The 71,763-nt window shown below is 44.6% G+C and overlaps 1 protein-coding gene across 1 annotated transcript; it reads left to right on the top strand.

Moving 5' to 3' along the window:
• Positions 1-31,670: 31,670 nt before the first annotated feature.
• ANP32A (acidic nuclear phosphoprotein 32 family member A) lies at positions 31,671-70,436 on the top strand. The gene is made up of 7 exons (XM_081147929.1): positions 31,671-31,751; positions 62,388-62,537; positions 62,784-62,906; positions 65,239-65,437; positions 66,740-66,837; positions 68,895-68,955; positions 69,216-70,436. Exons 1-7 carry the CDS (start codon positions 31,698-31,700, stop codon positions 69,275-69,277), a joined length of 747 nt encoding a protein of 248 aa, XP_081004055.1. The 5' UTR covers positions 31,671-31,697; the 3' UTR covers positions 69,278-70,436.
• Positions 70,437-71,763: the final 1,327 nt, after the last annotated feature.

Genomic DNA, 71,763 nt, shown 5'->3' with positions numbered 1-71,763 from the left:
TCCTTCCTACACTCTACTCTCTGAAAGTGTGTCACTAAGCCCAGTCCATACCTGGAGTAGGAGGTGGGGGTATCTACATATATTATTTGAGACTCTTCTAAAGACGAGTTTCTCAGTGAGGGAGAAATTTAAGGCTCAAAATGCATTGCTTTTGCTTCGAGACAATGAACAAGTGATGGGAACATCTTATAGGCATCATGGTCAATGCTAGGGATACCCTGATATATCCATCCCTGGTTTCTAAGAACATACAATCTTGTCAGAAACAAACAAACAAAAAAGTAAGCAAATCATCATGGTCCAAAGTGAGAGTTGCTCTAAGCGGTGTGGGCCCAAGGTGCCAAGGAGCCGTGATGGCCCAAGTGAGAAAAGTTTATTCTCTGGGAGAGAGAGGACAGGAAAGGTCTCAGGAAGGAAATGATATATGAGATTAACTTGTCCGGTTAAGTAACTAGCTGGAGGTCCTATTAGCCAATATCCACAAAAAGGACCAAAAGCTGGTTTGTAGGCTGTGAAGCTCTCAGTCTTTGGTTTGGTGAATTTGAAATGGTGACATTTGGATCATTTGACCTGAGTCTTGGGAAGAAGAAGGAGTTTAAGGGACAGATGTGGAAATCTCAGCTGGGAGAAGGGAATCAGGGAGGCTTCAAGAGTGGTTAAGGTCTTTCCGATGGAGCATGAAGAGTGAAAGGGGCTGGCAAAAGGAGAAAGGGAAAGGCTCCAAGGGTCCCTCCTACTTATACCGTCTCCCCCCACACACTCTACCAGGAGACCCAGCGCAGGCAAAGGCACTACAGTGTTAGGCAATACCACATTTACTGGCGGGAAGGAAGTATGGATGCATGGAAATCAGTCTGCCCCCAATCTCAAAGCAAATAGGCTAAATAAAGATTTTTGAAAAACTTAGGAGCTGGGCTCATGGAAGATGCTGAGCATGACTTCTTTCTATCTCCCTGAACCTTTGTGGTAAGATCTCCATGCAAGATTAAAACCAAGAAAAGATGCCTTTTTCTTGACTTTAAAATGCTCAGGTATGTTTTTACTGATTATATATTATATATGTTCAACATAGAAAGTAAATAAAATTTTAAAGTAAGAAAATAAATAAAATTAAGAAACAAGTAGTAAAAATTACTCGTAATCCCACCCCACAAAATAATTAACTGCAACAAAAAGTTTCACTTATGAATACACACACATATACACACAAATAGATATAAAAAATACATAAATTTATATATTTATACTGTGTAAAAATTAGAAATGTAGATAATTGTAAGTAAAAATTGAAATCTATATGTATAGCCTCTTGGAGATTTATTTATACCTATGTGTATCTTATTTTTTAACCAAAAAATGGAATCATACTGTGTACATTGTTCTATGATTCTCTTTTAAAAATATGTTATCATTATTACCATCATAAGCATTACTATTTATTGAAATATGTATTTTAGGGAGGTGTCATTATCTCCATTTTCCAGATAAAGAAACTGAGGACAACAGATGTTAAGTAAATTGTGATCTGGAACAATTTTAAGCCACACACTTAATCTATGTCAATAAATGCTTACTTAAAATATTGGTTTAAAATTAATTGTTCAATTTATTAAAGTTACAAATACAAAATCCTGGTTCAATTTATGATATTAATTATTCTCTTATTTTTTCTTATAAATATATGCAAATTTAATAATTGTTAGTAAGAAGCCTGTGTTAATTTTGGTTCCATTTACAAATTTAATTAAGTGCTTTAATACTTCAAATTGAATTTTGAAATTTAAGATAGTCAATTTTCTTTTTAAATATTTTAAAATCTGATTTACAGAGACCTCACCAAAGTTTTTAAATAATATTTGTAAATTCAATAAGTTAAATATAAATATGAGTCTAAAATGCCTTTAATTGTTCCCATACTGTTTATAAAATAACTGATATTTAACATTAATTGACAAGTTCCAACCAATTATTCAATTATACATTATAAGTTAGAATCTCAAATCTAGCATGCTAAATTTTATTAAACATTACAAACACCTAAAGTATCGAACAGAAACAAATTCATTAAGACAAATATTAATACTGCTTGTTAGATTTATTTCTTCAACTTTATAGTTAATTCTAAATATTCTTGAATGAAAACATAATTATCCAGTTCCCGTTCATGTAATGGAGAAGTAGCCTGTATTAGATTAATTCTTTTGCCAATAACAATTATAAATCCTGGACAAAATATAAAAAGTAACTGTGTGAAGGCACTGGAGAGCACCCCAAAGTAGGGAAAAGTGGGAAGGATATTATCTTTGACGAAGGGAAGCTCACTGGGTGAGGTCCACATTTAATCAGCTTTTCCCGTGAGGGCACTTCATGGTTTACTTCAGTGCCTGGGGAAGTACAGCTCAAGCAGAGAGTAGTAGTTTTACTAGGCTGATGAGACAGAAGTCAGAGTTTTGGAAATGATCCAGAGGCACTGGAAATCAAATGGGGGAAATCCCAGAAAGGAATATGCCACAAAAGAGGAAGATCCAAAATTTTAATGTAAATGTCCCCTTAAATCCTTGACTGATTCCTAAATTGTATATGCACAGGACAAGACTCCAAGAAACCCAGCAAAAAGAAAAAGGCTAAGGAACTGAGCTGCGATTTTTAGCACCTGCTTAGGTCTCAGGAGTTTAAGTTTGGTGTTTAAGTCCAACCTTAAATAGAGGAGTTTGGTAAATAGCTTGGGCCTTCTACTGACATTCCAGAAGGGCCTCACCTTAGTAGTAAAGACCACATTTGAGGACCAAGGGCAAACTGAAAATACCTAACAAAGGCAAAACTAATCCCCCAAGGATCAAGGTGATCTGCTAGTAATTTTACTGCTGCCATAACAAACTGCAATACTCTTTAGAGGAAGATAATCTAACCCAGAGTTTCTACAACATATTATTCTCAATGACTGATATATGATAAAAACACTATTAGACGTGCAAAGAAGCAAAAAAGTGTAATAGGTCAGTAGAAGCAGACCCACATGTGACTCATATGTTGGAATTAGCTGAAAAGAACTTTAATACAGGTATAATACAATTGAGAATCTATAGGAAAATGTGGACAAAATGGGTGAACAGACAGAAAATCTCAATGGAAAAATGGGAAAATTTTTTTAAAGAACCAGATAGAAAGTCTAGAATTATAGAAATTCTATAAGAATAACTTAAACCTAATCATGAGAATTTTTCAGACAACTCAGACTGACATTCTACAAAATACTTTATTTTTTTATTTTTTATTGCCATATGATGTTTACAAATGCCAAAGCCATGAAAGTCAAGAAACATGAAAAACTCTTTTCTAATTCTTGGCATACAGATCCTGTATATTTTTGATAGATTAATACTCATCATAATCATTCATCACCATAATGCATATTAAACAGCCATCAGAACTATTTTCAAAAATATGTAGAGCCTGGCCGGGCGTGGCTCAGCGGTTGAGCATCGACCTAGGATCCAGGCGATCAGGGTTCGATTCCCGGTCAGGGCACATGTCCGGGTTGCGGGCTGCAGCCGATCAATGACTCTCTCATCATTGATGTTTCTATCTCTCTCTCCCTCTCCTTTCCTCTCTCTGAAATCAATAAAGATATATTTAAAAAAAAAAAAAACCTTTAAAAAAAAAACATAGGAAAGTGTTCAAGACATAATATTTTTTAAAGATTAAAAACTCAATATATAAAGTCCTAAGAGTTTTATATTTTAATCTAATAGCCATTTCTTAAATGTACTTGATACAATGATGAAGAAACCCTTCTTTACACAAGAATGACAGCTAACAAATATAAAAGTAATGATTAAAATTATCATTTTACTACAACTTAAAAAATAATTCATCCAGGCAGGCTCATCAATAGATACCAAAGTCTTTGAATAAAAGGTTGGTGGGGAACCAGCTGTTCATATATTCATGAATTTCACACCACAGGTGTGATCATTACAAGAGGGGGAAACTTACATTGGAGGAATCAGGTTGTCAACACCTTAACTCAATGATCAGTCTTATAATCCTGCATGGTAAGACAGCAAGACATCAGATGCCTCCTGGTGTAATGTAATATGAACAACATAGTATTACCTATGAATATTCTTGCTAAAAATGTTTAACTTGAGTTTAACTGATTATTTAGATCTAATTTTCATTTTATGAGAAATCTGGGGATGAAGAAACAGGTTAAATTGACACCATGAGGAGTTAAACAAATCAGAAGGCCCTGGCCGGGTAGCTCAATTGGTTAGTGTCATCCCAATATGCCAAGGTTGCGGGTTCGATCCCCCATCAGGGCACATACAAGAATCAACCAATGAATGCATAAATAATTGGAACAACAAAAATCAATAAATTAAAAAAAAATTTAATGTTTTCACAAAATAAATCAATAAGCCTTCCAAACAAATCCAGAAGGTAGAACACACCGCAGGACAACTGCCTAGTCTCTTGAAAAAACATGTCATGATGAAAATATGGATGTTCCTGACTGTGCTTGATCTTAAATGACTTAAAGATGTGTAACCATGTTACATTGGTCCTTGGTTGGATTCTGGTTTGAATGAATTAAAGTTTAAATATAGCTTTGGGGTAATTGGAAGGTTTCAAATAAAGACTAGGTATTAGATGATATTAAGGAATTATTGTTTAAGTGACAATGGAAATGCTTTAGTAACATATTATTGCCCTCAATTATTTTATCGCTGTTTCCTGGATAATAATTATATATCATCCTCTCCCCTCACCTCTTGCCCTGCAACTTGCAGGAATTCCTCTAGAAGGAGTCTATTTTCCCACCCCATTGACATAATGCTGGCCTTTGGTCAGTGAAATATGAGCAGAAGTGGCATGGGTCTCACACATACTTTTTTCAAGTACAAGCATTATGCATGTCTTTAGACTTTCTACATGTCTCTAAATTTGGAGAGGCCTTGGGAAGGCAGATCTGTGAGTACCCATGAGTGCCTGTTCCGGGCTCAGCCCCAGGTGTTGTGCCATCAAAGAGGCAGCGATGTGTGGGGCTCTGTGGCACTGCAGGCTCACTAGCAAAGTAAGATTCACGGAGGGACAATCATGAGACAGTGAATGGCAGGGGACGACAGGTGATCCAACGCAGGCCAAAGGCGGTGAGAGTAGCCTGCCAACAGTCGGGACAGCAAAGAAAGGAAGTTTGCACGAGGCAGGGAAGGGCAATAGGACTTAACCAGACAGAGGGAGGGGCGAAAGTCTGAGCGGAGGGAAATGATGTGACAGGAAGTGCAAGACAAGGGGCCAGCCTGAGTCCCCGAGGGAAGGAGGAGGGCGGTCAAGGTGGGAAGGCAGGGGTAGGCCAGATGATAACCTGCCGTCCAGGATGGCTGGGACACAGTGACGTGACGAAGCTGCACCTGCGGGAGGGTCTGTGGCAGGAACGTGAAAAGGAGGGCAGATGCGGTGGTATCCATGAGGCAAGGCCGAGACAACTTCCAGAGCAGAGACGACAGAGAGGAGTCTTCTCCACCAGCCCAGGCGCCAGTGATGAACTGGGGTGCGGCTGGGCAGTGGGGACCCACAAGGAAGAGTTCTAAGGCAGGCTCAAGGGCAGAATCGGCAGGATTTGGAAGGTTGGTGTCCCTTGCACTCAGACACTCGTGGCGAGCAAACTGGGTTACAAGCTGATTCAGTGTTCAGTGATTTTGAATGCATATGTTTAATGGAGGTCCCCCCTCACTGTTACCTCTACTCTTTTATCCTAAGTACAAAAATATAGTCACTTGGTAGGTGAACAGATATTTTCAGTTTATTTTTTTCATCCCTGAAAAAAACTCTAGTGTAAAAGCAAATCAAAAGTATGTATTAGGAAAGTTCACCTTTGAAAATTTTGTATTTTATACTGTTCATCTATAGCACTTAAAACCAATTTTATTTAGACTCACTATTTCAGTACTAATACTGTGTCCAACATATAAGCCACTATTGAGTATATGAAATGTGGCCAGTCCAAACTGAAATGTGCTGGAAAGGTAAATTATATACCGGATTTCAAAGGCAGTACAATAAAAGAACATAAAATATCTCTTTAATAATTTTTATATTCATTATTTATTAAAATGATAATGTTTTGAATGTATTGAGTTAAATGAAATGTATTTTTAAATATGATGATTTTACCTATTTCCTTTTACTTTTTAACATAACTATTAGGAAGTTATATATAGGCTCACATTTGTGGCTTGAATTATATTTCTCTTATATAGTGCTATTTTAAAAGCTTCATATTGTCTAGAAATATTATGTTATGGAATGGCCCATACTGCAGTTGATGACATTAACAGGATCTTGCATGCCCAGTGAAATGAAAAATTGTTCCATACATTTCTGTTTTCTTGCAGGCTGAATCTGTGATTTAGTGATACATCATACAAATATCCTGAAGCATATGCTATATTACATGTTTTCAAGGATAGCCATTTATGTGATTATAATTTCTTTTCCCATAGGGGAGAAAATATGAAAAAGATTTCAAGAAAAATTTCCATTCATTAAAAGTGTTAATAAATATTTTAGATTATCACTGAAGCATGATGAATAATGTGCCTGAATCATTGTAGCATCAATTTACAAAGTCTATATGCAGCCAGCAGGAGGCCCTTACTGAACAGGTGCGGTGTTTTGTTGTTGTTATTGTTTAATTAGGTCTCTCAAGTGTCTTTTAATCTACTGCAGACCCTTTGCTGCTTTTTTAAAAAATTTATATTTTATTGAATTTATTGGGGCGACATCGGTTAATAAAATTATATAGGTTTTTTTTAATGGCACTGACGTTTTGAAGATTTCAGGTCAATTGCTTTATAGAATATTCTACATGGTGTCCTTTAGCTTGTCTCACTATCTTCTGAATTCCTGGGAAATGAAGATCATGTCTAGAGAAGCTTGATTACACTCAGGCTACACATTTTAGGAAGAATACTTAATAATTGATGTTGTGTATGTAACATTGCATTATATAAGGAAGCACATATATCAGATTTTTCTATGATTGGTGATGCTGATTTTATCACTTGTTTAAAGTAGAGATTGCCAGATTTCTTCATTGCAAAGGTATATGTTTTCGTTTGCAACTAATAAGTGACCTGGGGATGATACCATGTGAATATTTGGTTTCCTAGTAATTGCTCACATACTGGCTGTAGCATACCAATCTTTGTGTGAAACAATTATTTTATTAGGAGTTGCAAAATGGTGGTTCTAAAATTCTATCATTTCTTTTACATCTATCCACTAGCACTCTTCTGCAAAGAATCACTTCTCTTTCTTTCTCTCCTTTTGTTTACCATAAGTTCATGGATTGTTATTTATGCAATATATAATCAATCACAGTCATTAGTCATTTGATGCTCAAATTGTCCCCATCATTACTCGAGTGCTTCCTTGCTTTCTGGCATAATGAAATGTCCCAGGCTCACCTTGTACTTTTACTGCCCCAGATTAGGTCCCTTTTAGTGAAGAAAGATATTTAGAAACCAAGATCCGGACTTTAGATATGCTCAGAGCTACAAGGGTCTCTCAGTGAAAGTTTTGTAAATTGAGATATAATTCACATATCATAAAGTTCATCCTTTAAAAGTTAGCAATTCAAAATGCAAATCAAAACCACAATGAGTGTTTGCTTCAGCAGCACACAGACTAAAATTGTGAAGCATAAAAAACCAAAACCAAATAAATAAACAAAAACAAAAAACCCACAATGAGACACCACTTCACACCCATTAAAATGCCTATCAGAAGAAAAACTTTTTTAAAGATAGCGTTGGTCAGGATGTGGAGAAACTGGAACTCGTGTGCATTGCTGGTGAGAATGTAAAATGGTTCAGCCACTATGAAAAACAGTATGGCAGTTTCTCAAAAATATAAAAATAGAACTTTCATATGGCCCAGCAATTCCATTTGTAGGTATATACCCAAAAGTATTGGAAGCAGGGTCTCGAAAAGATATTTGAACACCTATATTCACAGCAGCATTATTCACAATGGCCAAAAGGTGGAAGCAACCTAAGGGTCTATCAACAGATGATTGGGTCAACACAATGTAATACATATAGGCAATGGGGTATATTATCTCGCCTTCAAAAGGAAGGGAATTCTGGCATATACTCCAGCATGGATGAACCTGGAGGACATTATGCTCAGTGAAATAAGTTACAGAAAGAAAGAGTACAAGTCCACTTACATGAGGTACTTAGAACAGTCAAATTCATAGAGGCAGAAAGTGTAATAGTTGTTGCCAAGGGCTGTGGGGAGGAGGGAATGGCGAGTTATTGTTTAATGAGGTATGGAGTTCTAGTTTTGCACGATGAAAAGGTTCTGGGGATGGATGGCAGTAATGGTTGCACAACAGTGTGAATGTACTTAATGCCACTGAACCATACAGTGACAAACTGCTCAAATGGCTGGGCTGGAGTGGCTCAGGTGGTTGAGTGTCATCCTGTGCATCACATGGTTGCCTGTTTGATTGCCCTTCAGAGAACATACCTGGGTTCTGGGTTCAATCCCAGGTTGGGGCAACTTATGGAAGGCAACTGATGGATGTTTCTCTCTCTCCTTTCCTCTCTCTAAGCATGTCCTTGGGTGAGGGTTAAAAAAAAAAGTTCAAATGATAAATTTTATGTATATTTTACCACTATTTTCAAAGAGTGTACAATTCAATGATTTTTCGTGTGTTCACAGAGTTGTACAGCAGTCACCATTATCTAACTTTAGAACAACTTTATCATCCCCGAAAGAAACAGGCAGGAGGAACTGCCAGGCTTGTTTCCCACAGCAGCCACACCATGTACGCTCCTACTGGTGTATGAGGGCTTCAAGTGAACAGCTTTTAAAAGTTTCATTTTCTAAACTTTCTAAAAAGGGTTGTATATCTCGGGTATAATCGTATAGCTTTGTCCTTTGTTTTGCTTTGCAAATTTGTAATAAAACAAGCTGGGAATGCCATACCTGTGAAAAAATGGGTTATTTTAATAATGAAACCTATAATACAACCTCTGTTACCTATAATCCAGATTATTTTTCTATTTAACCGTAACACCTGTGGCCTCCCGGCCGCTTGCCTGGCTCCGACAGGTAAGCCCGGGCCTGCGCCTCAGCGCCGGCACGTGGCGCCGGGGAGCCCGTTGCGCGCTCGGCGGCCCCGCCTCCCCGCCTCCGCAATGCAGAGCGCCCGGAACTACATTGCCCAGAATGCCCTCCTCCCAGAATGCCCCCCTTCCTGGTTGGTATTTGCATGCGAGGAATTCGGGGGAAATTTGGAAGGCGTAAGGAAAAGAGAACCTATTATTCTCTAGAGGCGGTGACAGCCAGATGCCGCGCAGATGTGAGCGCCGCCGGGGCGCCCCAGCAAGCGCTCGGGAGCCGCCCGCTCCAGGCCGAGCCCGCCGGCGTCCGCGGCAGCTTCCTTCGCAGCGGCTGCCCCGAGCTCAGCTCCCTCCGCTCTTCCGACCGTGTAAGCCCCTAACGCCGTGTTAAACCCTTTGTGCCCAGAAGACGTAGAGTGGCTTGTGTTTTCCTGAACAAACCCTGAATAATACACGAGTATATGGGGGCAGAAGTACATTTAATGTTTAATATATTTGAAATACATTGAAGCGAGGTGGAAATGTGGCGTGTCCAGAGACTGGTTCTTCACCACTGGGGAAATTTGTCTTTCAGAGCCAAACTGGAGGCCAGCCTTACTGTCCTTAATTTATCATGAGCATTTAAAAAAGCATAAAAGAAAAACAACTTGTCGTTACAAACTCATTGTAAACACCATTTGATGGTAAACCAATCCATCAAACAGATATCCCATGATTTAACGAATTAGTCCCGTCATGTTGGCATTTAGGTTCTTTTTATTTAGGTTCTTTTTATTATTTTGGCTATTATGAATAATCCTAAAGGAGCGATTTAAAAAAATTACATCCTTTAGCCAGATTCCAAAAAGTGACATTTCTGCTTCAAAGAATATAAACATGTTAAAGATTATTGAAACACATTGCTTGATTGGTTTCCAAAAATGTAGCAATTTACAGTAGTGACCAAGAAGTCATCATGCCACTCTATTATGCTGTCAGATACTATAGTGTAACAGAGTTTGCTAATTTGATAGGTAAAAGGTCAGGTTAATTTTTGTTCACTTGTTGACTAGCCAATTTTTGTTCCCTCCCCTTCTTCCTTTTCTTCCTTCCCAACTTCCTCCCCTCCCTTCCCTTTCCCTCTTTTTTCTTTCCTTATTTTCTCTCTCTCCCTCCTTCCTTCCCTCCATTCTTCCTTCCTTCCTAGAATTCACATACTTTGCCTATAAGTATGTCAAATATCATGTTTTTATATATCCCCCAACTTCCTATTGCATTTAATTTTATATTTTTATATATCTTAATGTTTTCATGCAGCAAAAATCTATTCCTTTATATTCCTTTTTTTTTTTTTTTGGTATTGTTTACTTGCTCATTCAGAATTCAGATAAATATTAATGTCTATTTTCTATTGTTTATGACTTGATTTTATACATTAACTCTTTACCTGAACTTTTTTTTTGGTGGGTTTTGTGTGTGTGTGTTACTCTTTTTTAAAAATTGATTTTTAGAGAGAGAAGAGGTGAGGGAGAGAGAGAGAAACATGAATCTGTTGTTCCACTTATTTATGCATTCATTGGCTGATTCTTGTATGTGCCCTGACCTGGGATCGAACCCACAACCTTGGCGTATGGGGATGACACTCTAACCAACTGAGCTATCCGGCCAGGGCTTAAATCAATCTCTGTGGTTTAGTTTTGACTGTCCTTGACCTTTATATAAATGGAATCATAAACATGAACTCATCCATGTCTGGCTCCTTTCACTCAACATGTCTCTTTTGAAATTCATCCATGTCGTTCTGTGTATTAGCAGTTTGTTCTTATTTATTGCTGAACAGTATTCCATTCTATGGGTAAACCACAATTGACTTATCCATTCACTTATTGATGAACATTTGGGTTCTTTTTAGTTTGGGGCTATGTCAAATAAATCTTCTAAGAACATTCTGGTACAAGCCATTTTGTGGACATTTCTACAAGTGAAATTACTGGGTAATAGGATAAGTGTAACTTTAATTTTATAAGAAATGGACACACATTTTTTCAAAGTGGTTTACAACTTAACTACCTACCAACAGTGTGGGACAGCTGCTCCACAGCCTCACCAACACTTGATATTATCTTTTGTGTGTGTGTGATTATAATTTTAATAGTTTTTAAAAATTTTGACACAATCGCAAAAGTTGCAAGTACAGAACAAAGAACATTTTTTCTGTCACCATTTTAGAATAAATTGTCAACCTGATCTCCCATCTCCCCGTAATTCTTTAGTGTGTATTTCATATAAATGAGGACAATATCCTACATAACCATCAAAATTAGGAAGTTAATATTGGTTCATTACAACCATCTAACCCTCAGACACTATTCAAGCTTTAACAGTTATCCCAATAATGTTCTTTCTAGTAAAAGGATTCAGTTTAAAAAGTGTATGTTGCACATAGTTGTGAAATCTCTCTAGTCTCCATCAAACTGAAACTGTTCTCAATTTTCTTTTTTAAAGTTTCGAAGTTTCTAAACCAATTATATTGTAGAATGGCCCCAAATTTGGGGTTTCTGATGTTTTTTCATAATTATATTCAGGTTATGCATCTTTGGTCAGGTTATCATGAAAGCACATGAATTTAACTTGTCCCCTTACTGATGATGTTCAATTTTTTTGAATAAGGTGGTGTCTGCAAGGCTTCTTCACTGTAAAGTTAATTTTTTCCTTTTGTAATCAATACTTTTATGGGGAGCTACTCTGGGATTAGGTAACTATTGCATTACTTCCCAGACTTTTAATTTGTTTATGGATAAATTGATATCTATATGAACTCATAGTTTCCTGTGTTCTTCAGTGGGCAATAATCTATTACTATCATTATTTATTTTGATAGTCAAATTCTACCAGCTTGGACTGTACAAGCTGGCTTTTGTGTCCTTTGACATGTCCCAGACATTCTTGGAATAATTCTTTTCTTTCTGGCATAAAAGTATCGAGGATTACCTTGTATTTTCCTACCTAGCCCTGGAGTCACCCATTTCTCCAAGGAAGTTTTTTTTTGTGTGTGAAGAATGGTGTTTAGGCTATCAACAAAGTGAGAAAACAACCCACTGAATGTATCATTTGCCAATGATATATCTGATAAGGTGTTGATATCCAAAATTTATAAAGATCTTATACAACTCAACACCAAAAAAACCAATCCAATGAAAAAATAGGGCAGAGGACCTGAACAGACACTTCTCTAAAGGGGACATACGGATGACCTCTTTGAAAAGATGCTCAGTGTCACTAGTCATCAGAGAAATGCAAATTAAAACCATAATGAGATATCACCTCACACCTGCCAGAATGGCTGCCATCAATCAACCAACAAACAAGTGCTGGTGAGGGTGTGGAGAAAAGGGAACCCTTGTGCACTGTTGGTGGGAATGCAAATTGGTGCAGCTACTATGGAAAACAGTGTGGAGGTTCCTCAAAAAATTAAAAATGGGACTGCCTTATGACCCACTTCCACTTCTGGGAATATAGCTGAAGAAACTCAAAACATTAATTCAGAAGAATATATGCACCCCTATGTTCACCGCAGCATTATTTACAATAGCCAAGGTTTGGCAGCAACCCAAGTGCCCATCAGTAGATGAGTGGGTAAAAAAGTGGTGGTACATATATACAATGGAATATTATTCAGCCATCAAAAAGAATGAAATCTTACTGTTTGCAACAGCATGGATGGACCTAGAGTGTATTATGCTAAGTGAAATAAGTCAGAGAAAGACAAATACTGTATGATTTCACATATATGTGGAATCTAAAGAACAATATAAACAAACAAAACAGAAACATACTCATAGATACAGAGAACAGACTGATGGTTGCCAGAGGGGAGGAGAGTTGGGGGACTGGGTGAAAAAGGTGAAGGTATTGAAAAGTACAGATTGGTAGTTACAAAGTAGTCCTAGGGATATAAAGTACAGCATAGGGAATATAGTCAATAATAGGCTAATAACTATGTATGGTGATAGGTGGGTACTAGAAATATCAGGAGGAATACTTTGTAAAGTATATGAGTGTCTCACCACTATACTGTACATCTAAAACATATAAAATAATATTGAATGTAAAATGTAATTGAAAAAAAATATGTATAAAAAAATATTATTTCCAACCCCAGATTTAGGTACATGGTGTGCGCATTGTTATTAGCGTATCACTGCTCCCAGTGTCTCCCTCAGGAGAGAACTAGGGAACATATGGATGGATACACACATCCCAAGCATATACATTTACATCGATATTTATTTCTGTACTTCTCTTCATGTGTTGAAAACCATGAATCTACAGCAATACTTCCAGTTCCAATCCAACTCACAGGGTTCACTTTAGTTTTTCCCCTTTCCATATTTGTAGCTCCTGTCTCTGACGTGTGTTATCCCTGTTATATTTACTTATTTGATCAGTTCCTGAATGTGTGTAGTCCCTTGTGCCCACTGCCATCCGTCCCCCAGGTTGTCACTAAGCTTGCTCTCTGACACTCCACTCCAGATCACTCCTCTGCCAGCCACCGTCCTTTCCCTGCTCAGGCTCTGAATCCCTCTTTGCGCCTCCTCAGTTTGCTTAGGCTCCAAGGCTCCCTGCTGGGCCACCCTCGCGTGGACACCCTCCCTCAGCTCAGCCCTCCCTCGTGTTGGGCTGTCTCCCAGAGTCGCTCTGCTCTTTCTGTTCAGGCTCCGGCACCTAACACCATGCTTCTGTCTGTGAGCGCCGTGTCACCCTGCTTATGCAGCCGCACTGTGCCGCGCTGGACAGTCCCTGCACGTGGTGCCCCCGTCGCCCTGCTAGAGCCCTGATACTGTTCTAACCCAAACTTCCATCTCATGGCACCTTCCTCCTCTGATCGAGCATCGTGGCTCTAGGACTGAATCTTTTGGGAAGGAAATGGAAGGGAAGAAGACAAGGAAAGAGGAAGGGTGTGGAAATGCTATTATTTCTTTACATTTTGGTTATTCTAAAGGGTATGACACGGTATGTCATTATGTTTTTAATTTGGGTATCTCTGATGACTCATGGTGTTGAGCTTTTATGTGCCTACTGGCCATTTGTACGTCTTCTTTTGTCAAGTGTCTGCTTGAGGCTTTTGCCCGTTTATAAAGTTGTTTTTCTTTTCCTCATTGATTTGTGTTCTTTATAGATTCTGGACCCAAGTCGTTTATTAACATGTTGAGAAATATATCCAACCACTCTGTGGCTTTCCTTTTTTTTTTTTTTTCATAAGGGTGCTGATGGTCAGAAGTTTTTACTTTTTATGAAGTCCAATTTATGAGTTTTTAATTTTATGCCTAGTATTTTTTTTGTGTCCCATCTGAAATATTTGCCTACCCCAAATTAATAAAGATATTCTCCCGTGTTTTCTTTTAAATGCTTTAAAGGTTTAGATTTTATGTTTAGGTCTCTGAGCCATCTCAAATTAATTTTGTGTATACTGTGAGACAAAGGCCAAAGTTATTTTTTCCATACAGATATCCAGTTGTGATCTTCATTTCCTGATGAATGATCCTGGACCTTTGGTCAAAAAGCAATCATCATATATATGTGGATTTACTTCTGTACTTTTTGTTCTGTTCCATTGATTTATAGTCTACCAATATACCAGTACACCCCCGCACACCCCCCCCCATTGTACTTTATTGCTGTAGTATTCTCTATTTTTATTCTATTTCAAGATTATTTTGCTAGGTTCTTTGGGTTTTCATTTAAATTTTAGAATCAACTTGGCAATTAGCTACAAAAATATTGCGTAGGATTTTGATTAGCATTATGTTGAATCTATAGGTCAAACTGAAGAAAATTGTCACCTCAATAATATCAAGTTTTCTATTCCATGAACATTATGTATATCCATTCATTTAGGTCTTTGATAACTTTTCTCACAATAATTTATAGTTGGCAGTATAAATACTTTACAGATCTTTTATCAAATTTATTCCCATATATTGTTTTTGAATACCATTGTAAATGGTGGTTTGTTTTTTTTAATATATCTTTATTGATTCCAGAGAGAGGAACAGAGAGGGAGAGAGAGAGAGAGGTAGAAACATCAACAATGAGAGAGTCGTCATTGATCAGCTGCCTCCTGCATGCCCCCTGCTGGGGATCGAACCCTGATCTCCTGGATCCTAGGTCGATGCTTAACCACTGAGCCATGCCCAGCTGGGCAATGGTATTTTTTAAAGTTCATTTTTTTTCAGTTGTTCGCAGTACCTACCTATACAATTGATTTTGGTATGTTGAACTTGTATCATGCAATATTCTTAAATTCACATTTCAGTCCTAGTATTTTTTTCATAGATTTAAATTTTTTTCAATGTAAACAATTATGTTTTCTGTAGTAAAGACATTTTACTTTAATCTTTTTCAAGCTGTATACTTGCTTCTTTCTCTTGTCCTATCACACTGGCTAGGACTTCCAATACAATGGAAAATAGAAGTGGTGATAGTGAAGATCCTTGCCTTTTCCTGATTTTAGGGCAATATTTTTCAATATTTTGCCATAATCGTATAATGTTAGCTGTGAGATTTTCTTAGATGTCCTTTATCAGATTGAGGAAGTTCCCTGACATCCCAGCCTGAGATGTCTTAATTTTGAACTGATGTTCACTTTTATCAATGCTTTCTCTGAATCTACTGAGAGGATGATGTAGGGTTTTGCCTTTCCTTCAATAATGTGGCAAATTTCATTAATTGATTTTCTAATGTTCAACTGCCCTTGCTATCCTGGAACATATCTCATTTGCTAAATTTTGTTTAGGATTATTGTGCCTGTTTATGAAAGATATTGGTATGTAATTTTCCTTTTTTGTAACATCTTCATCAAGTTTTATATCCAGGTCATGCTGACTTCATATCGTCTATTTACTAAAATAATTTGTGTAAAATGAATACCTTCTCTTCATTAAATGTGATAGAGAATTGTAGTGAATTCCAGTGAAACCACCTGTGCTTGGAGTTTACTTTGTGGGAAGGTTTGTTAAAAGACTTGCAATTTGTTTAATAAATATAGGACTATTCAGACTTTCTATTTCTTCTTGATTATATTTTGGTAACTTGTATTTTTCAAGGAATTTGTCCATTCATCTAAATATGTATATTTGTTACCATATAGTTACTTATAACATCTCATTCTTCATATTGGTATTTTATATTTTCTATGTTTTCTTACTCAGTTTTGGTAGGAGTTTTTCAATTTTATTAATTTCAATAAACAGTATTTGGCTATGTAGATGTACTCCGCTGTGTGTATATTTTATCTTAATAATTTCTGCTCTTATTTTTACTATTTCCTTCCTTCTGCTTCCTTTGGATTTTTTTTGAGGTTCTTTTTCTAACTTTTTGCATTAGAAACTTAGATCATTGATTTACAACCATTCTAATATATATATGTAGGTCTATAAATTTATTTCTGAATGCTGCTTTAGCTGCAACTCACAAGTTTTGATAGTTTGCATTTCCATTATAGTCAGCTCAGAGTATTTTATAATTTCCATTGTACTTACTTCTTTGACCCATGGATTATTTTTGAAGTGTGTTCCTTAATTTTTAAATACTATGAGATTATAAAGTTCTGGTAGTTAGTACTAACTTAATTCTGGTGGTCAGAAATAATACACTATATATTTTTTTACTTTTGAAATTTGTTGAAACTTGCTTTATGGACCAAAGCATGTTTTGATAAATGACACATGTTCACTTGAAAACAATGTGTATTCTATACTTTGGGGATGTAGTATCCTATAAATACTAATTACATAAAATTGGCTGGTAGTGTTATTTAGATATTCTATATTTTAATTTTTTTATTGTTTTATAAATTACTCTGAAAGCTGTGTTGAATTCTCTAAATATGATTGGAATTGTCTATCCTTTTATTCTGTGAACTGCTGCTTTATGCATTTTAGAGATGTGTTCTTAGATGAATATTAATTTAGCATTGTTGTTTTCTGTTGAATTAACTTCTTTATCGGCATGGAATTTCCCTCTTTATTTCAAGTAATAGCTTCTTGCCCTAAAGTTTACTTTCTCTGATATTAACATAATAAATGTTAGGTGTTTGGTTAGGTGTTTAAATAACATATTCGATGCATCCTTTCCACTAAATTTATTTCTGTTTTCATATTTTGATGTGTTTTGATGTGTCTCATGTAAGCAGCATGTAATTGGGTCCTTTAAAAAATCTTCTAACAATCTGTGTGGGTTGTTTTTTTTAAAGAGAACGAATCCACATTTATTTATTTACTTTTCAATGAATTTAAATCCTTGAAGGGTAAAAAGTTACATGGGTTCTGTATCCAGTGGCCTTCACAGGAAGGTTGATTTGGAATTTGGCATGGGCTATGCCAGTTCCCATGAGTGTGAGTTAACTCTCACCAGATTACTGTGGTTTGGTTCAATTTGCCACTAGGAGTAACTGTATAATTCTTTGTTTTGTACACATAAGCACATCTCTTGCCTAGTTAGAATTCAGTTTCATCTTGAGCATAAACACCTTCCATTTTAAGAAGAGCTGTGTGTTCCTTCTGGTTCCAGAGACCCCATGTATAGCCATCAAAAATGGCCTTGGACCACAGCCTTCCAGAAATATTTGTCGTTGAGAAGTCCTGTTCCCAGTGGGCCTCCCCAGGCTCCAAGATGGTGGAAGGAGACAATCTAGTGTTTTAATTGGGAATTTCATTCCTTTACACTCACTCTAATTGTGAAATATGTAATTAAGTTGCGGTTAAGTCTACTACCTTGCAATTTGTTTTCTGTTTTTCCCATGTGTTGTTTTCTTCCTCCCTTCATGCCTTATTTTTTACTAATCAAGGATTTTAATATTCCATTTTACCTTTTTGTTTTACTATCAGCCTTTTAGCAGTTAATCCTAGGATGTTAAAAAAATGTATTCTTAACTTATTACAGTGTACCTGTCATTGTCACAAATAATGTAAGCATCTTAAAACAGTTTGTATCCATTTACCCCACCCATCATTATTGATTTTATATATTTCATTGCCTCCCTATGTATAAACCCCACAAATATTTGTTATGATTGTTGTTTCAATAGTCAAAAATCTCTCATATTTACTCAGTATGATGAAGTGGGATCATTTACCTTCAACCTGAATAGAGTATTTCGGGATTTATTATCATGTTAGCCTGCTAGGGAGATAATTTTGCAGCTTATTTGTCTGAGAACATTTTTTAAAACTTTCTTTTCTTTTTTTTTAGGTGGGGGGGCATGTGGAAATCTAGGTTAGTGGGGTCATTTATTTTTTTTCCTTTCAGCTGTTTAAAGATGTTATTTTACTACCTTCCAGCTTCCATACATTTTTGTTACAATATCAACTATTATCTTTATTGTTTTCTCAGAAGATATTGTATCATTTTTTTCTGACTGCTTTAAAGATTTCCTTTTTATCTCAAGTATTCAGAAATCTGACTACAGTGTGCTTATGTGTGGTTTTCTCTTATTATCTTGCTTGGTGTCTGTGAAGATTTTTGAATCTGCGAGCTTTATCATTCATTAGATAGGAGAATTCTCAGCCATCATTCTTTAAATGTTGCTGATGCTCGTCTCTCTCTCCCCTCCTTCAAGTTAATTGTATATTAGACTTTTTGCCTGTGGCCCAGATCTCTCTCATACTTTGTTCTTTTCCATTTTTTCCTTCTGTGTTCAGTTTAAATATTTTCTATAATTAACTTTGAGTCTAGGTTGGTGCTGTAACCATTCAGATAGTTCTTAAATTCAGATATTTCAATTTACATTTCTAGAATGTCTGTTTGACTCCAGTTCATAGACTCAGATTACCTGCTGGAGTACTGTCTGTTCATCCACTTTGTTCACCTTTTCCTGTAATTCCTTTAATATACCAATTATAGTTATTTTGAAGTTTTTATCAGATAACTCTAATGTCTGAATCATCTCTGGGTCTGCTTCTTTTACTGCTTTACCCCATGGCAATTTAGTTGTGTGTTTTCTTTTTTCTTTGCATGTCCAGTGAGTTGGGTGTTTTTGTTTGTTTTGTTTTGTTTTTCTGCTGGTTAATATAGTTTTTTGTTTTGTTTTGTTTGCTTATTTAACTGTTTATCTCATGATGATTTGTTTTTCTTTCTTATTTCTTTGCTTATCCAGTGAGTTTTTTTTATTCACTTATTACTGATTTTAGAGAGAGAAAGGAAGGGAGAGAGAGAGAGGGAAACATCGCTGAGAGAGAACCATGATCCGGTTGCCTCCTGTCCACTCCCGACTGGGGATCGAGCCTGAAACTCAGGCGTGTGCCCCAACCGGGAATCTAAATGGTGACCTCTTGGTGCATGGGACGATGCTCAGTCAACTGAGCCACACTGGCCAGGGCTTTTGTTTTGTTCTGCTTGTCTGCTGGTTAATATAGTGGTTATTACAGTGAAGAGACTCTAGGTTATATTGCCTTCCTCTGAGTGTTAAGTCTTGTTTTGACATCAAGTGTCTATTAAGTTTTGTCCTTGCTCCTGTTGTGTAACACTGCCCCTTCATGGTCCTTAATGCTAGGACGTGAACTTTCTGGGGTCTCCATTAAGTGCCTAGGTATTTATGAAGGTTTATATGTTCTAAATTAGGCTTGGCCTAACCTCTCATGTCTTCCCAATATTGTGCAACCTCTGAAATCTCTGTTCACCTCTCAGCCTCCCAGTCACTGTTCTCTGCTAGGTCTCCTGGAGTCCTGCTCTGCTCATACAGATCTTAACAAGTACCTGAGCAATTTTGGAATGTTCTTTCCCTGCAGCTCCCTCCTTTAAGGCACCTTGGCCTCTAAACCCAGCTATGTTAATAGGTCTGAACTTTGATCTCTGTTTCCTCTGGCCATGCACCACGTTCTCTGCTTGGGCTCCATATCCTTGTGCTGGTCTCATGTGCTTCCCAATTCTGAAGGGTAATAATCCTGCCTTAGTGGCTGTCCAATGCCTGCAGTTGTTGTTTTACACAATTTGTCTAGCTTTTATTGTTGTTTACAGCAGGAAGGCGAGTTCAGTGTCAGGTACTCAATAATAAATAGAGCTGAAAGTCAAGAGATTTCATATTTTAAAAGGAATGGATTAAAGGAACCACTGTTTTTTTCATCTCAAGCTGTAATGCCTGGCTAAACATAAAGAGCCTCTTACCACATGCTCCCACTCAAATTCAAATCCCAAATTGAAATTCCTGTGATTTTATAGGGTTCTATATTTTATTTTCATGCCTTTGTAAAAGTTAACAGCTTAATAAAGTATACTCATCCTAGTCTTTGTTAAATTTTCTATTCATATAATTGGAGTAAAACTAAAACATTTATATCTCGATTTTCATATTTCATAGACCATTACAGAAAACAATGTTAGATTTATTAGGCCAATGATAGAAAATGAAGGAGAAGTGCTAGATTTCCTTCAATTGTTAAATAAGAGTGAAATAGATGATCTTTGTCATCTCATTTCTTCTTTAATTTTAAAATTTTTCCCCCAATTTTATTGATATAATTGACATATAACATTGCATTAGTTTTAGGTGTGCAATATAATAACTTGATATATGTATATATTGCAAAATGATTATCATAACTTTAGTTAAGATCCATCACCTCACATAGTTACAAATTCTAAGACAGAAATGACTGTCTAAGCAACTTTCAAGTATACAATACACTGTTGTTAACTTCAGGCATCATTCTGTACATTAAGTCCCCAGAACTTATATATCTCATGAGTGGATGTGTGCACCTTTTCACTCCCTTCACCCAATTCACCCACTCCCTACCCCCTGCCCCTGGCAACCTCCAATCTCTTCTCTATATTTATGAGTTTGGGTTTTTTTTTAGATTCCACATGTAAGTGAGATCATACAGTATTTGTATTTCTCTGACTTATTTCACTCGGCATAATGCCATCAAGGTCCAGTCATGTTGTTGAAAATGGCAGTATTTCCTTCTTTTTTTTATGGCTGAGATATAGATATCTCACATTCATTATCCATTTACCTATCCGTGGACACTTACCCATTCAGCCATCAGTAGACACTTAGACTATTTCCACCTCTTGGCCGTTGTAAATAAGGTTGCAATGAACATGGGGATGCAGATATCTTTTCAACATAGTGATTTCATTTCCTTCAGATATAAACCCCAAAATGGGGTTTCTGGATCATATGGTAGTTTTGTTTTTAATTTTTTGAGGAACCACCATCCTGTTTTCCACAGAGGCTGCACCAAGTTACATCCCACCAGCTGTGCACAGGGCGCTTGGTCACACCCTCACCAGCACTTGTTATTTCCGAGTGTGTGTGTGTTTGTTTATAATAACCATTCTAACAGGCATGAGGCGATACCCATTGTGGTTTTGATGTGTAATTCCCTGATTATTAGTGATGTCGAGCACCTTCTCATGTACCTGTTGGCCATTTGTCTTCTTTGGAAAAAAAAAAAAAGTCTATTCATTTCCTCTGCCCATTTTTAAATTGGATTGTTTGGGGGGTTTTGGCTATTGAAGTATATGAGTCCTTTATATATTTTAGATATTAGCCCCTTGTCAGATATATGACTTGCAAATACCTTCTCCCATTCTGTAGGTTGCCTTTGCATTTTGTTGGTTTCCTTTGCAGTGCAGAAGCTTTTTAGCTTGACGTAGCCCCACTTGTTGATTTTTGCTTTTGTTGCCTTTGCTTTGGATATTAAATCCCAAAACTCATTGCCCAAACCAGTGCCAAGGATTCTACCCTGTATCTTTTCTCGTAGAAGTTTTATGGTTTGGGGTCTTTGAGCTTTGCCATCTTACTCATTCTTGTTTTTTGATGAATATAAAATCCAAAGGAATAAATATTATGTATTTTCACTAAAATTGGTGTAGACACAGGATTAGAGTTAGGGAGCTCTGTAATTCCCACCTCTGCCACAAATTGCCATTTAAGACAATTCAGTCCCTGGTAGAAGCCTAAAATAAAATGTTTATAGTAGAAAAGCTTCTGTGTTGTGGTCATAGAAATAAGAATTTTTCTCTCATGTTAGAAAGAATAAAGAAGTTACTTAGCAATCCCTGTTTCCCCAATATGCTATTGCTATTTGCTTGACATTAAAGATTATAGTAATTTAAATGTTTCAAAGGGACTTTTAAAGTAGGGTGCCCACTAGGTTCAAAGCATTTATTTAGTCATTAACTATATATTGAATATTTAATGTTCAAATAATACAGGGGGTAACAGAAATACGTCAGACATTATTCTTATCTTCAAGGACTTATTGTGGGAGGGGTAAGTTAGCATAGTACATGGAAGTGGCCCTATTGCCACCCCTTATAGTGTTAGGAAAGTCAAGAACAGGAAGGATCTTTGTTTGGGTGGATTAAAAAAAAGGTTTCATGAAGGCAGTGGTATCAAATTTGGTCTCAAATTTTGGGTAGGATTTGGAACTGGTGGGGGAAAAGGAAAGGGTATATAAGCTGGGAGAAACATAGTCAAAGGTAGGAAAAAGGGAATAGCAGAGCGTCCAATCTGTCTGGAAATTAGAAATAACAATGGGAAGGTAATGTGTGGTCTCTTTATTGGGAACTTAAACACATGGGGCTGGGGGGAGATAGGCCACCGGGAACTGGAGAAGCTGTTGTTGATGGGAGGACACTGTGACTGGGGCTTAGGAACATTCATTTGGCCATGAGAGGATATCAGGACTTCAGAGCCAGCGCTGGCGCACCAGAGAGTTTCCAACTTCCTGAGTAGAAAATCTTGAATAATGTGAGTTTGTATAAAATTAAATTCATTTAATATAAAGGACTCTCGTGTATTCCAAGGTTGAGCCCTTCCTACATTACTGTTTTAAAAAAATAGTCTGTAGAAAAGTAAATGATAAATGCCCATGTTAACTGAAACATTATTTATAATAGCCAAGACGTGGGAACAATCTAAGTGTCCATTGATGGATAGATGAATAATGAAAATGTTTTATTTATATATATTTATATTTTTATCTTTAACTTTATATCACATAAAGGACTTTTTAAAAAATTGCTTTTATCTTGCAAAATTAAAAGTTGGTGATGCTATGTTGGTCTTTAAAATGCTTTTGTTTTAGAAATGTTATTTGTGAGAAAACCAGAAGCACATGGGGTCAGTTTAGACCTGAGGGAAGTTGAAGCGGGTGTGAGCACTCTTGGATCTAGTGGAGAAAGTGGGCTGAAAGGAGGAAGGATATTTGGGAAATAAAAGTTAGACGATGAGGCAACCGTTTGGCTCTGTGAGTCAACAGAGGGCAATTCCAAGGGGTGCCACCGATAAAAACAGGAGCAAGGCCACGATGGTATTTTGGTAGAGGCAGAGCAGGCAGAGGCTGACGGCAAAGATTATTTTAGTTTTGGAAATGTTCTGTGGATGTTCCCATAGGAAACGTCTCAGGGGCAAGTGAAATGTCAGTCTGGAGCTTGGGAGGGAGGCTCATTTGTTGATGAAACAATAGACATTTACTTTATACCTACCTACTATGAGCCAAGTGCTCAATTCGGGGAAAAGAGGTATGTTTGTGTGTCACTTACCTAGACTTTCTTACAATGATCTTTTCTTCATTAAGTTCTTGTTACTTAATATAATTTTTTATCTCTGTTTTATGGTGCTTCTGAGAACTTGTAATTCAAAAACCTATTCCAAATATAATATTTGAAATTTACAGTTGATCTACAAAATCATAAATGAATAGAAAGCTAAGACTGATTAAAAAAAGCTTTATTAGTGTTAGTTAGCTTGGGCTGCAGTGAGTCTCAAACGTGTAATGGCACAGCACCATCAAAGTTTTATCCTGGTCACAGTTTGTCTCTTGATGAGCAAGTGAAAGGCTGGCCCACAGCTCTCTGTAGAGACCCAGGCCAAGGGAGGTTCCAGCCTCCCTTGAGCAACACATGGCTTCCAAGGTCACTCTGCCACCTCCACCCATCAGCATGCACTGGAGATTCCAGGCCTCAGAGTGACAAACATCACTCCTGCTCCCACTCCACTCTAGACTCAGTCCTACGGCCCAATCTAACTACAAGGGCAGCTGGGAAGCATAGTCAAGCTTTGCGTGCCAGAAGAAGAGGAAATAGATTTTGTTTAATAATTAGCAGCCTGTCATGACTGGCATTAAGTTATCTGGGGGGGGGGGGAAATAGTTAAATTCTGATAAATAAAACACTTGGTCATGAACAGCATTTTGTGTTTCAATGAACAGAATCTTTAGCACTGCGTCTCCAGAGGGAAGTTATTACCATTTATAAGGAACTTCTATTCATGTAACGGTTAAACCATGCTTTAAGAGTTGTAAAAATTAAACTAGAAAACAGGTGAATTCCTATAACATTGTTCAAAGTCCTTGCGAGGGTATCACCTGCTTTTTCTAGTTGAAAAGCAATCTAAGCTAAGTGACCTGAAATGATGGGGGGGGGCAAGAGGAAAGAGGACACTATCCCAGGATTAATATGTTTTCTATAAGCAGATCCTCCATGACCTTCCTCTTTGTTCCCAGGAATATGGGTCTCTTTGATGTGTTTGTGGTTTTTGCATCTTTCACCATCAGCATTTTTTTCCTTAAAAATTATCCTTAAAGTGACTGCATCTTTTTAAGAACACTTACTTAGTCTGTGACCACTTGCCTGCTTCCAATAAATTTTTACTACAAATCTCATGCCCTTCAGTTTAGTTCTGCACTTGAGCCTGACACGTGCTCAGAGTGGCAGATAGAAACCCATCAGCAGTAATACATCAGTACTCAAGATCTCATATTACTCGATATCTAGAGATCTCTGCATTTATTCATGAAATATAACATGTAGATTATTCTGTCTTTAGTGTGTCCCTTAGATCTAAATTTCTTATCATTTTAAATAAAATATCTCTACTGGGATCCCTCTCAAAATCTCAGTTACTATCAGCTCTGCTTTGTGAAGTACATCATTTACCTCCACAATAATATATTGTCTCTTCTGGTCTAGGATTTGGAAGGGAAAACATTTGAAAGAAAATTAAGGACTTCAGGTATAAGCTGGTTTTAAAAAAATAAATGTATTGGTTTTTGAGAGAAAACATCAGTTTGTTGTTCCATTTACTTATGCATTCATTGGTTGATTCTTCTATGTGCCCTGGCAGGGATCATACTTGCAAACCTTGGTGTATTCGGATGATGCACTAACCAACCAAGCTACTAGGCCAAGGCTCAGATCTTAGCTGTTATTAGCTGTTTTAGGTTGATCCTAAATAGGAGATGCTATCTTGTCTTAGTCCATTTGGGCTATAGTAACAAAATACCACAGGTTGGGTGGTTTATAAATTAAAAACAAAACTATTTATTTCTCACAGTTCTGGAGGCTGGAAGTCCAGGATAAGGTGCTAGCATGGTCAAGTGAAGACCCTTTCGGGTTGCAGACTTCTAGCTGTATCCTTACATGGTGGAAATGTTAGGGAACTCTGTGGGGCCTTAATAAGAGTGCTAATCTCAATCATGAGGGCTCACAACCTCGTTGCTTCCTGTTAGGAGGAGGTGCCACCTCCTAATACCATCACCTTGGGGATTAGGACTTCAACATATAGAACATATAGATTGGGGGAAGGAGATAAAAACATTCAGACCATATCAAGTCTCTTCCTGGTAAATAGTTAGGAGCAGGAGAGGAGCTAAGACAGGTAATTTGGATCATTAGAAAATCTTCACAGTACTGTTTAATCAGGATTTTGCTTTTGGTCACCCAGCATCATAATACTTTTTTTCAGAGGGTGACGGAGGCTGAATCCTAAAGTAAATGGGAGGCAGTGTCACACATCCCACTGTAGAAGCTAAAGGAGGCTGACAATCTTTTCCCCAGTTAGCTGGGGAATTTGCAGATGCTCCCAGCTAAGTGCTTTGAACCTTGAAGGAGTGACACAGAAATGGAGGCTCCTGAGAGATCACTTGCAGCAGTGGAGGGGTGCAGAGTCCATAGCTTAGAGATGACTTACAAGGTGAGGGGTCCCCTGCAGACTATACCTGGAGCAACATCGTGGCTGCTCCTGGCTGCCCAGCTTTCTCTGTTTCCTGCTCTTTTCCTGGACCATGTTCTTTGGTTCTGCAATAGCCTTATAAGAAATTCTGGTTCTGCTTTCCTTGGTCAGGGAAGGTCTCTGCCACCAGCAACCAAGAATTAGGACTAGACCAAACACACCCCAAATCTGCTATATTTTCCACTAAAAATAACTTTCTTATTGCAAAAATTCTTTCTCAACTGAAAAATTTAGAAAATTTTGAGGAAACACAAACCACTATAACCCCATCACCCATAGAGAAGCTTTCTAAAACAAACTTAAAACATTTTCTGGTGTATTCTCTCCCAGACTTTTTTCCTGGGCATATGACTCTATTCTTTCTCTCTCTTTTTAAAATATATCTTTATTGATTTCAGAGAGAGGAAGGGAGAGGGAGAGATGGAAACATCCAAGATGAGAGAGAATCATTGATCAGCTGCCTCCTGCACACCCCCCACTGGGGATCAAGCCCGAAACTGGGCATCGAACCTCCATCTCCTGGATTGCAGGTCACTGCTCAACCGCTGAGCCACGCCAGCCCGCTTCCTTCTCTCTTTAGCTTTTGTAAAAAGCGCTGTCACACTGTGACCAACATGCTTGTTATCTGCCTGCTCTTCTGCCTCATCCTTCAACACGGCTTCTCCATATGAACATGAACACAGACGTGATTGGACCCAGCCTAATGAAAAGTATTTGTCACAATTACCCAAGTTGCCTTTGCATAAATATATGTAGAAGTGATACAGTTCTCGTACACAGAAGGCATATAAAGTGATTTCCGGTAAATTCTTGGGACAAAAAAGCAATCCAGCGGAGTAAAGTGTGTATGTTATTCTGCTGGGTAAAAATCCCCAAACATCTAACGTGGCTCTCGTTTGGTCGTGTGCAAATGAATGCTTAATTTTTATATTCAAGTTGCTAGGATTCAGAATTTCCAGAAAAAGTGTAGGGTATAAGTATACTGTCCAAAGGACCTACTATTTCAACTAGAAATACATTTAAAAATTACTAATTTTTTAGAATGCATTAAATTGATCTCTAATTCAAGAAGAGTTGTAGTACGTATTTTAAAATACATAACTACTTCTAGGTACAAATAAGAACTATTTCAGCATACATAATTTGAGAGGACAATTTTACCATGTATGCTTAAAATTACAAACACTATTTGCAAATAGCAAATATATTAAAAGTTCTTAGGAAGTCTGTTCTCTATCTCATATCTTAATGCTGGCCAGTCATAAGTATACATGTTTCCATGTCCGAACGTTGCTGATCAGTCACAAATTAACTAGTGTCTGCACTTACATTAATTTAAGTAATTTTAAACACCTTGCTGACAAAAGTAGCCAGCCGCATGAGCAAATTCTGGCTCGAAAGAGCTGGTCAGGAAGGTGTTAATAGACTTTAGTAACCTTATCTTCACAGAGGTAAACTTCAACCCTAGATGGACTGAAATAAATTAGTAGATTCTAAGTTAATTGCATTTCTGTTTTTTCATCATAGATTGCCTTTAGTCCTATTTTTCCATGACTCCTCATTCCACTATTTGCCTTAAGGCATCTACTCTTTTCCTTTATAGCCATATTTTAATACTAAAAATAAGAACTTATGGCTCTGGGTTTCTTTCTGGTGAATGGTAAACAAACTTACCTCTTATTGCTACCCCCAAATTTTCTTTACTAAATATATTTAAGAAATAGATTCACAGAACTTCTAGTGATTTCCAAACAAGTGCATAGGTGAGTTTTTTTCCTTTTCAAAATAAATCACCTTTAAGCTTAAGATTTTTATTATTTTTGAAATCATATGTAATGACTATTTTTACCTAACAGTGCTTTTTCTCTATGACCTGCCCATTGATACGGGCATAAATTCAATAATTTAAAAATAAAACAGTCTAATGCTTTATTAAGCAAACAATAAGTAACTTTTTAGATCCTGGGCCTCAACATTCCCTTGCTATTCAAATCAAAATGCAGTAGTCATCTCACATTTGTTACCATGGACTTCAAAAGAATAATCTACATTTCTAAAACCTTTTTATATAGAAGGACAAAGAGAACATAATTAAGCTGGAGTCTTTCCATATCATTGTCTTTTGGGGTTCGGGCACTATGATGTAGGTGAAAACATATGGCCAGGTTCCAGTGTATGTGCTCAAACTGAAGAACAAAAAGTTGAGCTGTGAACACATTAGCTCAATTCATAAAAAGGATGCTACCTAGAGGGTCTCCATTCTTAGAGACCTAACAAGGGCAAATGAGCTAAAAATAGCAGCAGGATCAATGCGGGTTATTTATAAAACTGCTTTCTAATAGGCATCAAGAGGTTGAGGATGCGCATTGCTCATACCTTCTAGAGAACAAGATAGGCTGCTCATTTGTTTGGAATGGCTCTTGATGGAAAATATTCTGGACGACAGGAAGACATCTTTCTGAATGTGAAGTCCATCCTCCTTAGGGGCTCAAACTTTTGAATTGTATCTCATTTGTTATTCTCCGCGTGAATCAAATCCAGTTCCAGAGATTACAGACGCTCCATCTTCTTAACCTAACTCCCATTGTTAGAGCCATCTCAGCAGTTAGGAACTCATCCTGTTGCCACTCCACATCAAAATGTAGCTAAGATTCCTTGATTGGGGGCTGCTTTTCTTACTGTATTTTCTGATGGCGATATGCAGAGCAATGACTTACTACTATAACACGCAATTGAATGTAATTTAAGAAACGACCCTGTAAAATAAGGAATATAAGAGAGGGTGTATGTTTTTTTTAAATGTTTGATCAAGTGCTGTGGGGCAAATGGCCGAGTGTTAGCTGAGCTATATTCCTATTACCTTTTGATAATAAAAAATCAAGATCATTAAAATTTCCTTTAAAATAAGCTACAGATAAATCTATTTGTAAAAATGAGAGGAAATCTTTTCTTTCAGAGTACGTTGGAAAGATAGGACATTAAGTATTCGATTGGTTATATATACTTTTTGGACATTTCTATATCTGTAATGACTGACATCCGGTGAAGCCTTCTTCCAGTTTTCTAACACCAATACAAAAGCTGTTATAAAAATGTATAAACATGCTTCTCAAAATAAATTTAATATTTTGACTTAGTGATCCAGCCATAATTTTTTCAATCCTAATTTTAATTTGTATCTGTCCACTGTTTAATGGGGGTTTGGGCTTCCAAGCCATCCTCTTCCATCTTTGTACCATAAAGTGAGCTATTTGCTTCCGTTTAGCAGAGCTGCATGAGGAATATCCCTGCATTTGATTAGTTGGCTTTTAAGGGATTACTCACTCTTCTGGAAAGATGCTGTCCCACATCACATTGCTAAAAATGTGGACTTAATTGGGGTTAAATATTTAAATTGAAGCATTTACCATCAGAGAACATAAGGTTCAGGACTCCTATGTTACATAGATTCTGCACATCATATTGACTTAATGTGCTTATGATGAAGAGCTGTTTTTAAACAACCTTAAATACCATACCCAGAAAGAAATGACTGGCAAACAGAGGTAATTTGGGGTCCCAGTATGTTTTATAACGAAGCCAGTACAATTTTAAAAAGAATAAATTCAAACTACACAAATTGACTTATTTGACTAACAAAACTGAGGAAGATATATGTCAGCTATGTCAAGTCAAATAAAATATACTATTTATACACATATAAAACAATGACTTTCAATTGTTATTCCCCATTTCCAAGCTACTCAAAGAATAAACATCATCACTTTTCATATTCCATTTATTTTATCTGAAAGAATTTACTGAGCAGAATGCTTAGTTGCAGGATTTTACTTTTGTAATCCATCAGGTTACTATATTAAAGTTACTACAAGTTTCTTCCCCAGCGTAGGCATTCTGTATGTGTTTTATTTACATTCTGTCACTTTTTATTTCCTCCTAAACTTTATATGCCCAAGAATGAAACTGTATTGGTGTTATGTAACAACATTTCAAATTTGCAACATACATATTGATTTAGCTGTCCCTTGAACCCACTTCTCTGAAAAAGAAACACATGTATCCAAACAGAAACACATGTATCCATACAGTGTATAGGGAAAGAGTGCAGACATGTAGAAATAAAAGCATTGAAAAATAGTTGTATGGAAGGGTCAAGATGTCTTTCTTTGTTGACAACAACCCCCATGATTTATTAACAGCCATAGGCAGCCAAGATCCTAAGCCTGCCCATAGAAGTTGGTAAGCCAGCGGGAATTAAGGCTAATGTGATTCGAAAAACCCAAAGCAAACAAACCGAAAGGCCTGATAAAGTGCTCCAAATAGAGCCTCTTTGGCAACCCAAATTGAACCATATGACTCAGGTGGACGATTAAACTGTGCGCCGTTTTCTTTCACTAGGTCTATAAAGGCCATAAATTATGTTTGGTCCAGAAAACCATAAGTTATTAGCACCTTCCTTTCCCACTTTTTAGTATCTTATACATTCAGCAACGACTCTTAAGCCATGGTTTTCATTCATTTGTTGACTAAACAATATCCTGGGTGCCTCTTGGTGATCACTCCTTCCAACCTGACCTTATATGACAGCAATTTGAAATGCCCCCCCCTCGCCCCGTGAAAAGGGTAGAGACCGCGAGGTAAGTCATCCAAAGGTGGACGCAACTTGCTTTTATTTACTTATTTATTCGAGGGTCGGCGATGGCCGCGGCTGGACTAGGACGAGGGAAGAGGCGAAAGGGTGCGCGGGTTGTGAGCCACAGCCAAGGGTGGGAGCCCACGGAGAAGGGGGGCAGCAGTCAAGCTCCACCAACTCCGCCCGCCGGACCCCCAAAATGACCAGCCCCCCCCCCCCCACCGCACCCTTGATCGCCTCCCCCTTCCCAGGCCTTTTATCCGCCCGTCCGCCCAGCAGCCCGCGGCTCCCAGACCTCGCGCCATCCGCCTCCTTCCGCGACCCGCTCGGTCGGCGCGCGCAGGCCTAGGGTGGCCCGGCAAAGCCCTAGGCCCGCGAGGACCCCGATCAACCCCTCCGGCCGCGCCCCTCCCCCTTGTATAACGCACCTGCGGCCCCGCCCCCGGCCAAACGCTGAGGCGACGGCGGGCTGGCGAGGCCGGGCGGCTCGGCTCTCGAGGCAGTCACCTTCCCTTCCCCCGCCATTCCTCCCACCCCCCTCGTTCAGCCACGGAGCAGCGGCCGCGCTCCTCAGCCGCCCAGAAATCTAAAGGGGTCCGTCTCCGGCACCACAACCAAATGGCTGAGCCTCCCTGGCCGGCTGCGCAGCCCGCCCATTGGTCCCTTCCCCCCCCGCCGCTGCCGCCACTGGCTGTTGCCCGGAGATCCTCGGCGGCGATTGGCTGAAGCTGCTGCCGCTCTTCCGCGGGGCTGCAGATCCCGCCTCCACCGTGATCAGGTTTGTGTGCGCCGCGGGTGCTGGGGGCTCGAGAACCGAGCGGAGCTGGTTGAGCCTTCAAAGTCCTAAAACGCGCGGCCGTGGGTTCGGGGTTTATTGATTGAATTCCGCCGGCGCGGGAGCCTCTGCAGAGAGAGAGCGCGAGAGATGGAGATGGACAAACGGATTCATTTAGAGCTGCGGAACAGGACGCCCTCTGATGTGAGCATTTGCCAAAAATATCTCTGTCGGTCCATTCTCCTACTTTGTGTGTGTGTGTGTGTGTGCGTTGGGGGTTGAGGCACTTTTTTTTGAGGGAGGGGGAGCCCGGAGGTGTGGGTTTGGGGGTCGGACTGCAAATGAATTGCAAGGTTGGGGGGTTGCAATGCCATCCGAGCATGTTCCGGCTGCCGCCGCCGCCGCTGCTGCCCTTGGTGTGTGACTACCTGTGCGTGTGCTCCCGCGTGTGCGAGTGTGGGTGCGAGAGTGTGCGTGCGAGTGTGCACCCATCGGGGGCCAGCGGGCGCACGCGTCTGGGTCGGAGAGAATGAGGCAAAATGACCCTCTGAGCTCGCTGCTCCCATGACTCTGTCTGGGGGAAAAGATTAACGAGGGAGGAGGAGGAGAGGGGCTGCCTCCTGGATTTAACAACAAAAAGGGGGTTTATATTTTATAAATGAATACCCCCTTCCACCCCCCCCCCTCCCGCGCCTTACCCCTCCCTTTCACTCTCGCTCGCGCACACACAATAAGTTTTGGGCTTTGCGAGTCCGGTTTAGTTTCTGATAAATGTGGGCCGAAGCCCCCGGGGAGAGCGCGTGGGGAGGGGGCTGCAGTGGAGTTGGGAATGGCTCGAGTTTAAAGTGCGTCTTCATTTCTTTGCAGTGATGAGGCGAGAGACGGGGGAGCCATATTTGTAACTTTGTAGTGTTCGTGAACGCGCCCTTTCTCTCCCTCCCTCCCTTTCTCTGCCTCTCTTCCTCTCCTCCTCTTTCTCCCTCACTCTTTCCACCCCACCTTCGGGCCAGATGCTGATATTTCTTCCTTTCCTTCGGAGGGGAGGATAATGGGAAGGAGAGGGGGAGGGATTTTCGAACGTGCAAAGGCACAGATGATCCCCGCGCCTCCCCACCTCGCGCGATCGCTATTGCAAGTTACCCAAAGGCTACGTCCCGGTCCCCCCTCGCCCCTGCTCCTCTCGGATACCAGCCTTCGAACCCCTGGCGACTCCTGGCTGGTCTCTCTCCGGGGTGGGCTCCTCCGCAAGCCATTCGGTGCCTGGCTAATAAATGGTCATGGGAAACTTTGTCAGGACGCAAGCTGCCCGGAACTGGTGCCCGTGGTGGGTATTGGCTGGGTCCAGATTGATGCGGGCATAGCGCACACGCAGCTCCGGGATGGGAGTTTGCCTTCCCGTCGCTGTTATTGATTGGGCAGCGGCGGGAGTAGGGCCGAAGGAAACTTACACGGCAGGGAACTGGGAGCCTCGGCGAAAGCTCACCGCTGAGGAAGTGGAAGGCCAGGGTGGGTTACTCGAACGCTCGTTTTTTTTGTTTTGTTTTTTTTCCCCTGGCTCCCTCTCGCTTTCAAACAGTGTTTTAAGCGAGTTGGCGGCTCTGCGGAGGAGACACCCAGGGTCTGAGACGGAGACGCTGGCCGACTTTTCTACTGGCCCTTTGGGGAACCAGGAGAGCGCGGGAGAGCGAGGGCCGTCGCTCCCGCCTCGGTGGCCGGGGTTCCAGAGTTGGCAGAGCACTGTGTGCTGACCTGTGCCCCCCCCCCCCCAGCTGTTTAAACCCGAATCCCTGGCGAAGACAGGCCTTCCTTCCTCTTTTCTCTAGTTCCTCCCCCAAACCTGAGTGAGACTTTTGAAAACAAGATCCTTTTTGTGCCTCCCCCCATCATAACGCAGCTGTGGACTGTAGACGTGCAGAGCCTGATGGCGCGCAGGGCGGGGAGGGGTGCCCGGCGGAGAAGGCAAGAGTTGCCTCTAACAATTTGCGGGTGGCTTGCCTTTCTCTGGTCGGTTTCATCCCGGCTGGAACCCGGAGCCGGAGTATTTGGGGGCTGGGTGTGGTGATGGGGGAGGGGGCCCGAGCCTCGGTCTTCCCGCGTACTTTCCGGAAGCCCCCTGTGCGGAGGGGGAAGGGCGCCAGGCAGGGGGCCTGGGTCTCCACGGGCGGCTTCAAGTGGGGACTCGGGTCACCCGGCCAAGCCCGTCCACACTGCTGGCCAACTGGCAGCGAGCTCGAAAGCGGGTCGAACCGGCTCTTTAAACTTCCCCGAGTGTGTGCTGGGGGAGGGGAGCGCGCCGAGCTGGGAGTGATTTCTCACGCTTCGCCCCCTTGCCGCCCAGGCTCTCTGCCCACGCGCCTGCCCCGGGCCTCGAGGCCGGGTGGGGCTCCGGGAGTGGAGGGGGCACTTTCTGCACCTTTGGGGAGGAGGGGGAGAAAGCTAGCTAATGAGGGACAAAAGAGGTGGGGGAGGAGGAACTATTTTTTTTAACGTTCTTAAGACAAATAGCTCCCGGGGAGCGCCCCCTGCGCCCCAGCCCGCCGCGCTGCCCCCCGGGGCCCCCACACACCCACCTTCGGAGCCTCTCCCAACTCTGATCCCGGGGCTGGTGGCCACGCCGCGACGCTGAAATAGGATGAGCAGCCATGTTTCCCGGGTCTCGCGCGGCCCGCCCCTCCCCTCCCCCATAGTGCGGCCGGCGCGAGCGCGGGCCCCGAATGCGGGCGCCGGGCTCCCTGCGGGCTCCGGCGGGAGGGCGGCGGGGCCTGGTGCTGGCGAGCCCGGGCGCGGTGGCGTTGGGTTGGCCCCCGGGCGGGCTTTTGGGCTTCCGGAGCTGGTTGGGCCCCCGAGGTGTTTTATTTATTATTTCTTTAACGGCCAGGCCCACCCGAGGCCGAGCCCCAAGGGCGCCGAGGCTTTATTGGGGGGCAGGGGCGGCCGCCAGGGCCCTGTTCGCCTGTGGCACGACTGCCGGGCGCCAGGCTGCCATTTTGTCACCGCGGCTGTTGTCGCTGGGGGGCGGGGGGGAGAGCCTTGCGCCATCACCCCGACGGGCCTGGACGTGGAGGCAGCTTGGGGAGGTGGCCCCCGGGCCCTCAGATGTGCTCTGGGACCCGATGGGTGTTCCTTCCCGGCGCCACGGGCCCGAGGCTTTGCTGGAGCGTCGCAATCGCCGTTGCACTGGGAGGGCGACGATCCTTCGTGCCGGCCCCCCAACCCCCAGGGCGCTCCCTCACCCGCTTCAGCCCTGCACCCTTCCTCCTGAAGCCTTTTAGACGTAGTTAAATGTGGTCCCAGGGACGAGCCGGTCACCCTGGTGTTTGTTCTTTCCTCGGAACTGGTAGGAGGGTGGGGGAAGAAATTGAACATGAGATTTCTGTTTTGGGAGGGGACGCGCACGAAACTCTAGTGGCCCCGAAGGAAGCCAAGGACAGCGGCCGCTTCCCCGGGAGGGGCGGGCGGTCGAGGCGGGGGGGAAACGCCCTCGAGGCTGGGCTGGGGAAGGTAGGTCTTGCTCCGTGTCTCAGGTGGGTGTTGCGGCGCCCTGCAGGGTGAGAGGGGAGCGCCCCTCGCTCTTCTCTGCCCACTTATTTTTTCCCTAGGGGAAGGCAGCTACAGTAGTAAGTGTAACCGTAAACGGAAAAAGGGGAGTAAGGTTTGCTTTTTAAAAAGTAAGTGATGTCTTTCTGCCGACTCCCTTTCTCTGGCTGTTGACTGCAGAGCCAGACAAGGCGTCCTGTAGGTGGCATCTCTCTGGGACTTTTTAAAGCCGATAGGATGCTGATTAAACACCTCACTGGTTAAACTGGTGTCTGCCTAGAGACTAGCTTTCATGGCAGTGCCCAGCAAAGGCTGCCAGTGTGCCAGGTTTAAACTTTGACCTTTGGAATACATCGCATGATGTTTTCCAGTCTGACTTACTGCCTAATTGGGTTCAAGTAGGCTGATGTTAATTCCGGTTTATGCAAGCCAACCAGGAATCCACAGGCAGAAAACTGAGCACTGAGCTCGGGATAGTCACGAGTCAGTTATGTTCTGTTACTGAATTGCTGCTGCTGACCGTAGTTTTAAGTTTGGTGGCCGGGTCCATAGTAAGTCTTGGTTCTGGAACCACACAGACCTGAGTTTGAATTCCCTCTGCCGCAAAGAGGTAAGTTAATCTGCCCCTGTGATCTCAGGCAGATCAGCCTAACCTACCTTTTTGAACTTTGGTTTCCTTACCTGGAAAACGGAAATAATTCTATTCAGTGAGTAAGTGACTAAACTGGCTTGATCTGGCCCTCAGGTGTTCAGTCTGTGATAGTGTTGTTCTCTGAGAGATACTGGGGTGCGATGAGGCACGACTCTGAGCTCCTCTTCGGGTTAGAATAACACTGATAGCTAATGCTTACATCGTACCTGGAAGACATCATGCTGTGCGAGGCACAGTTCTTAGTAGATTATGCATATCAATTAATTTAGTCCCCACAACAGCATTGTAAGGTAGATACTCTTATTATTCTTATGTTACACGTGAGGAAATTGAAGACAGGTTATCACAGCCACTCTGCACTCAACCTCTCCTCTCAGCTGCCTCTCCTAAAGCGCCATTTTTTGTAAAATACCTTAGGGAAGGGCTTTTTTGTTTCTCTGGCTTTGAAACTCAGTCATCTTATGAGAGAGTAAGTTTCCTGTCATTGTAGGTACAAAACTGGAGGGCCTCTTGGGTGAAGATGTTGAGGGAGCTGGTCAGGATCAGAAGCTCTGTGGATTATCTTTTTTTTTTTTTTTAATTAAATTTATTGGGGTGACATTGGTTTAATAGGGTCATATAGGTTTCAGGTGTGGATTTCTGTTACAAGATCTGTATATCGCACTGTGTGCCCACCACCCAAAGTCAGATCATCTTCTGTCATCATATTAGTCCCCCTTTGACCCCGCCGCCCCTTTTAGATTATAATTTTAAGGGGAAAGTCATACAGTTTCTGAGTTTGGTTTAGCATGTCACCTCTGGTTAGGCTGAAGCAAATCTGGCCTTTTAGGTGTTGGGGGGCACATTTGGGGCAGTGAGAAGACAAGCAGGAGCCACTGTTAGGCAGTGGTTTGTATGGGATCTTATATGCAATACACTTGAAATTTTCATTAGTCTCCATCTATAGCCAAAAACTGAACAGAATTGGCATGTCCTTGGTGTCTAGGACTAGTTATACTAATAACACCTCATGGATCATCTGAATTCTCCCAACAAACTCCTTCAGGATAGGCCAAGAATTGTGGCACCCTATCCCTGTTGTAAGAGTGAATCATTGAGGGTGGAGGAGAGGGGGAAACAGTTGGACAGCAGGTGAGCAGCAGAGTTGGGTTCTCCTTCCACTGAAAACCAGAGGCCCTTTAGTTGGACAGTAAGGACTTTGAAAATTATATAGTCCATTGGGTCCCAAACATGGCCCATCACCAGAATCACCTGGGGAACCTGTTTTCTGTACAGCCCATGAGCTAAGAATATTTGTACATATGAACATTGCATTCAATTTGATGATATGGAACATTTAACTTTGAATCCCAGTTAAGCGAAATGTTACTCTCTCCGTGAAAAAGAATTCTGTGTTATACCTTTATTACAAAAATTACACTCATTATGTATTTTTAATTGTATTAATAAAAGAATTGTGGAAATTTGTTTTCTCTGATTATAAAAGTGCCTGTGTGATACTGTCAGTTTTGCCTCTAGGTAAAGTTTACTGTCTGGTCCTTTACAGAAAAAGTTTAGTAATCTCTGGTTTAGTAGACTAGGGGGAGGGACTCTGGGATCTAAAAAATATTAAGCATATGGCAAGCCATTCATATGGTTGGTGCTATAGGGGGCTTTCCAGGTCCTTTATGTCTGCCCTTTAACTAGTTGACACCTAGTGGAAATCAGTCTCAGTCCAAGAACCTGCATTAGAAGATAAATTGTTCTTGTTACCTGTTTAAAACTAAACACCCCTTCTATCCAGAGGGTCTGTGTAACCAGCTAAAATGCTTTATCTCACATACTCAGGATATTTCAAAAGGCTTTTGCATATCTTGTAGTTACATGGTTACTCTTAAATTTTAGATGTCTTCTCAGAGCTAGAGGGAAGGAGCTTTGAACTGCAACGGTTCAAGCTTTGAGGCCTGTGTAAGGTGCCGCAGCTGTGTACCCAGTGGCTGACATCAGACCCTCAGAGCACAGATCATTGAGTACCACAGATAATCCTGGAATCTCTTGTTTGAGCCTGCTGCTCTTACACCATGCATGTTTCCTGGGGAACGAACCAGCAGTAAAGTCGCTTTGGGTTTCAGAGCCCATCTTTCTACCTCTAGCCTCTTGTGCCTGAGCTAATGAACAAAAGGAATGGATGTGAGGTTGGCCAGGCCTGGGGGAGGAGATGTTAAATTGAAGGGACTGAACCCCAGTCTCCATAACTGTGGCCTGTACTCTGAGGATAGCAAACCACAGACTCAGTTCCCTGTCTTAACTGCTGCTGCACCACCAGCCTCTCAAGGTGATTTCCTCTAGACTTACACAATTCTTATTTGTAATACAGGCAACTGATTGAGCTTTGAGGGCTGGTCATCCCAGAGCTTCAGTCCAAATTAATCATACCACGTTGACATAGAAAACTTGGGGCTGTTGGTGATCCGTTATGGAGAGTGTGTAGGATTCTCATCAGGTCTCCCTTCCACTGTGCCTGCCCTCTCTACCTTGGTGTAGCCACTTAGGAAAGGAGCAGAGAACTTGTTGCTGAGTGGTGATGAGCCCTGGTAGAATGAACTTGGCCCAGCTGTTTGGCCAGAATTCTGACTTGGTAAAGAGGAGGCTCATTACGCTGGTGTCCAGAGGGGGCACTCCCATAGATGTTTGCTGTCATGCCCTCCCCTTCCCCACTGTGACCTGTCCACCCCCTGCTGTGGCTAGTTCTCTGGTCTCCTGTAAAGTATCCCCCACCAGTCCCTGTCACCACTGCCTTCCTGCCACAAGTAGAGAAACATGGATCTGACTCTGAATTATATATTTATTATTATAACATTACATTGAAATATAATTTTACAACAAATGATAAACACCCACCAGTGATGTTTTCATTACAGAGATGGAGTCTGGCAGGGATGGAAAATTGTGAAGGCATCTGTTGTTCAGAACTTCTCGTTTAATAAAATTTGTCGAAAGAGATGCACCAAGCACCATGGCCCAGGGCCACCTACCCAGACATGAAAGCCGCTTCCTTGTATAGAACCAGTTGTCCTGATGATATTGGTTCATACAAAGTCTGTAAACGATGAAATGCCTTTGCTCTACCACACCAAGCCCTGTCCTGTGTCTACTGGGTCACACCCTGCAACCCCCATGTTTTCACTCAAATATATTTTGTTTTGGCTCCACCACTGCCCTGATACACTCGTCTATCTGCTCTACCTAATCTTGCTCCAGGCAGCAGATCTAAAAGATCTGCTTGCTTACTATCTTTTACTCTAACGTGGATTAAAGTCAGGCTGTCTTTCCCAGAGGTGTTTGCATTTGGAGATTCCAGTTTGGTGAGGAAATTACCAGAGAGCTATTAGAAACTTGAGTGCTGTTCTCAACTTTGCTATTAACTAACTTGGGCATGTTGTTTGCTGCTTTGGGCCTCTGTTTTCTTCACTCTAAAATGAAGATGTTGAATTAGATTAGTGGCTTTCATACTTTTTGATCTTAATTGTAAGAGAGATGCTTTATACCACTGCCCAGTGTAGATACTTGCATGCCATTTGAAAAACTGACATTGAGCCTCCCTCACTATGTGTCAAACACTTTTTCATTAAAACAAGTGTGCTGGCTTTGACCCATAAATTGATTTCATTAATTGTTAGTATTTAAAGATGAATGTTAAGGTTCCTTCACACTCAAATGTTTTGTGGTTTGATTTGGGGAGATGAGGAAATGTCATTTGTAGCATTGTGACATCTGTCCCCTGAGGGTCAGTAGTGACTTCTGCTTTTAAGCCAGCTTATTTCTGAGTCCCATTTTCTCAAACTGCTCTCCTTTCTTCTGGCTCTTTCACAGCCCAAACTTTTTCATGGCACTAGAGAATTATCCTAAATTCCTACCCTGGATGGATGCCTTCAGGAGTTCCGGATTGTGTCAGTGACTCTAAGCCAAGCATGCTCCTCCAGCCCCTTCTCTCTACCCTCATCACCCATTGCCCTCCATCCTTGGGTACCACACACTGTGCAGGTGGCCTGGGGGCTCCCACATCTATTTACCAGTGTGGAGGAGGAAGGCTGGGGAGAGAGAAGAGTGCCCTCGGCTGCTGCTCCCACCCAGACTGCCTGGGCGGTCATCCTGCCCCCCCCTTCATCCCGCAGTGCCTTCCCTTCCTGTCTGTGTAAAATGACGATGCGATAGTACCTACCACAGCCTGGCACACACTAAGCACTCAATGTATTAATGTTATATGTTGTTGTTATGGTTGGTTTTGCTAGAACACCACATTTGGCATTCACTTACAAATAAATCTTACGGTATCAACAGACACGTTATACGTAAAAAAAGTAGCATTTGTTTCAGTAGGAAATGAGGTTAGAAGCTCAAGCCTCAAACTTGCCAGAAGTTATTTTCCCCCACAAACAATTCACCGGTAAATGTGTTGCCTCTGAACGGGAGTGTAACTCTCCCATCTACGCACTGTGGCGCAGCCCCGCGCTGGGTTCCCGGTGGCTTCTGCTGAGGACAGCGCTGCGACTTGCGGCTCTCCGGGGCAGCTCCTTTTGTCTCTGCCCTCGGCAGCTATTTCAGACTCTTCCCACACTGCCCGCTACCCCCTCAGACCCTTTCTCCCAGCCGCAAGCTCCTCCCTCACAGAGGAAACGGAAACCTCCTGGTTTCCAAAGACATTCCTAGACCAAGTCCACGCCCAGCTCAGCCGTCCGTTGGGTCTCATCCCTGCCTGCCCTCTGGTCCCCTACTTTGTTCTGGGCACCTAACCACTCCTCTCGGATGGATGCTCCTCCAGCGTGGGATGTTCCTCCCACCTTAAAGCGAGAAGCAAACCTCCCTCGATTCTTTGCTCTCATTGTGGCTACTGCCCGTCTCTCCCCTTTTACGTGCAGCGTGTTGAATTGCCTATAGCCCCCTCCGCTCCTCACTTCTCACACCTCAACCCTCTTCAGTCCGGTTTGCTTCCCACACAGCTCCCCAAATCCCAGCAGCCTTCCCTGTCTTCTCTTACGTGACTCCTCAGCAGCATTTATACCCTGACCTTCATGAGGTACATCCCTCCTTGCCTCTTCCCTTTCCCTGGTTTTTCTCCTGTAGCTCTGGCTGCTCCTCAGTCTCTGGCTGCCTTTTGCCTTCATTTGTGCAGCCATGGAGTACTGGACCCAGTTAAGCCTGGGCCCTGGGGCCTCTTCTGTATTCCCTCCCCACGAAGTTTTGTCCTCCCTCGTCAACAGCTGCAGTTTACATCTCTGGCCCTGACCTTTTGGCTAAGCTCAGGACCCACCTGGTGTCTCCACTGAGTATCCCCAAAGCACCCCACATTCAACATGTTCAGCGAGAACCCATGACCTCTGTAACCTCCTCCATCCCCCGCCCAGCATGCACGCATGTGATCTTTCTAGCCATCACAAGTCCTGTCAACTCAAAATATTCTCTACCTCTTGCCAGCTAACCTCCCTGCCTCACAGCCCCCTGGAAGCTATGCTTGGAACCGCAACCAGAATGCTCTTAACAAAACAGATGAAATCGTTACCCTATACTTAAAACGCACCATTGTTCTTAGGATCAAGCCCAGAGTCCTTAGTGAGACCAACGAGGTCCTGCATGGACTGGCCACTGCTGGCCTCTTCCTCTCACCCTTTCCCTTGCCCCCCTCCCGCTGTGCTGGCCTCACTCACTGCCTGTTACTTCTCAGGCCTGGTCCACACTTTACCTGCCACCATCACCTGCTTGGCATCTAACCGTCTTTACCATCTCCATCCTCCAGCCTCCTCAGCTCCAGGTCTGGTTCTTTTGTTAGAAAACTCATAGAGAAATTTCCTTCAAAGTGCTTCAGTTTGTAATTATATATTCCTGAGTGTGAGTGTTTTAATTAGCATCTCTCCGCCTGCTTAGCTGGTAAGCTGCTTGATTTTAAGGACCTGTTTCTGCTTAGCACTGTGTGTCCTCAGAGCTCAGCACTATACTTGGCTTACGGTGGCCATTCTAGACGTGTTGGTTGGAGGAAGGAACCATGGTACTTGCCATGGTGCTCTTGTCATTTTCATCGCCCTCTCTCTGGTGAGCCAAGCACACGGATGCACTAGCGGTTTGGTGCCCTCAGCTCTCCCCTGGGTGGGTGTGAGCTCCTGCCACTGGGCGGGTGGTTCATACCTTCTCAGCCCAGTGTTCCTCAACTTCTTCCAGCTTTTACACCCCATAATAGTGAAAAATTTGATCCTGAGTCCCAGTATGTTTACCATTTAGTTATGGATTATTCATACACTACATATATATATTATATATATATATGTGTGTGTGTGTGTATATATATATATAATAAAACATAACACTAAAAATTAAGGACAAGTTGGAAGATATTAAAAGTCCTAATACTTTCTTCCTGCATCCCAGTGGATTATCTTGGGTGATCTAGTTAGGAGACCACTGCTTTAATCAGTTGCTTATTTTATTTTTAATTTGGTGACAAAAGTTCATGTTATACAGTAAGTGCCTTTACCTTACCAGGCACTCTGTGCTTATTAAGATCTTCCCAGCCCTGGTGTGTGATGGGCAGGAGTGGAGGGCATTCTCAACCCTTCTTTGATAAATGGGAAATCCAATGGTCTGCCTGAGATTCCCAGCAAATCAAGTGTCCGTTTCTGTGTGTCACTCAGCGCTGCGTGGTTAGGCTTTGTGCACGGACCTACCCTAAGCTCCCTCAGATCATCCCTTAGGGTTCAGCCAAGGCCAACCCCTGGGCTGTTCCTGCTAGAGAGGCCCAGAAGTGTGAGGTGAGAGGATTCCATCAGCAGCCCTAGGCTGGTCAGTGGAGGGGCAAAGGTAGGATCCGCTTCAGGCTGCATGAGCAGGGATGGAGGGCCAGAGTGAAGCTGGAAAAGAGGCCTGAGGGTTTGAAGCACCTTAGCAAAGTGGTGCTGGGACCCGACAATCACGGGTGTCTTAGAAGGACTGGTTTTCCTGATCATGCTGCCTCCTGCAGAAGTCATGGGGGGGGGGGGGGGGGACGCCTAGGGAATGGTAGGTTTGAGGCAAGATCCTGTAAAATTAAAGGGATTACTTTCAGGGGCTTGCATCCCAGGGAGGGACTCATCCCATGTTATGTAACCACCAGCACCTTAGCTCTTGGCCTCACCTGCAGGCTCAGATGATGTGACTGGAGGGAGAGTGAAGAGTCCACTTTCACCGACAGGGTCTGTGTGCCCAGTCAGCATCCAGAGTGATACAGGTAGCTACAGGAATGCTACTTGGGTATCTGTATAGCAGATTGAATTTGTTGAATCCAGTTCCTGTGTCTTGGGGCGGGCGGGTGGGGGGGGGGGTGGAGTGGGTCTCAGAAAGGTGGTTGTGTGGGTGGTGGAGAACTCAGCACACAGGGAAAAAAGAGGTGTGGTGAGGGAGGCAAATTGCAACCCCAGTTGTATGTCAGAACCACCAGGGGAGCATTTTAAGAAATTCCCAGGCTTTACCAACTAAGGAATCTTCTCCGAGGGTGGTGCCCAGTCTGTATTTTTAGAAGTCTCTGACCGGGGCTCTGAAGCACAGTTGGGAGCCACCACACTGAGGCAGGTGCAAAACTTCACAGCAGGTGGGAAGAAATAAGCTAAGTGGAAGTAAAAGGAGAGGAAAATGGAGCAAGGAAAACAGGAAATAGGAAAGAAGGGTGCAGGACTTAACCTGCTGGAGGGCAGGGTTCCAGTCCTTGGCCTGGCCCCTGCATACCCCCTCATGGCCACACAATTCACACACATGCACATTCCTGCGCATGACACTTGTAATTTTTCATGTACCTGTATCTCATGAGGTTGCTGCTGGAGTGTTGAGTGGAATTTATTGAGCAAGCCTGGACTTGGCCCCTCTGTGATTTCCAGGAGATTGAGAGGCAAGCCAGTGGGCCTCTTGTAAGGAGGGTACCTCAGGGCCAAACATGTACTGTGCAGTGCCCAGCAATACAGAGCTCCACTGCTTGAAGAAATCTGGCAGGTACCCTCTTTGAGCCTCAGTTGCCTCATCTGTAAAATGGTGACTAACAATAATAATATCTGCTTCCCAGGGGGTATCATTAGGACCGAAAGAAATGAGGTTTGTGCCAGGTGTGTACTGTGGACAGCCCCTGAAGGTTAATACATTTAACCAGCCCAGACTTGAACAAGCTGTTTGGACAGGGGAGCCAACCTGTCTAAAAGGAGGCCCCTTACTAGGTGTCTGAGCTTGTAGATGGTGGGAGCAGTTCTGGGAGAGCTGTCTTTACCTGCCCCAGGAGGAGGCCTCACTTGAGCTGCTAACGCAGGTAGGAGGGGGCAGGAGGAGTCCCAGGGGGAACAGAGCCCCCATATTTTGAGGTGGGGCTGGAGCAACATCAGCCTAGCTGCAGACTTCCCATCGTGGGGTTGGGGTTAGGGGTTCTCTGCCTGGCTAGCCATTTCTGGAGCAGTCACTCTGTGCCTGTAATCCTTCCTGCCTCTTAGCTTACCTCCTGGCTGCAGAACTCAGTCTGCCCCTCCCAGGCCTTTGTCTTTCATTCAAACAGCTCCTGAGAGGTCTCCTCCAGGAAGTCAAGAAAGGGAGCAAATTGTGTCTTTCTACATCTACATTTGAAGTTGTAGAAGTCCCAGGACTTCAGGTGATTCTGAAGTCCCAGGACTGCAGCATTCTGTCAGCTAATTCTCGTAGCACATTCCTGGGGTGTGCACTGTGGCTTCCCTCCCCATTGGGTTGGTCAGTGTCTCTTCATCCGCCCTCTGGAGGGCAGTGAGGAGGGCTTGCAGAGCCCAGCATAGCTCCCTTGTAGCTGGGTGCATCAGGAAGGCTTTGTGATGACGTCATCTGGTTTCCAGCCTCCAGCTTGGCTGCCTGTGGGAAGGATCTGTCTGTTCTGGCACGGGGGCCTGTTCCATAGGGAGGCCCAGGAACTGGCCATCACATTCACCCAGGGCATTCCTTCCACTTCTGTACATCTCCCTTTCCTCATGGAATTTTGGGTGCACCCTGGGTGTGGCCTGGGGAGAGTGGGCAGGCATGTACTTTAGCAGAGCTCCCCAGCTGTCTCTGGTAGGCCTGACGAGGCCTATCTGCAGAGGTTGGCCTGCTGCCATAATGATTGGTTCTGCTGCTTTTAGCCCCCATCCAGTTTGCGGCTCTGTTGCAGACATGCCCTTATGTGTTTTGATTAAGAGAGCTGGTGTGTCAGCACGTTTAGGTGTGGTCTGTGAGACTGGGGAGGGTTCTTCAGAGTACGGTCATCCAGGATTGCTGTTTGGGGCGGAGGTAGAGGAGCAGGCCTGGGAGCTGAAATGGAATACTCTCCTCATATAAGCGAAAGGGTACTTGGTTCAGGGCAGGCAGCTGGCCTTTGTAGATAGACGCTCAGGAGTCTTCCCTCAGTTCCGGTGGCCAGTGTGGTCATTGTCGGGAACCACCACAGGGGAGGGTTAGATGTGAGAGTGAAAAATGCACCTTTGAGTTTGACCAGTGGCTATAGACTCCGCAAGGTCTGGATCTGGTCCGAAAGGTGCCCACTGAGCTGGAAACCAGGCCTGTATGGGCTTAACAGCCACAGGTGTCACCCGGTGAGCAGCATGGCCTGTTGGTATTTGATGTGAGCCTGAGTTATGAGGGTAGTTTCTGCAGATAGAAAATACTGTGTGTGGAGGGGTTCATTCTCACGTAAGGCACACTTCGAGTTATTGCATTTCACACAGATACTGCGCTCTTCACAAATTGAAGGTTTGTGGCAACCCTGCATTGAGCAAGTCTATAGGTGCCATTTTCCCAACAGGCTCTTAGCATTTTTTAGCAATAGAGTATATGTATTTTAGTTAAGGTATACACTTTTTTTTTTTTTTGGCATATAATGGTATCACACACTTAATAGACTATAGCATAGTGTAAATATAACTTTTATATAACTGGGAAACCAAAAAATTCATGTGACTCACTTGATTGTGATATTTGCTTTATTGAAGTTGTCTGAAACTGAACTCGCAATATCTCCAAGGTGTGCCTGTATTGATTGTATGCCTGCTGTGTGCCTGGTTCTGTTCTCTGCATTCTGTGTTGGAGTAGATGAGCACATCATCTATACTGCCCACGTGGGACTAACGTTCCATTGAGGGAGACAGTCAGTAAGCCAATCAAAGGCATATTGCTGGTGTTGTAGATCTGTGAAGACAAATAAAGCTGTGTGAAAGGGGGTGGGTGATCCAGGAAGGCTTCCCTGAGGAGGTGGCATTTGAGCAAAAACTGAAGTAACCTACATTGGACTACTGGCCCCCATGAGCCAGAACCTCAAGTATGTATCTGATCAGTAAGTACCTATGAATCACCTGCTGATGAGCAAACTGAGGCGAAGTGAGGTTAAGATGCAAATTCATGAGGTGATTAGTAGGAAAGATGAAATGATACAAAAGAGGGACAAAATATAACTGGCCAATATTCTGCTCACAACCTTGGGTATTTCCCCTGGCCAGCTGACCCTCTGTCTTTTCATCCCAGAATGTGTTTTATTATCCTTGAGACTCACACTCTGAAAAATTTTTACTTCCAGATTGCATTTATTAACAATAATAGATTTGTTTTCTCATTTATGGCTGAGTGTGTTGGGGGTTGCGGGCAGAAATGTTAAACACATCTGTAACTGCCAGTCAGCCCTCCAGGCCAGGGCTTAATCACATGGAGTTGGTCTTTTGCCTCCCTAGGCAGAGATATGGCCCAATTTTCGTAACCACAGGCTCTTGCTACCTGTCACAGTGGGATTTCCATTGGTCTTTTTGAAATGACAGAGCTTCGTGGAGGGGCCCCCATTGCTACTTTGGATTCTGTCTGGTCCAGGCCCTCCCTCCTAGTTTGAGGGTCCAGGTGCCTTTGGATGGGCTAGGAAGAATGTGCCAATGCCTCTGACCAAAGATGGTGAGGCAGGACTCAGGGCCCCCAGGGTTTATTTGAGGAGCTGAGAAGCCCACAGTTAGTTCAGGTCACAAATCCAGCCCTGACCCACCTCTTCCAAGGAAAAGGGTGAGCCTTAATTGGCTGATAGTTTTCATCCAGAAGCAGGTGTCCTGCATGAATTTGAAAGGAGCTTCTGGTGAAGTAAGACTCTGTTAATTAGCCTGTTAGGGAACCAGCTTCCCAGTATTATGGGGGCTGAATAATTGGATGCCTACTCTTCTGCTTTGAGCTTCTGAAGGGAAGGCACTAGATTTTTATCTTTTTACTAAATATTGAGGAAAAGTAGTATACATTTTGTTTATTTTTAACTATTGAATGTCTGTGTGCCAGACATGCTATTTATTTTTATTTAATCAATACAGAAATACTACAAAATGAGTGGGATTATTCCCACTTTAACAGATGAGGGAACGGAGGCTCAGAAAGCTAGTTCAGTAATTAGCGTAAGGTCAAATAGTACTGAGGAGCTGTGCTTGTGTGCAAAGCCACATCATTGACCAGAGCTATGCACGGAGCCTCGAATCTTCACTTTGACCTTCTGCCTTCTCCCTGACGCTTTGGGGCTGCTGAGAATATGGAAATACTCTCGTCTCCTGACTTCCATTTCTTTTCTCTCTCATAAAATCTGCTGCATTTGTTTCCCTAGGAAAGCGGAACAGATGATGCCAAAATTTCTGAGTTTTAAAAATGTTTTATTGTGCAGCACATAGAATATATATTAAAGAAAACAAAATAAATGTGAGGTCCAATGATTTTTCTCCTTTAGATTTTTCCCCCTTTGAATGATTATTTTACATGGTCAGGGTAAATCCCCGTGAAATCCACTTTTCGTGTTCCTGCCCTTGCCTTTCTGTGCCAGGGCCTTAATGAATATGTCTGGGTTTCCTCTTAGACTCTGACTTGCTTTGTACACGAGGGCTTGTAAACACAGGTGAGAAGGATGCCCAGGGTGCCTCAGATACTAAAGAGGGTCTGAAAAGTGGGAGAAGGCCAAATCGTTTTCCAGTTAAAGTAGGGTAAGGCATAATTAGGGACTGATGTGCTGCCTCAAAACCAGCAGCGGTGTATTCTGACCTGTGAGAAAAGAGTCATGGTTGTAGAGCAGGCATGGTAATGCTGTGTGCTTTGCCTGGAGTACCTTGCTGCCCTTGCCTTCAGCAAGACCCCCTTCTGGGACAGGAGCTTATTGAGCCCCTACTGTAAGTCTTGCATCATGCTAGGTTGTTAAAAGCATTACTTTTTTGTTCCTTGAGAACACCCCTAAGGTGTAGGTATGGCCACCCATTTCCAGATGGGGAATAGCCTGCCTTCAAGGCACACTGAACTAACTGTGCCTGTGTATTGTAGCAGTTTCTTCTGCTTGTCCCTTGCAGACTGGACACTGGGGGCAGGGGGCAAGGATACCTTTATTATTGATCCCATTGTCTGGTGCACTGACAGGCATAGCTGGATGTCTTAATAAATATAAATTTAAAGATTAAAAACAATTTTGAGCTCTAGCCAATTTGGCTCAGTGCTTAGAGCATCGGCCCATGGACTGAAGGGTCCTGGGTTCAATTCTGGCCAAGGGCACGTTACCTCAGTTGCAAGCTCAGTTGCCCCGGTCAAAGCGTGCGCAGGAGGCAACCAACCTATGAGTCTCTCTCACGTTGATGTTTCTCTCTCCCACTCTCTCTGAAAAGCAATGGGGAAAATATCCTTGGGTAAGGATTAAAATAAAATTTTTTTTTGGCATTTGGTAGGTTCTGGAGTAGCATTTATTGAGTGAGTGGAGGTGAAGTAACTTACCCACATAGGTACAGTGGTGAGTCCATTAAATTGGAGGACTCCAGCCCTAGCTGGTTTCCTCAGTGGTTAGAGTGTCGGCCTGCAGGCTGAAGGGTCCCAGGTTTGATTCTGGCCGAGAGCACATATCTCTGTTGCAGGCTCGATCTCCCACCCTGGTCAGGGTGCATGTGGGAGGCAGCCAATTGATGTGTCCCTCTCACATCGAAGTTTCTCTGTCTCTCTCTTCCACTCTCTCTCTGGAAAGCAATGGAAAAAATAACCTTGGGTGAGATTTAAAAATAAAATAAAATAAATTGGAGGACTTCAAGGCTCTATGACTGCCGCCCTTGTAGGTCAGAAATGAGATCTGATTCCAGCTTATCTGTATTATAGAATTAGTAGAGCAAAAGACTGGAAGCAACCCAAATATTCATCAGTAAGGGGCTGGTCAAGAAAAATGATGGCACATCCACACAGTGGAACACAATACAAATAAGAAGCATTTTTATTTATTTTAAAACCATAAGAGGATGGTTTTTGTGTACTATATCACACAAACTCCAGGGGAAAAGGCAAGGCAAAGATCAGTACAAAATATGCTTGTTTGGGTAAAAAGGAGAAAAATAAGATTCTGAATTTGTGTTTTTTTATATGTTTTTTTTATTAATTTTAGAGAGAGTAAAGGAGAAAGGAGAGAGAGAGAGAGAGACATCATCGATCAGCTGCCTCCTGCACACTCCCTACTCGGGATCAAGCCTGCAACCCAGGCAAGAGCCCTGTCCCAGAATCCAACCGTGATCTCCTGGTTCATGGGTCAACACTCAACCACTGAGCCATGCCAGCTGGGCCTGAATTTATTTTTATGTGTGTAAACAGACCCTGGTGAGATGGTTAACTGGATGGGATAGGAGGGAGAATTAACTGTTTATTTTATACTTTTTGATTTTGAAACCATGAAAATGAAAGTGTTACTTTTTAAAACAAATTTTTCTAAATAACAGAAGTTACTTTGGGCCAGTTGTTCTACTTATCTGGGCAATTGGATTAGATCAAAGCTTCATGTGGAGTGAAATGTTGCATACATTGTGACTCTGGCTTTTGTATGCTTTTCCAGGGCCCCTGACCCTGTTCTGGGATGGTATATAGTCCCGTCCATTGGTGGCTGGGACCTGGATTAGCTCAGGCTGTTTGAGAAGGGCTGGAGTGGCCTGGAGAACGAGGAACCTTCTACAGCGGTGTCAGGCCTTGTTCCTGTCCCCATTCCTGGAGTTTATCCTATGAGAACCCTGCCCTGATGTGACCCAGTTGGTTCTTCCTCCAAAGTGAAGGATTACAGTGAAGAGAGACTGTTCTGGAGCATTCTGGCAAACTGCAATTTCATAGGAAGAAAAAAAATGGCAGAATGTTTTCCCAGATTATTTTTAATGCTTTTTAGTTCAGCAAACATTTGTTGAGAGCTACATGCAAGGCAGTGGGGGAGTCAGAGCTGCATAACACCTCGTCTCTGCTCTCTGGGAGCAAAGCCTTGGGTAAGAAACTCGCTTGTAAAAATTCTTCCCCCGTCCCCTCTAGGATAGCAGTTTACCTCTTCTGGTCCCACAGAGACCATGGGAGTAGTAGGACTTCTTTTCCCCATTTTACAGATGAGGAAACTGAGTCTCGGTGAAGTCTTACCCACATCCACACAGTTCATAAGTGGTAAAGCCCAGAACCAAACCAGATTTTCTGACTACTTCACATGCGCCCAAGCACTCATAATCAACACATTCTGCCCTGGGATATTTCCCAGGGGTGTAGCCCTTTTCTTCCTGGAAACATTGGGTGAGTATAATCCTGAATACAGCTCCTTCTCTTTTTTTTCTTTTAAGGAAGGGCAGGGGAAATCCCAGGCTTATGGTCGGGTTTTAGGTCTTACCGCCTTTGCTGTGGTCCAAACAAGGCTGCTTCCACTGCCTGTGAAACCCACCAGCCTGCCAGCAGTGACATGCAGTATGTCCCAAATGTGTGACAGACAGCTGCCTTCCCCCTCCCCATGCTCACACCACCACTTCCTTTCCTTCTCTTCTTCCACACACTTTGTTGCTGCCACCTGTCCCCTTGGCTGTTCCCCGGAAGGGCCAAGCACACTCCCCACTCAGGGTCTTTGCCCTGCCTGTTCCCTCTGCTCAGAATGCTCTTCCCAAGGTCTTCACTTGGCTTCAAGTCCCCACTGAAAGCTCAGCTTTGGATAGGCTGTCCCTGGCCACCCTTTCTAAAGGAGTGTCCCTTGTTGCTATTGCTGTCCTCCCCCTTTTTTCTTTGTAGCACTTATATATATTATGTACAGATATATACATATATTGGTTTATTGTCTTGCTCCCCCACTAGACTGTAAACCCATGAGGCCAGGCACCTAGTTTTGTTTACTGCTGTATCTCTAATGCCCAGCATCCAATAGATGAACTGTAAATATTGTTGAATGAGTAGATGGAGCCCGTGGCCAAAATAAGTAACACTTCTTTAAAGAGGAAAGAATCAAACCATAGCTTTGTAAGAAAAGAAAAGACCCAAGGCTCATCTCTTGGCAGAGCTTCATCATGCAATATTTTTCATCCAGTAATCGTTCAGCACTGTTTCTGTGTGAAGTTCTTTGCAGACAGTCCCTTAGTAGCCTCCAATCCCTGTGCTTTTACAGGGACTCACTGATTTTTTAATTTTTATTTTTTCAGAGCAGCCCATATCATTTATGGGACAGTGTAATGATTTTAAATATCCTCTTTTATTTTACTTCAGGCCAAAAACTGCCTCTTTGTAATTCCTGCATGCTGATCTTAGTTCTTGAACCACAGAGGAACACAGAATAAGTGTACTTCTGTTTGCATGACGCTCCTTAAATAGTTGAAGAAAGATAGCTGTCGCGAGTCTTCCCCACCCTCCTGCCTGAACATCCCTAGTTCCTTCCACTCTTCTTCCAGTGTCAGTGTTCAGACGCCATCCTCCTCTGTCTGCTGTCCTCAGATTTGTTCTGCTTCAAGGTTGGGAATTTGAAGTTTGGCCCTATTGGAGCTTAGTGTTTGGGACCCTGACCGAGGAACCTTGGCCCAGCCCGCTTGTTTCTTTCAGCACAGCCCGGCATGGCCCTGTCTTTTGAGCACCTCTGCCGGGACCTCCTTCAGGGCTTGTGGTGAAGACTTAACAGCATGAGATGCCTTTTCATGCGTCTCCAGTTGTCCAGCCCCTCCCCGACTTGTCAAGTATTATAAAGATTGTGAGGTTTTTGGCTTTTTAGCATTTTGAGATTGAAGCAGCTATAGATTTGTGAACGACAATGAACTCAACTATTTTAAAAAACAAAAAGTTTTCTAAAGTTTTTTTTTAAAGTTGTGTCACCAAAATGCAGGTGAAGAGGGTAGAATTCTGGGTGTAAAGCAAAACCTATAAACCTTGTACCGGCCTCTTTTCTTCCCTCTGTTGACTGCCTGTGTCATTTTCTCAGGCCTGCCGGCCCCTCCCTCTCCCTCCCATGTCTCGCTCTCTTCTTCCAGCAGCCCCTCACCTCCCCATTCCTTCCTCGCTTTCTCTCATTCTATTGATTTCCATTTTTCCCCCTTCCAGTTACTAGGCATGTGGAACTAACATTTACTTACCTCTTAGCATTTCTTACACTTCCATCCCCAATACTTTTACCATAAGCATTTAATTTACACACTTTGGCAAGGTGCACATATAGAATTTCTCTGAGGGAGAAAAAAAAGCCAGGTTTTAACCACCTCTTATGTGCGACCTTGGATAGAAGGAACTTTCAGCCCCCAGCCTTAGGTTCTTCTGCATGATTGGTTTTCATTTCTGCCCAAATCAGCGGTTTCCGACTGGTGGTTGGACACTGGGGCTTCAGTGCAGCAGTGTTTGCTCTGTTTCTGTCACTGCCAATGCCTCTGTCGTTTTGGGTAGAGTTGGCAGGGAAGGAGGCCAAGGTCGAGGGTTTCATCTCTGAGGCCACTTAGCCTTTCCTGCCTCTTCTGCACTCCAGCCCTACTGGGGTGAGTGTGGAGGGAGTGAGGGAGGCTGAGTCGAGGCACGGGGCTCTTTTCCTAACAGCTGTTTTCTTTTTCCTCCTCTTGTTTTTCTGGCTTCAAGGAGTTCACTATGGAGAGGCCTGTGAGTTTGGGGTCTGGGCCCTAAGTTAGGAGAATTGAGACCCGCCCAAGGTTTGAGCCACAGTGGGCTAACTGACCTCGGGTGAATCACTGGGTTGGTTCAGTTGCCCAAGAGGCTGGATTGGATCCACTGGTTCCCCAGAAGTGTCCACAATGGGGTCTCTTAATTCTCTGAAGCATTTTTGAAAAGCCAGTTGGAAATTCAGCAGAGGCCTAATACTAGGGCTGTGGAAAGTGTCTCCGCCTCCAAGTCTGAGTGGTGCGGTATCTTCTTAGATGGGTTATGGTGGTGGGCTGGGCTGGACAGAAGCTTTGAACTGCCAGGTCATGGATCTCTGAGTAGAAAAACCGAGGAAATGAATTAACTTTTGTTTTGCAGGCTGTACTTCTACTCAGGCCCACAGGGAGTAGGTAGCCATCAGGGTCCACACCACACCCATGCCAGAGGTCCTGGGCTGTGTCCCCTTTTCAGACCCTGCTGATCCTAGGACTCTTTGGGATCTCTGCAGCAGGCACCCCCAGCTGCCCACAGGTGGTCCCAGCCCAGCCTGGCTTAAATCCTTGAATTCGATTGCAGGAGCCAAAATCAACCACATCAGTCAGCTGGGACAGAGGGCCCAGGAAGCCATTTTTAAAAATATTTTTGTTGACTTGCCCACGAGTGAAGTTAGTGGGGGGCACTTTGCTTCAGAAAGTGAATAAGAGCTTGGCCTTTGCCCGCCTGACTCCTTCCCCTCCTCTATCTTGAGTGACTTGTGTTTGCTGAAAGCTAGCCCCTCTGGGCAGAGCACCAGGGGCTGCTGAGACCCCAGCCCTTTTCCTCAAGGCTGTGTTTGGAGGAGAGACGGCAGGAATGGAAACCACCAAGTGTCCTGTGGCCGAGCAGTGGCTCTCAGAGAGCCCTGGTGGACAGGGACAGGTTCCCTGGGAGGGATAGGATGGACAGAATTCCAGTTGTCTGTGGACAGGGTAAATGTCAGGTGGTGCCACAGTGCTTGCTGCAGGTCAGGGAGCCCGGCAGAGGCGTGAGGTGGGGACAGACTACCTTCAGAGGCGGCATGGGGGGGTTGGCCAGGGAGCAGTGATGGTTGGGGGGCTGAAAACCCTCTGGATTTATGCTCAATCCCCACAGCCATTAAAGGCTTTGGGACAGGGACTGGTGGGACATGATGTGACATGATCAAAGCAGTGTTTTGGGAAGACTGACCAGGATTTACTCTCCTGGCTCTCTAGGCCCTCCTCTTCAGTCTCCTCATGACCTTTCTGCTGCCTGGGGCCAGTGCTGTGGCTCCTTAATGAGGTCCTTGTGGATGGTGTGGGTTTTTCTATGAACCGCAGGGTTGTTGAGCAGGGAATAGGACCCTGCCAGCTGAGGTGCCTGCCCCTGCTGCCTTGTGAGGTGGCCGACACCACACACGGGAGGAGGCCAGAGTTCCACATTTGGAACCCAACACTCCAGACCTCTAGCGGCTGTTTTGTGATCCAAGTGTGTTTTGAGAGACTACACAATTGATTTTCACATTTTAGTAATTATCGGGATAATTGCCCAGTGTCCTGGAATTCCTTTCTGGCATCCCTTAGTGATGAATTCTGGGCTTCTTTAGCCCATGAAATGTCCCACCTACTTTTGGGGAACAGTGACTGCGATTGGGTATGGGTGGGACTCAGTGTGTGGACTAGAGAGTTTTGGAACCAGAAGGAATCACATTTCTGTAGTCAGACTCCATCATTCAGTATATGGGTTAGGGGACTGGCAGAAGCCAGAGAGAAGACGTGACTTCCCTCAGGGCACAAGCAAGTTAGTGGCAAAGTGAGCACCAGAGTCCAGGTCAGCTGCCTGATGACTGTCCTTTGCACTGCACCTCCGAGCTCTTCTCCCCCATTCCTTCCCCTGGTCCCATCACACACCACCTGCTGGGACCAGTGTCTTCACTGTGCTTCCAACTCCTGTTTCTTCAGACCTCCCAGAACCTACTGGAGGTAGAAAGAGATGACCATTTCAAAGTTGCAGCCTGCTAGGTTTTTCAGTTGATCGTGTCACCCATCCGTTCCAAAAGTCTCACCGCTCCCACTCCGAACTGCTCCCCACTTCCTGGCTCCCAAACAGCCTTTAGGCCTATTTTCTCTCGCTCTGGGAATACTTTCCTTCACGTGCTCTTAATTCAGGCAGCGCTAGTGCAGGGCTGTGCAGTCAGGGAAAGCTTCCTGCAGGAGGTGGAACTGCCAAGTCCTTGAAGTGGAATAGACTGGCTGGACGAGAGAAATGAGGTTTTAGGGGAGGAAAGCAAAGGCATAACATCAGGGAGGGGCCGCAGCCTTGCTCAGGTTCACAAGCTAAACAGGCCTATCAGACAGGCCCAAGGCTCAGGTCCTACTCGCCCCCCCCGGGCGGTCCTGGGGTGGTAACTGCCCTGAGTCTGTCCTTCTGGCTGGAGGAAGCCTCTGCAGTGGAACCAGCTCCTCTGTCTTGGCGAGACGGACACCAAGCCCTCCCCACACCCGAGGAGGAGGTAGGAAGCCGGTTCCAGGCAGCCTGGGAGCCAGTGGCAGGGTTTATGTTAATACAGGCCCTCCCCCAGCCGCGCGCAGCCTATGACGCTCGCCAGCCAACAGCTTAATTACCGCCGCTGCAGCGCCTGCTCGCTTCCCTGGCTCCCTAAAATAATAAGGATGGCGTCACCGGCTTCCCGCGGCCATGCGCTCCCACCCATGCCTCCAGAGCTCTATTGTAGGAAACAGAATCCAGGCACTCAGATGCTTTTCTTCTTGGAGAGATTTTTATTTACTTATTTTTATTTTAAAGTAATGTGGGGCCCTGCCCTTTAGTTAAGATTTTAAAAGATCTTTAAGAGGTGTGGACACCTGAGTCTTAGCTACCATCGAGACTGCAGAACAGCCTCCTATTAGCAGAAACTAAAAGCTACATGGATGATTCCTGGGTCTTCCACAGGGGACTGTGATTTCTGATCAGAGCAGTGGTTCGGTGTGCATGGTATGGCAGAAGAATCACCTGTCCTGGGCTCTAGGCAAACCCTGGACCTCGCTTCTTTCTCTGGAAAAAGGTCTAAACTAGACCAGTATTTTGCAAACTATGGGTCATGCTTAAATTTTTTTTAATGTAATAGAAAAGAGTAATTTTAACAGGGTAAGGTTTGTTTCAGTGTATATGTCTGTAAACACAAAAACGTGTGCACTGAGTTAAGGTGCAAATGTATTTTTTACTGTGGGTTGTGGTCAGAAAGCCGCTGGCCTAGATGATCCCAAAGGCTTTTCTAGCTTTCGAAATGTCTGACTTTTCTCCCAGAGCCTGACTTTTACCCCATGGAACTGCTCTGATTTTTGCAGGTTTTGTCACACTGGCTGTGAAGCAAAAGTAGATTGTATGGTTAAAATGACAAAATCACAAGCATTTATCACTCTAATCGAACACCTTTGGAGAAAGAAGCCCGTTTCCCCTCTGCTTTGGTATCTCTGACAGTCTGGCCTTCTAGCTAGAAATCTGCAACAGGGGATGGCCCATTTAAAAGCTGACCTATTTAAAACCCATGAGCACAAAAAAAAAACAAAAAAAAAACCCAACACGGGGTCAATTTGATTTGTCTTATTTTCTGTGCAAGGCTGGAACCTGAAAACTAAATTGGTCAGGGACTGACAAGGTTGAAACCAAAGCTACAAATATATATTGAAGTCTTGCTCAGCAAAAAAAGAAAATCAAGAGTTGAAGTTAGTGGCAATAAAGAATCAGAACAAGGTGTGGCTGTGAAAAGCAAGAGGGGTGTGTTTTGGGTACACCATCTTAGTCTTCCAAAACGTTGAGAGGCCTTGTGTATTCCATGAGGAGGCCTTACAAACAGCTGAGGTGACTCAGATCCGCTGGCCCACCCTTGTTCTCACTCTTGAACCTTGACAGGGGACACAGCAATAAAGGTGACTATGAATCAAGGGAAGGAAAGCGGCTTTTTCCAAAGCTGGGGATGCTCTAAGTATTATTTCATTTAATCCAACCCTAGGTGACGGGCACTCTTATCATTGCAGGAAGCTCAGGAGAGGTGAGGTGAGCAAGCAAGTGCAGAATGGAAGTGAGCCAGGCCTGTCTTGACTCCAGAGCCTGCCTTCTGTCCACCTCTCCACCTTGCCTCAGGAAGTGCTGGAAAAATAAAGGGCAGTTCGCACTCAGGTTCCTTCTCTCTGGTTCTGGCCTCCAGAGGGCTCTGTTTGAGGCCCAAGCTGTCCATTTAAATCAGGGCCAGCTTCATGGGCACATGACCTATGTAGTGTCACGCAGGGCCCCATGCGTAGAATGGCCCTCTGCTCTTGTCTTGGAATTCTTAATAATTTTTAAGCAAGGAGTCTCACGTTTTCATTTTGCACTGGGCCCTACATATTATATGGCTAGTCCTGGCTTTGATATAGTGTGTCCCCTTTCTTGGTCTTTCGAGGTCCCTTAGTATGCCTGTCCTCACTGGGGTGGAGGCATTTGAAAAATGCAGTTTCAACCTCAGGCCTACCACCCGGGACACTGGACTGTAGTTGTTTACCAGCTGTCTGTCTCCTCCTAGCCGGCCACTGCACCTCTGCTCACTGTCGCCTCCTTGTCTCCTCAGCATGGGCCCAGGTGAACAGTGTCATAGGGGCGCCCTGTCTGGAGAGAGGTTTCTTATAGGCAGAGCTCTTGGTCAAGTCAGGAGGAGTGTGCACAGTTGGCCCACCTCCTAGGGACTTACACTTGTCTTCAGAATACAAGACATGCTGAGAAACATTGTTGCTGTTGTTTACAGAAGGTGGGGTTCATTCAATTTGTCTTGGACCAGTTACATTGTAAATTTCATGGTGGTTTGACTTTTTCTATATGCCTCCGCACCTAGTGCTGGGCCTGGCACATAGAACATTTGTTAAGTGGTTGCTCTGGTGTCCACTCCCCACTAGGCTGATTATGGAGAAGGACAGCCCCTGACCTCTAGGAGGATCGGATGCTTAATACATGATTAAATGATTCATGCAGCAGCTGCCCTTGGTGCCCTGGGATGCTCAGAGCTGGGGCCTTGTGCAAGGATGAGAGGTGGGGAGCAATGAGATTGGAGGAAGTGGGGGGAGATCAGAGTGGAGGGCCTCTTTGGTCAGTTTAGGAACTTGAATCCCTCTTTCCCCCAGGCAGTGGCCTGAAGCCAGGAATGTTTTTCTAGGCTGGAGTTTGCATTTTATAGGTTAAACCGATAGCATCCCCTTCCTGCAGAGGCAGAGCCTAAGATCTTTGGGGATAGAGTCAGGGTTCATTCAGCCAGCCAGCCAGGTCCTTGACCTCCAGTCGAGGCCTATTCCCAGTAGTCCAATGTCCCCACTGTCACAGGCCCCATTTGGAAGCAGAGCAGGCTTAGAGTGACTTGCATGACCATGACCAGGGCTGCAGTGTTGGGAACATAGGAATGGTCAAATTGGAGCTACAGAAAAGACACGATTGCACAGTTTAGAAGCAGCCCAGTGGATTGTTCCTCAGTAATAATGTGTTCGTGTTGATCATGGACCTTTTAGCTCCCGTTGGTGAGAAATGGCTGCCACGCTCTTGCTTTGAGGACAAGTTTTTCAGGAAATACTGGAGCTGGGCAGTCTGACTTCTAGGGAACTTTTCAGTGTCCCACTCACATCTCTTTGGGGCTAAGTATGGATATTTAGGCCTCTTTGGGGTGTTGGCACTTGAGGCATGAAGCACAGAGTTCCTGATTACAAGCAGTGTCGTCCCAGCTGTTGGACTAGAGAGGGAGTAAACCACATTCAGATATTTTTAAATGGCCAGTGGAATTGGGAGAGAGTCTAAACCCAAAGTACAAATTTTCAGTTTAATTTTAACTTTGCACTTAGCTCACACACAGGATTTGGCAGGAGGAAATGGACCTTATATTTCTTTTTCATTTTTTTTTTTTTTTTTAAGCAGAACACTCCCTGAATGTCAAAGGGATGCTCTCTTCACAGGGGAGGGTGTAGAGCATGACCACCACCGGAGGCGGGAGCAAGCGGGCTGCCATCGCAGCAGTTCAGAGGGATTGAAAGAACAGTGGGGTGGGTTAGAGGGGTTTTGTTGTTGTTGTTGTCTTTCCACTTTATTAAATTTATTGGAGTGACAGTGGTTAACAGGAACATACAGGTTTCAGGTGGGGTTAGAGGTTTTGAAACATGGTAGCCTTGCCCGGCCGGGCGTGGCTCAGCGGTTAAGCGTTGACCTAGGATTCAGGCGATCGGGGTTCGATTCCCGGTCAGGGCACATGCCCGGGTTGCGGGCTACAGCTGATCAATGACTCTCTCATCATTGATGTTTCTCTCTCTCTCTCTCTCCCTCTCCTTTCCTCTGAAATCAATAAAGATATATTTAAAAAAAAAGAAACAAGAAACATGGTAGCCTAAAGTGTGGCCCTCTTTGGAGGTAGGGGGTAGGCGGGTTGACTTCTGCTGTTGGGCTGGCATTTTTGTTTTTTCCTGTTTGGTCCACTTCAGACACTTAAGAGGGAGCTTACCCGCCATCCCCCATGTGACACATCACCCCACAAAGAAGAAGTAGATTTCCCCCAGGGTGATTTGTGCTTTTTGGTGATATTAGCAACCTGGGGTCTAAGCCTGGACTTGCCCCTCTTCTTTAATCTCTCCCCAAACAGTGTCGAAACCCTCGCCAGGAGGGAAGTGCCGAAACCCTGGGGACCCCACAAGCCCCACAGACCTGGCCCTCCAGACACCACAGGTTTCCCTCCTTCTCAGTGATTGGGAGCAGCCTCTTGCTCCCTGGGAAAGTGAGGTCCCCCCGCTCCTCTCCAGATCTGTGCTCCCTGACTTCAGCCTCATCTGAGCTAGGAGGGCTGGGTTGTTTTGTGCTTTGGTTACTGAGGAAATGTAACCAGGGTGGGGACTGCTGGGAATGGCCCCCACCCAGCTGGTGGAACAGTTAAAAGAGAGGCTAAAGGGGGGAGCAGGTGGCTGTCAGGGCAGCTTGTCCGATTGAGTTGGTGCTCTGGGAGGGCCTGTGCCCTACATTTGGGAATGTCAGAGAAATCATCAGGAGCTGTCGCTGACTACCTCTGACCACCTCGGTCCAGTAGACACACTCCTGCACTTTAGGGTAGTAGATAGGTGGTTCTGATGTGGCCGTAAAATGGGAGAATGCGCCATAGAGCTGTTATGAGGATTCAGTAGTGAGCCACTGTGGGTGAAGCACTTAGAGGGTGTCTGCGGAGGGCTCAGGAAAGAGCCCATGGTGGTTATTAATAAAACAGTAGTAGTAGTAGCAGTAGTAGTAGTAGTAGTAGTTACTTGCATATTGGTCCCGAGAGGATGGCCACCAGTTTGGGTATGGAGCTGGAACTGGAACCTCTGTCTGTAGAATTCCCAGCCACACTGTGCTGCTCCGGGAAAGAGGTCGACTTCCGGGAGGAATTCCCTTGACTCTCCAGCACCACCTCCCCCCACCTCTGGGCCTTCTCCTTGACTAATGGCCATAGGAGGAGGAGCCCTTGACCCGGTTAGAAAAACTGCATGTCTGAAATCGTTGAGGGTGGATTGGAATCCCTCCTCATATTTGTCTGTCTTTGGCGGAGCTTACAGAACTCCCAAGGCCTTCCAAGGAAACAGTAACTAAAGAAGACAGTGGGCCGTGTGACTCCAGTGTCTACTACAGCGTGAAGGAGGGGTCCTCCCTCCCCCAGTGCAGTTGATCTCCCTCGGTCTGCTCTGCTCCCCTGAGGCCTGGCTTCCTGGCTCTACACTGATTTCCTGCCCTAGGGTAGGATTTATTCCCAGGCATTCTTGCCACTGACCTTGAGAAGGTGACTTGACCTCGACATCTGGCCTCTCCTGGGGACTGAGAGAGTGGGAAAAGACAGGAAAGGCCCAAGGAAAGGTGGGCCTTGGCACCAGTGCTTAGGCCCAGAGCTTCCCAGCTGTGAGAGATTAATGCTGTGCCTGGCTTTGCCCGTCCTTGCAAATTGCCACTGTCCTGGGCTGAGCCGAGTGCATCTCTCTGCTAGGGTGGAAGAGCGCAGGGCAGCTTTGGGTCGCTGGGTCCCACATGTGCCCGGAGCTCCCCTGTCTGCTCACTGGCAAGGGTGGACTGAGGAGGGGCACCATAGGCCTGCTGTGGATCTGTTCCCCAAGTCGGCATTTGACCCAGAAGTGACTCAGTAGAAGGGGCACCTGGAGGACTGTGGCAGCACAGGCATCCTGTGCCCTGCAGGGAAAAGCTAAGCAAATTAGCCTGCTGTGGGGAAGCATGGGGGCAGCCCTGGCAGACAGGTCAGAAGGCCCGTCTGCTTATCCCTAAGAAGAAGAGGTTCTGAGGGGCAGGAATGACCTTTCAGACAATGTGGGACTGCTGCTGAGAAGGACAAGCCTCCACCATGTGACCTGTGGGTGAGAAGTCCCAGGGATCAGCATATCCAGGCCGCAGCAGTACGTGTTTCCTGGAGGCTGCAGGGAGCAGGCTGGGATGCTGTCAGGCACCAGGTGTGGCCAGGAGGGGTCCTCTTTAAGGTGCCTGCCAACCCTGGGAGAACAGGGACTGCCAGATTGCTCAGAGACAGGAGTGGGTAACTGGGCATCTCCCTGGAGGGCCAGCATCCTGGCCTCCCTGGTTCACTCCCTGGTCAGTTCAGGCCCGAGACACGATTACTCCTCCTCAGCTCGTCTCCCTACCATCTGTACCAAAGCCTGGCATCTCCCCTGGAGCCAAGTCTGCCTTCTAACAACCTAATGAGAGGGTAGCTTTTTATCAGTTCTTTCTGCCTTATTAGATATAAAGGATTTGGGGCACAAAAGAGAAGAGAAGAGAATTTTAAGAACTCAATAGAGCAAATTACCTCCAAAGAGTTGAGTAGGGGAGAGGACCACGGGGGTGCCTCCAAAGACCAGCTTTTGGACTTGGTCAACCTCAGCATTTCATAATGGACCCATCCTATGGCTTGTGGATTTCCATCCTCTCCTTCCGCATCTACTCAGGACCAACCATGAAGGGCAAAGTCGAGGGCCGTGGTATCTGATTGGTAGCTTACATGTGTCTCTTCACACATTAATTAAAACTAAATAAAATTTAAAACTCAGTTCCTAGGTCTCACCAGCCACATTGCAGGTACTCAGTGACTAGAGGCTCCCCTCTTAGACAGTGCAGAGCTTTCCATCTTCACAGGAAGTTCTGAGGGACAGCACTGGTGTAGTGAATAGAGAGTTGGAGGAGCCCCTCTTTGACTTTCCCTACCCTGGGGTAGGCCAAGCAGTGACTGTGGTCACAAATTCCAGGCCAGGTGGGCAGGTTCTGACTGGCAGCAAGAGAGGAAGGGGGTACATACACCAACAGTAAGAAGGTCACAGACACACAGGTGAAGGGAGCACGGGGACTGGGGATGGAAAGTGGGGGGCTGGCTTTGGGTTGGATTAGGCTGGGGCCATGATGGGTATGGGGTGAGGCTCAGAGATCCTCTAACATTAGAGCTGGGATCTGGAGGCTGTGGTATTGCAGGGTAGGGTTGGAATGAGATCACCAACCTTGCTAATGGCAGCAGAGCTTGAGTTTATCTTCTGCGGTTCAGCCACGCTTCCTATCTGGAGTGGCCCCTGGTTCTGCAGCTCTGCTCACCTCAACCCGACCCCCCAGGTGGGAAGGCCAGGGTGGGCATGTGCAGTGCAATGCCCCGCAAGTGCTGTGCGTAGTGTATGGTGGACTGCTTCCTGGGTTTGTCGCCCTGTCCTCCTAGGAGTCCTGACTCTCGTCTCCTGCCTCAGCCCCGTTCCTTGCCTCCATTCACACAGTTCTTCCCTTTCCAGGTGAAAGAGCTTGTCCTGGACAACTGTCGGTCAATTGAAGGCAAAATCGAAGGCCTCACAGATGAATTTGAAGAACTGGAGTTCTTAAGTACAATCAACGTAGGCCTCACCTCAATCGCAAACTTACCAAAGTTAAACAAACTTAAGAAGGTAAATAGAGTGGAGTGTGTATGTGTGTGCCCTCAAGCGGGGAGGTGGGGTGGGGAGGAGGAAGGGTCCTCACTTCGCATTTAGGGAGCATAATTTGCAGGTGCAACCAGCTGCCTGCCCCAACGCGCCGAAGATTCCCCGAGACAGTTTTCCCTTCCCTGCTGTCTGCGGAGAGCCAGGAGGCACTGAGCTTCGAGCCTTAATTTTAAGAGCTGTTTCTGCTTTTTATTTTTCTGCCTTGTTTAGCTTGAACTAAGCGATAACAGAATCTCAGGGGGCCTGGAAGTATTGGCAGAAAAGTGTCCGAACCTCACACATCTAAATTTAAGTGGCAACAAAATTAAAGACCTCAGCACAATAGAGCCACTGGTGAGTCACTGGGTCCTTCCCTCTCTCCACGGGGCGGGAGGCAGGAGGGACTGATATCAGGGAATGCTACTTTTGAGTTTGTGTAATGTCTTTTTTTTTTTTCTCTCCACTTACTTTACGTTTTTGACTTCATTTAACCCTCACTGTGTACTATGAGAGAGAGTTTGAGCAACTATTTCTGCTTCATCCATAGGGAAACTAAAACCTAGAGAAGTTAAGTAACTTGCCCAAGGTCACACAGCCAGGCTGGCAGTCAGGGTGAAGAGGGGTAGGACCCTGGCCTCTATTTCTGGCTGAGTGATTTTCCTTGAACAGTATGTACTTTGCTTTGGAACCTGGAGCTGTCATTTCTTCAGGCTCCTTGTCCCTCTTTGGGGAGGGAGGATCCATCCAGGAATTAAGCTGACCCTGGAGGTGGCCAACCTGTTTTCTCCTTGGGTCATTCGCCTGAGGCTGGTGCCTCTGAAGGGTGGGAGATGGATTGGCCCCAGCACAGGCCCCCTGGGATCGCAGAGAACTGTGTGGCCTGGGAGCCTCGTGCAGGCCTCCTCTGCTGTCCTCTTGGAGCTGAACACACCCCAAACTTCACGATTTACTAGCCAGAAAGGGGCAAGTCACGGTCAGAAGAACAATTTTTACATTAGCAGGATCTGAATGACCGTATTCTCTTGATTTTTTAAGGAGGTCAACTGTAAACTGTGTCTGTCCCTGATTCAGTAATAGATTTTTTTGAGAGATAGAAATACTACCACACAAAATAAACACTTATTGTAAATATACACCTAAGAGTCACTTCATAAGCCATGTGTCCTGGAATCAGGGAAAGACCCTGAGGATCTTTTGCCAACTTTCCCTTTCCCATGTTTATAGGGTGGAGGTTGGGACATTCCTCAGTTGGGTTTGTAGGGTTCTTGTCCAAAAAGCACTCTGCCCTCCTTGGACGCTCAAGGAGGGCGGGTGGATAAGCCAGGTGACAGAACAGGAAGCTAGTGTTCTTTTTCAAGCTCAAACTTTTTCTGCCTATCTGTGGCATAGGGTCAACCACTAAAATGTGCTTCCCATCAGACTTATTATAAAGTCTTCCACTGATCTGGGGAAAGCAAAACTAGTTTGATATACCCGAAAGTCTTCATTTCATAATTTCATTACAAAAGGAGAAATCTTTGAAGGTCTGTACGTGTGTTTGGGAGGCGAGGGACTGCGTATATAAAACAATGAGAATCAGTCATCATTAGAGATCAGATATAGGCAGGCACCCCCCCCCCCCATTCTCCTCCTGCCCAGACCACGCATGTTTTTGTAGCTTCCCTAGTTATCAGTGTGACTGATGTGTTACACTCACCTCTGGAGGGTGGGAAACAGCTTTGGTTGGGGGTGCTGGGTTTACCCACCCAGACCACAGCCCAGATTCCCTCCCTGCACTTGACCCTCTGCTGAGAATGACCAGGTCTCTATCCTGAGCTCTTGAGAGAGCAACCTGGCTCCTGACATTGACCCTGAGGGACAGTGGCTTTAGTCGCCAGTTCGGCCTGGCCCCATTGGAACGGGGAGGCGGGGAGTCCAGGTGCAGCTCTGTTTCTTGCTAGCCATCTGACCCTTTGACCTCCTAGGCCTCAGTTTCCTCAGGCACCAAACAGGAATAACGAAGGCTCGAACCCCTAAGGTAAAGCTTTGACAAAGCAGATGTGTTGAGTACCGTGGACAAAATCTGGACCCTCCGTCAGTTTCTCTCTTGTCCTTTCTGGCAGGCAGTGTGGCAGAGAGCTCAGGTGAGACGCGGGGCTGCAGATCAAACCCCAGCTCTCTCCTTCCTCATCCGGAAAAGGAGCGAATCATGATTTTACCTTCTCGGGGTTCTGGGGACAAGCTGAGCCAATACACAAAGTGCTGTGTTGACTCCTGTCGCTGTTGCAGCAGCAGGAGTTGGCGCGGTGGCTCGTGCTGCCTTTTTGGGTCGCCCCTGGCCCCTTAGTCACAGCGGCGGCAGCACAGCGCTTGTTTCATGCACCGAGAGCCCCACCTTAATTTCAAGCTGGTTGCTGTAAAGGCAAAAGCAGAATAAAAGTGTTGTTGGATGAGATTTTAACAATAAAGTCCAACCCCTCATTTTCCAGGTGAAGAAACTGAGGCCCATCATCCAGGGGCGATAAGTCTGGGCGGACATGTGGCCGAGCAGAACCAAATCAGAGTTTCTTTACCCGCCGAGCCTTGGCTCTTCACAGTGTCTCACTTGGTCCCCACGGCTCCCCCAGTGGTTCCCCCTCCCCTCCCGTCCCCGTCTCTCCTGCCTCCCTCAGGTCGCTCACTATTGACTTTATTGTTCCGCTTGCAGAAAAAGTTAGAAAACCTCAAGAGCTTAGACCTTTTCAATTGTGAGGTAACCAACCTGAACGACTACCGAGAAAACGTGTTCAAGCTTCTCCCACAACTTACGTATCTTGATGGCTACGACCGGGACGACAAGGAGGCCCCCGACTCCGACGCCGAGGGCTATGTGGAGGGCCTGGACGACGACGAGGAAGACGAGGATGGTGGGTGGCAGGCGAAGGCCGGGGCAGGGGTCCTCCCCCCAGGCAAGGGGCGGCCCGGGCGTTGGGAGGCTCCGGGCTGCTGAGGGGTATGGCTGCTGACCTCTATCCAAAGCTGTGGAGGGGAGTGAGGCTGTCGCCGTGTTTACTGGCGTCCCTAATCTAGGTCGTTGGTTGACTCTCCTGAAAGAACTCTCATGAGCCCCAGAGAAACATACATCCTAAGACTGACTTCCCTTTTTAAAAACCATCTAGCTGAATCCTCACGTTGATTTTTTTTTTTTTCCTCCCTTTCCAAAGTCTCCCACTGGGAATGAGATTCTACAGTGTCTGATATGATCCCAGACTCAGACACTGTCCCAGGGAGGGGGCAAGCGGATGGAGGAAGGTGGGGTATGGTCTGAGGGTCCTCTTTCCGCATCTAGGTGTCCAGTCAGGGAGCTGGAGGGGTTGTGGGGCCCTCTGGTGGCTGCAGCCCACAGAACCACAGTCCAGGACTTGCGGGTGTGGACTCGGGAGCCCCAGGGGCAGGAAAAGTGGAGGCTGCAGGTAGCATGTTGGGCTCCCTGGCAGCGTGGTGAGCAGCCAGGGTTGCAGGAAGGAAGAGGAAAGGGTGCCTCTTATCTTCCCACATCACCAGCACGGTGGCCTTTCTGCAGGTCCTCATGGCCAGAGTAAAGTTGAAAATGGAGACGCTTGCATGATTAATTCGGACCCGAGATTTTGTTTTTCCTGGTTAGATGGGAGTATTTTGCAGGATATTCATGCACCTTGTTTGCCTTAGTTTATCCCATCTTGTGATGCAACATAAATGCCCAGGACTGGAGTCCTGAGACCAGGTTTCTAGGCCCAGGCTAATCTGATGTGTGATCTTGAACAAGTCACCTCTCCCCTCGGCCTCAGATACCTCCCCTTTAAAGTGAGTGGTTTGGCTTTGATGCTCTTGCTAAATAAATTGGCTTCTCAGCCTTCTCGGGCCCTGTACTCTTTTCCTCAGATCCTTCCATTTCTCTGTGGTTTCAGCCTCCACAAAAGGGTCTTTCATTTTTGTAAAGCTGGGGGAGGGGAGGAGGGCTTATCGCTCAGACCACTTTAGGGTGCTCACCTTATCTTTTAGCTCACCTTAGGGGCTGGTTCAGTCACCTGAAGGCACCCAGGTTTGGGGCCTGGGTGGGGGTCAGGGTCATCGGCCCCCCGCTGAGGACCGCACCCCTCCCCGCCAGGCCCGCCAGCCCGGGGCCTGTGCCGCGTGGGCCGAGCCAGCTCGCCACCGGCTCCATTCTTGTCCCCATTTCCACTGCACAGAGGAAGAGTATGATGAAGATGCTCAGGTAGTGGAAGACGAGGAGGATGAAGAGGAGGAGGAGGAGGGTGAAGAGGAGGATGTGAGTGGAGAGGAAGAGGTAAGCACCTGGGCTGCGCGCGTCCCCTCTCCCTGAGCCCCTCTACTTGCTGCCTCTGAGCTGGTCCCGGCAGACGCCTCAGTGACCAGCCTTTGGCAGCCCAGGAGCCCTGGGTGGGGAAGTGAGTCCATTTCAGGGGCCAGCCTGCAGCAAGCCCTAGGTGGTTGGATTGGGGGGGGGGACTTCTGGGGGCGCCCTGCCCTGCGGGGGTAAGCCTGGCTCTTCTTTCTGTGTGTAAGTCAGTTCTTACTGCCCCCACGGTCCCAGTTTCTGCCTCTTGCATTCATCTGTTAATTCACTGAGCGCTTACAGTATACCAGGGAAAAACCAAAGGCGGTCTCGAACTGATGGCTAGTGGAAGACACTGCCGGGTCCCAAGTCAGAGCGACAAGGGTCTCGTGCACACAGTGGAAGTAGTGCCATTTTCTTAACACATTGGCTGGTTCCTAGTTTTTTGACAAGGTCTGTGATGTGTCTGTGAGTAGTAATTTAGCACAGAGATTTAGCTGTGTGTCCCTGGAACAATTCCTTGACCTTTCTGAGCCTCTTTCTTCATCTGTGAAATAGGCATCCGGATTGTAAGTAGGGATCATCTCACTGGATTTTCAAGAAGATAAACTGATTTATAAGTAAAATGCTTTTAAGGACAGGGTCTGACTAGGGCGTTTGACCACTTCCTATTTTAGGCTTTCACAGGCTTCCTTCTCTTATTATGCTGGCTCCATGTGCTGGGTTTTGTGTTGCGTGTTCTGAGTCTCTCTATAGCAGAGTCATTTTCCACCATTTGTTCAAAATTCTACATCAACTCTTGCTGATTACAAACGTGAGATGTGGAGAGGTTTAAAATGTTAACAGCTTGGACAAAGCACCTGGCTTTTCCCTCTTTCCTGTCTCTTGATCGAGCTTGCAGACACCCACCTGCCATGTAGACCCATATGGGCAGGATCTCCCGGCCAGCCCAGCCCAGCTTGGGAGGGGCAGGCAGGTCCAGGCGAAGAGAAGAGCTGGTGAGATGGGCTGGGTTGCTGCCTGGTCTGCAGTGGGGTTGCTCTTCTCTCTGGGGCTAGGCTGCTAGGCTCACCTCTGAAGCCTTAGGAAAACAGGTCCTCCTAGGACAGGGCAGCAAGTCATATTGACTAATGGACTTTTTTGTCCTCCTCTTCCTGCCACAGGAGCTGCAGCATGCAGGGTTGGGGGGTGGGGGTAATCTCATTGACCAGCTGCAGATTTCCAGCTTACAGTAAAGGAGAGTTTACACACACACACACACACACACACACACACACACACACACACAGTCTCAGCAAACAGACTGATTAAGGAACTCTTTGGTGACATTATAAAAGGGTATTTCCCTTGACAAAAAGAAGTCTATCACCAAGTTCTTTTTAAACAATGGGCTGCCCGATGCTTTAGGAACAGTGTTCAACATACAGAGATTTAATTAGCACATAACACAGGAGCTGAGAATGACGTCACACATCTCGCTGGATCTCGCAGGGCTGGGGTGATCCTCAGGGCTCCTGGAATTCATCCTTCCCTCCAAGGGATCCAAGTTTGCAAGGTGGTGACAGGCTGTGTAGGGTGAGGTTGGACTTGCCCACAGAATCTTTGTTTGCTGAAACGGGGGTCTTCCTTAAAGCCAGAACTAGATTGAGGACAAATGAAAGGATGGCCTACTTTGCGTGACAGAGAGGCGGTTTGGGAACTTGGTCTCCTAAGAGAGCAGCGGATTAGAAAGCTGCCTGGTTGAAGGGACTTCAGATAGTTCTTGACCTGGGGGTAGAACCCACAACCCCTCTGATACTGTGTGCAAACATTATATGTGATAGGGGTATTTTCTGGGGGAGGGGTTTAAAGCTTTCTACAGAATCTTAAAGGGGTCCTTGATGCAAATGTCTGCCTTAGATTCACCCTGAGATAGTAGGTCCATGCAGGTGGCTCTGAGGGGCTGGGGATGATCCCTGCTTTGTTTGAGGTCAGTGTCGGGGACAGTGGCTTCCTCAGCAGGTTGTGGCCAGGGTACCCTAATGCCTGCCGCACCTCTTCTGTCCTAGGAGGATGAAGAAGGCTACAACGACGGGGAAGTAGACGACGAGGAAGACGAAGAAGACGGTGGTATGGCAGCCTTTTTACCCCTGGCTGGTAGCGGCCAGTCCCTTCAGCTGGCAGTAGCTTGCGTAGGCCCCGAGGACCTGGCAGAGGGCAGAGCATGCCTGTCTGAGGCCCAGGCGCCTGCCTGGCTGTGCAGATGCCCTGCCTCCATTTGCCAGGACGGCAGAGCTTCCTAGATGTGTTGGGCCCCTGGTCTCCAGCGGGCGGACTGAGGTAGAGGTAGGGCCCTGTTTAATCTAAATGCCTTTTCCTTGCTCTTCCAGAAGAAGAGAGGGGTCAGAAGCGAAAACGAGAACCTGAAGATGAGGGCGAAGACGACGACTAAGTGGATAACCTATTTTGAAAAATTCCTATTGTGATTTGACTGTTTTTACCCGTATCCCCCCTCCCAAATCCCGCCCCCCCAAAACTTATTTTTTTCTGATTGTAACGTTGCTGTGGGAACGAGAGGGGAAAAGTGTACTGGGGGTTGTGGGGAGAGGGTGGGCGGGAGGGGGTGGAATAAAATACTATTTTTACTGCCACTCTTTATTTTTTTCCCCTACTTTTTTTGGTGTCTGTTTTTGTCCCTGTAATTGCAATAGCTGAGTACACACCAAGTGAGCATTTGGTCCTTACTCTCAAAGAGGATGGTTTGGAGGTCTCTCACATTTCCCGGTATTTTCCTGAGTCTCTTGAGTTGGTTGGAAGGCCGTGGCTGGCCTCAGTTTGGTTTCACAGAGCCCAGGAGGGGCTGAGCACCAGCCACATCTTACCTCTTGTTCTGGTTCACACGATTTCTGCATCTTGGGCCTGCTAGAGGCATCCAACGCCCTGGTTTTAAATAGCAACCTAAGGGCGTATTTTGGCACTGGTTGGGGGACAGTCCCCATCTCTCATTCCCTTTCCCTCTTCACAGATGGTGGTGGGCTTCGTTCTACGAAGACGACTCTGATGTCACTCTTAGGAGCTTATGAGCCAGAGAGCTGAAAACAGCAGGCTCATGGGTAAAATGGATTTTGTGATTATAATGAAAAGAGAAGCAGCAAACCCTTAAACGTCAACCTCTTTAAACGATTTTTTAAAAACTGTCCTCTCTTGTTCTGTAAAATATTAGAACGCTTTGTTTTACAAAATGACAAGAGAATTCTTCCACATGTACTTCTGTGCTTAGACCATTTTTACAAACCTAAGTGCAGAAGATGTTGCTGCATGTCGGCTGGGTTTTTTTTTCATACACCCGAGCACGGAAAAACTAACGCAAAATTGTATTTTCTTACCTAGTGGAAATCTGAAATGACTGCAAATTCCTAGTGAATGTACAGGTTTGCTTTCATGTCCCTCTTCTGGATTGCTTTAGAAGTGATGTGTTGTTTCCTAGCCTGTGTTTCATCTGTACAAAAGAGCATCTGCACCGGTTTCTCTCCTCCCCCTCAGAAGAGCCAAACTTTGAGTTTTATGTCTGTTTGTCATTGATAAATTTCAATAAATCTTTTTATACAATTTTTTTGGGATGGCTTCTTTGAGTCCAACAGGCCATTGATCTAAGATGCATTCCACACAACCTGCTAAGCCAGCTGGGGCTTGCTTACCTGATAAAATAGCTTTTCTCATAGGATATGTGACCCGATACTAAGTTTGGATAATTTGGGCCTCAAAGCAAGACTCAGTGGTGTGCTTTCTTCATTAAATGCTTCCAGGGGGTGGGGGTATGTAAAGAGAGAAAGATAAAAAAACTCAACAAAATCACCAAAAAGTTAGGCCAACCTTGGGACCAGACCTTATTCTGAATATCTTTTATTGTTTCATTTTTCAGACTGTAAAAAAGAAGACCTCAGGGACGTGTAAAATTTGTTCCTTTTTTACTTACCGTTATTACGATCATTTCTCTCTACCTCTAAAGGGTCTGCACAAGCACCTATCTAAAAAGGCTAGGTAGTGGTCCATTAACTCTTCTGATTCGCTTCATCCTAACCAGTGGTTGGATGTTTGGGTTATTTCCAGCTTACCACCACAGTGGACATTCTGTTACACTTTTTTTGGATTTCTTAGAGCAAATGCTTAGAAGTAATGCCATTGCACCAAAAGTTGACATGACTCATCGGCAAGGTTCCATGTTTTCCAGGAGGGTGATACTAATGTGCTGTGGTAGTTTATACATGTATCCATTCTCGGCCTTACAGCCTTGAACCCCACCATGAGCCCTGGCTCCTGTGCAGTTCCAGCAGGTGAGGGGCTTCTCAAGAGAGGCTGACACCCCATCCTCTGGGTGGTGCCCTGGGGCTCCCTGCACTTTTCTTTGGAGACATCCCGACTCCATGTGTAGGATGGACAGTGGCCTCCCCAGAGGCCCAGTGCTGTGTAAAGCATGGGGACTGTGAGGATGTGAACGAGGCAGGCACCTTGTGTCCCTCCCAGAGCTGGTGAAAGAACATGGGAATAGGGTGAAGTCAAGAGCTGCTCGGGCCTGGCCTCAGGTTTTCTGACTCTGACTCTTATGGGGGTTTTAAGGATCAGTTGACTGACATACATCTGGACACAAATGCTCTAAAATGTGAGGTCAAATAGATGACAAGGTTAATGCTGATGGGGCTGAGGGAGGAAAACTGTTTATCAGTCATAACGAATATTCACATCAACCCTCGAGTGAAAGTCTTATTGTACCTATTTTATGGATGAGGAAAACCAAGGTCCAGGGACTTGGAGGTAAGCAGAGGTGGATCCAAGGTGAAACCAGGTGTGGACTATTTTTGTCAAACCTGGACCTGAATGGCAAGGAGGCAGAGGGGGAGAGGCTGACCTTTATTGAGCTCTTGCTGTGTGCCAGGTACT

Source organism: Miniopterus schreibersii, assembly GCF_964146895.1.
Source record: "Miniopterus schreibersii genome assembly, chromosome: 1".
Lineage (NCBI taxonomy): Eukaryota > Metazoa > Chordata > Mammalia > Chiroptera > Miniopteridae > Miniopterus > Miniopterus schreibersii.
This window is presented reverse-complemented; position numbering and strand designations above follow the sequence as displayed.

Excerpts from the sequence above, each read along its gene's own strand:
- ANP32A (XM_081147929.1), top strand. The coding sequence starts at position 31,698 with ATGGAGATGGACAAACGGATTCATTTAGAGCTGCGGAACAGGACGCCC. Across the intron at positions 31,752-62,387 it reads GGAACAGGACGCCCTCTGAT|GTGAAAGAGCTTGTCCTGGA; the intron begins GTGAGCATTTGC and ends TTCCCTTTCCAG. Across the intron at positions 66,838-68,894 it reads ATGTGAGTGGAGAGGAAGAG|GAGGATGAAGAAGGCTACAA; the intron begins GTAAGCACCTGG and ends CTTCTGTCCTAG.